The sequence below is a fragment of the Aulonocara sp. 'chitande type north' Nkhata Bay genome, linkage group LG22 (assembly GCF_057382095.1).
Source record: "Aulonocara sp. 'chitande type north' Nkhata Bay isolate Kocher_YH1m ecotype deep benthic linkage group LG22, A_spYH_male_GT1.1, whole genome shotgun sequence".
Classification (NCBI taxonomy): domain Eukaryota; kingdom Metazoa; phylum Chordata; class Actinopteri; order Cichliformes; family Cichlidae; genus Aulonocara; species Aulonocara sp. 'chitande type north' Nkhata Bay.
In genome coordinates this window covers 32,432,138-32,504,226 of record NC_141364.1, presented here as the reverse complement: position 1 = coordinate 32,504,226, position 72,089 = coordinate 32,432,138, and positions in this window count along the sequence as shown.

The following is a 72,089-nucleotide window of genomic DNA, read 5'->3' as shown; positions in this document are numbered from 1 at the left end:
CCTATACTTTGTTTCGGTCGAGTTTCCCATTCAAATGCATGTAAGAGTGAGAAACGCACTGTCTTGGCGAAAGAAAGCTTTTTTGTACAACTTCATATAAATAGCTGTAACTTTTGATAGAAGACTCAGACAAACTTGTTTATGGCTTTATCTTATAGAACTCAAGGTCCCTGTGCTGGGAAAACAGGTTTTGCAGCTGTTTGATGTAAGATTTCCAAGTTATTCACATAATGAAAACCTATACTTTGTTTCGGTCGAGTTCCCCATTCAAATGCATGTAACAGTGAGAAACGCACTGTCTTGGCGAAAGAAAGCGTTTTTGTACAACTTCATATAAATAGCTGTAACTTTTGATAGAAGACTCAGACAAACTTGTTTATGGCTTTATCTTATAGAACTCAATGTCCCCGTGCTAGGAAAACAGGTTTTGCAGCTGTTTGAGCTAAGATTTCCAAGTTATTCACATAATGAAAACCTATACTTTGTTTCGGTCGAGTTTCCCATTCAAATGCATGTAAGAGTGAGAAACGCACTGTCTTGGTGAAAGAAAGCTTTTTTGTACAACTTCATATAAATAGCTGTAACTTTTGATAGAAGACTCAGACAAACATGTTTATGGCTTTATCTTATAGAACTCAAGGTCCCAGTGCTGGGAAAACAGGTTTTGCAGCTGTTTGAGCTAAGATTTCCAAGTTATTCACATAATGAAAACCTATACTTTGTTTCGGTCGAGTTCCCCATTCAAATGCATGTAACAGTGAGAAACGCACTGTCTTGGCGAAAGAAAGCGTTTTTGTACAACTTCATATAAATAGCTGTAACTTTTGATAGAAGACTCAGACAAACTTGTTTATGGCTTTATCTTATAGAACTCAATGTCCCCGTGCTAGGAAAACAGGTTTTGCAGCTGTTTGAGCTAAGATTTCCAAGTTATTCACATAATGAAAACCTATACTTTGTTTCGGTCGAGTTTCCCATTCAAATGCATGTAAGAGTGAGAAACGCACTGTCTTGGTGAAAGAAAGCTTTTTTGTACAACTTCATATAAATAGCTGTAACTTTTGATAGAAGACTCAGACAAACATGTTTATGGCTTTATCTTATAGAACTCAAGGTCCCTGTGCTGGGAAAACAGGTTTTGCAGCTGTTTGAGCTAAGATATCCAAGTTATTCACATAATGAAAACCTATACTTTGTTTCGGTCGAGTTTCCCATTCAAATGCATGTAAGAGTGAGAAACGCACTGTCTTGGCGAAAGAAAGCGTTTTTGTACAACTTCATATAAATAGCTGTAACTTTTGATAGAAGACTCAGACAAACTTGTTTATGGCTTTATCTTATAGAACTCAATATCCCCGTGCTAGGAAAACAGGTTTTGCAGCTGTTTGAGCTAAGATTTCCAAGTTATTCACATAATGAAAACCTATACTTTGTTTCGGTCGAGTTCCCCATTCAAATGCATGTAACAGTGAGAAACGCACTGTCTTGGCGAAAGAAAGCGTTTTTGAACAACTTCATATAAATAGCTGTAACTTTTGATAGAAGACTCGGATACACATGTTTATGGCTTTATCTTATAGAACTCAATGTCCCCGTGCTAGGAAAACAGGTTTTGCAGCTGTTTGAGCTAAGATTTCCAAGTTATTCACATAATGAAAACCTATACTTTGTTTCGGTCGAGTTTCCCAATCAAATGCATGTAAGAGTGAGAAACGCACTGTCTTGGTGAAAGAAAGCGTTTTTGTACAACTTCATATAAATAGCTGTAACTTTTGATAGAAGACTCAGACAAACATGTTTATGGCTTTATCTTATAGAACTCAAGGTCCCTGTGCTAGGAAAACAGGTTTTGCAGCTGTTTGAGCTAAGATTTCCAAGTTATTCACATAATGAAAACCTATACTTTGTTTCGGTCGAGTTTCCCATTCAAATGCATGTAAGAGTGAGAAACGCACTGTCTTGGCGAAAGAAAGCTTTTTTGTACAACTTCATATAAATAGCTGTAACTTTTGATAGAAGACTCAGACAAACTTGTTTATGGCTTTATCTTATAGAACTCAATATCCCCGTGCTAGGAAAACAGGTTTTGCAGCTGTTTGAGCTAAGATTTCCAAGTTATTCACATAATGAAAACCTATACTTTGTTTCGGTCGACTTTCCCATTCAAATGCATGTAACAGTGAGAAACGCACTGTCTTGGTGAAAGAAAGCGTTTTTGTACAACTTCATATAAATAGCTGTAACTTTTGATAGAAGACTCAGACAAACATGTTTATGGCTTCATCTTATAGAACTCAAGGTCCCCGTGCTAGGAAAACAGGTTTTGCAGCTGTTTGAGCTAAGATATCCAAGTTATTCACATAATGAAAACCTATACTTTGTTTCGGTCGAGTTTCCCATTCAAATGCATGTAAGAGTGAGAAACGCACTGTCTTGGCGAAAGAAAGCTTTTTTGTACAACTTCATATAAATAGCTGTAACTTTTGATAGAAGACTCAGACAAACTTGTTTATGGCTTTATCTTATAGAACTCAAGGTCCCTGTGCTGGGAAAACAGGTTTTGCAGCTGTTTGAGCTAAGATTTCCAAGTTATTCACATAATGAAAACCTATACTTTGTTTCGGTCGAGTTTCCCATTCAAATGCATGTAAGAGTGAGAAACGCACTGTCTTGGTGAAAGAAAGCTTTTTTGTACAACTTCATATAAATAGTTGTAACTTTTGATAGAAGACTCGGATACACATGTTTATGGCTTTATCTTATAGAACTCAATGTCCCCGTGCTAGGAAAACAGGTTTTGCAGCTGTTTGAGCTAAGATTTCCAAGTTATTCACATAATGAAAACCTATACTTTGTTTCGGTCGAGTTCCCCATTCAAATGCATGTAACAGTGAGAAACGCACTGTCTTGGCGAAAGAAAGCGTTTTTGTACAACTTCATATAAATAGCTGTAACTTTTGATAGAAGACTCGGATACACATGTTTATGGCTTTATCTTATAGAACTCAATGTCCCCGTGCTAGGAAAACAGGTTTTGCAGCTGTTTGAGCTAAGATTTCCAAGTTATTCACATAATGAAAACCTATACTTTGTTTCGGTCGAGTTCCCCATTCAAATGCATGTAACAGTGAGAAACACACTGTCTTGGTGAAAGAAAGCGTTTTTGTACAACTTCATATAAATAGCTGTAACTTTTGATAGAAGACTCAGACAAACATGTTTATGGCTTTATCTTATAGAACTCAAGGTCCCTGTGTTGGGAAAACAGGTTTTGCAGCTGTTTGAGCTAAGATTTCCAAGTTATTCACATAATGAAAACCTATACTTTGTTTCGGTCGAGTTCCCCATTCAAATGCATGTAACAGTGAGAAACACACTGTCTTGGTGAAAGAAAGCGTTTTTGTACAACTTCATATAAATAGCTGTAACTTTTGATAGAAGACTCAGACAAACATGTTTATGGCTTTATCTTATAGAACTCAAGGTCCCTGTGCTGGGAAAACAGGTTTTGCAGCTGTTTGAGCTAAGATTTCCAAGTTATTCACATAATGAAAACCTATACTTTGTTTCGGTCGAGTTCCCCATTCAAATGCATGTAACAGTGAGAAACGCACTGTCTTGGCGAAAGAAAGCTTTTTTGTACAACTTCATATAAATAGCTGTAACTTTTGATAGAAGACTCGGATACACATGTTTATGGCTTTATCTTATAGAACTCAATGTCCCCGTGCTAGGAAAACAGGTTTTGCAGCTGTTTGAGCTAAGATTTCCAAGTTATTCACATAATGAAAACCTATACTTTGTTTCGGTCGAGTTCCCCATTCAAATGCATGTAACAGTGAGAAACGCACTGTCTTGGCGAAAGAAAGCTTTTTTGTACAACTTCATATAAATAGCATGTCACTTTTGATAGAAGACTCAGACAAACTTGTTTATGGCTTTATCTTATAAAACTCAAGGTCCCCGTGCTGGGAAAACAGGTTTTGCAGCTGTTTGAGCTAAGATTTCCAAGTTATTCACATAATGAAAACCTATACTTTATTTCGGTCGAGTTCCCCATTCAAATGCACGTAACAGTGAGAAACGCACTGTCTTGGCGAAAGAAAGCGTTTTTGTACAACTTCATATAAATAGCTGTAACTTTTGATAGAAGACTCAGACACACATGTTTATGGCTTTATCTTATAGAACTCAATGTCCCCGTGCTAGGAAAACAGGTTTTGCAGCTGTTTGAGCTAAGATTTCCAAGTTATTCACATAATGAAAACCTATACTTTGTTTCGGTCGAGTTCCCCATTCAAATGCATGTAACAGTGAGAAACGCACTGTCTTGGCGAAAGAAAGCGTTTTTGTACAACTTCATATAAATAGCTGTAACTTTTGATAGAAGACTCGGATACACATGTTTATGGCTTTATCTTATAGAACTCAATGTCCCCGTGCTAGGAAAACAGGTTTTGCAGCTGTTTGAGCTAAGATTTCATAGTTATTCACATAATGAAAACCTATACTTTGTTCCGGTCGAGTTTCCCATTCAAATGCATGTAAGAGTGAGAAACGCACTGTCTTGGCGAAAGAAAGCTTTTTTGTACAACTTCATATAAATAGCTGTAACTTTTGATAGAAGACTCAGACAAACTTGTTTATGGCTTTATCTTATAGAACTCAAGGTCCCCGTGCTAGGAAAACAGGTTTTGCAGCTGTTTGAGCTAAGATTTCCAAGTTATTTACATAATGAAAACCTATACTTTATTTCGGTCGAGTTCCCCATTCAAATGCATGTAACAGTGAGAAACGCACTGTCTTGGCGAAAGAAAGCGTTTTTGTACAACTTCATATAAATAGCTGTAACTTTTGATAGAAGACTCAGACACACATGTTTATGGCTTTATCTTATAGAACTCAAGGTCCCCGTGCTGGGAAAACAGGTTTTGCAGCTGTGTGAGCTAAGATGTTAAAGTTATTCACATAATGAAAACCTATACTTTGTGTCGGGCGAGAACTCCATTCAAATGCATGTAACAGTGAAGAACGCACTGTCTTGACGAAATAAAGCGTTTTTGTACAACTTCATATGAATAGCTGTAACTTTTGATAGAAGATTCAGATATACGTATTCATGGCTTTATCTTATAGAATTCAATATCCCCGTGCTGGACAAACAGGTTTTGAAGCTGTGTGAGCTAAGATTTTGAAGTTATTCACAAAATGAAAACTACTTTATGTCCGGCGAGAACTCCATTCAAATGCATGTAATAGCGAGAAACGCACTAACGTGGTGAAATATAGCGTTTCTCATGGTCTTCTTAAAGACAGCTGTAACTTTTGATAGAAGAATCAGAAATACATATTTATGGTTTTATCTTTTCTGACGCAACACAGGCCCTTGGGTAATGTGGAAGGCTAGCAGCACAGGCCCTTTTGTAATGTGGATAGTATCAGCCAGGACCACAGGCCCTGGTGTGGTGATGATGGCCTCACAGGCAGCACTGTCCCTGGTGTAATTTGGATGGCCTCAGCCAAGAACAGGCGAGATCTTGAACGCACACCTCCGGCAGAGCTTCAACAGCATTCAGAGGGAGACTGGGGACATTGAGTCCGAATGGTGAAATGTGGATTATATTGGCCAGCACCACAGGCTCTGGTGTAATGTGAATATCCTCAGCCAGTAGTAAAGGCCCTTGTGTTTTGTGGAACGCATCATCTAGCAACACAATCCCTGTTGAAATGTGGATGGCCTCATCCAGCACCACAGGCCCTGGTGTGTTGATGATGGCCTCAATCGAAGCACTGGCAGTGGTGTAAGGTGGATGGCCTCATCCAACAACACTGGCCCTGGTGAAATGTGGATGGTTTCGGACAGCACCACTTGCCCTGGTATAATGTGGATGGCATCAATGACTAGCACAGGCCCTGGTGAAATGTAGTTGGCCTAGGCCAGTAGCACAGGCTCTGTTGTTATGTGGATGGTAGAAGCCGGCATCACAGGCCCTGGTGTAATGTGGATGGCCTCAACCAACAACACTGGCCCTGGTGAAATGTGGATGGCCTCAGCCAGTAGTACAGAAAGCTTGTATATTGTGGATCACATCAGAAAGCTACACAAGCCATGGTGTGGTGATGATGGCCTCACAGGAAGCACTGGAAGTGGTGTAATGTGGATGGCCTAAGCCAACAACACTGGCCCTGGTGAAATGTGGATGGTATTGGCCAGCACCAAAGGCCCAGGTGTAATGTGAATGTCCTCAGCCAAAACCACTGGCCCTGGTTTAATGTGGATGGAATCAACCAGTATCACAGGTCCTGGTGTGGTGAAGATGGCCTCACAGGGAACATTAGCCCTGGTGCAATGTGAATGGCCTCAGCCAGCAACGCAGGCCCTGGTGTGGTGATGATGGCCTCACAGGAAGCACTGGAAGTGGTGTAATGTGGATGGTCTCATCCAGCAACACTGGCCCTGGTGTAAAGTGGATGGCATCAGCCAGTAGCACAGGCCTTTGCATATTGTGGATGGGATCAGCCACCAATACAGGCCTGGTGAAATGTACTTGGCCTCAGCCAAGACCACACACCCTGGTGTAATGTAAATGTCCTAAGCCAGTAGCAAAGGCCCTGGTGTAATGTGCATGACCTTAGCCAACACCACTGGCCCTGGTGAAATGTGCATGATATCGGTCAGCACCACAGGTCCAAGTGTAATGTGGATGGCATCAACGAGCAGCAGAGGCCCTGGTCGGGTGAAGATGGCCTCACAGGAAGCACTGTCCTTGGTGTAATGTGGATGGTAGAAGCCTGCATCACAGGCAGTGATGTAATGTGGATGGCCTCAGCCAAAAGCACAGACCCTGGTGTGGTGAAGATGGCCTCACAGGAAGCACTGTCCCTGGTGTAAAGTGTATGGCCTAAGCCAACAACAGTGGCCCTGGTGAAATGTGGATGGCATCAGCCAGTATCACAGACCCTTGTGTTTTGTGGATGTCATCAGCCAGCAACACAAGCCCTGGGGAAATGTGGATGGTTTCGGACATCACCACAGGCCCAGGGGTAATGTGGATGGCATCAACGAGCAGCACAGGCCCTGATGTAATGTGGATGGCATCAGCCAGCAACGCTGGCCCTGGTGAAATGAGGATGGTATCAGCCATTATCACAGGCCCTTGTGTTTTGTGGATGTCATCAGCCAGCAACACAAGCCCTGGGGAAATGTGGATGGTTTCGGACATCACCACAGGCCCAGGGGTAATGTGGATGGCATCAACGAGCCTTGAGGTGAAGTTGCCCTCACAGGAAGCACTGTCCCTGATGTAAAGTTTATGGCCTCAGCCAACAACAGTGGCCCTGGTGAAATATCGATGGTATTGGCCAGCACTACAGGCCCTGGTGTAATGTGAATGTCTTCAGCCAGTAGCAGAGGCCCTTCTGTATTGTGGATCGCATCAGCCAGCAACACAAGCCCTGGTGAAATGTGGATGGTATCAAAGAGCAGCACAGGCCCTGATGTGGTGATGATGGCATCACAGGAAGCATTGGCAGTGGTGTAATCTGGATGGCCTAAGCCAACAACACTGGCCCTGGTGAAATGTGGATGGTATTGGCCAGCACCACAGGCCCTGGTGTAATGTGAATGGAATCAACGAGTAGCACAGGCACTGGTGTAATGTGGATGGCCTCATCCAACAACACTGTCCCTGGTGAAATGTGGATGGTCTTGGCACAGGCCCTGGTGCAGGGGTGCCCAATCCCGGTCCTCGAGAGCTACCGTCCTGCAGCTTTTAGATGCATCCTTTTTCCCACACACCTGAATCAAATGAATGGCTTGTTATCAGGCCTTTGCCAAACATGATGGCATGCTGAAGAGGTAATCAAACCATTTGATTCAGCTGTGTTGGAGTAGGGATGCATCTAAAAGCTGCAGGATAGTAGCTCTCGAGGACTGGGATTGGGCAGCCCTGCCCTGGTGTAATGTGAATGTCCTCAGCCAACACCACTGGCCCTGGTGTAATGTGGATGGCATCAGCCAGTATCAAAGGCCCTTGTGTTTTGTGAATGTCATCAGCCAGCAACACAAGCCCTGGTGAAATGTGGATGGTTTCGGACAGCAAAACAGGCCCGGGTGTAATGTGGATGCAATCAATGAGTAGCACAGTCCCTGGTCAAATGTAGTTGTCCTCATCCAGAAACGCAGGCCCTGGTGAAAGGAGGATGGTATAAGCCAGCAGCACAGGCCCTTGTGTGGTGAATATGGTCTCACAGGGAGCACTGGCCCAGGCTTAATGTGGATGGGATCAGCCAGTAGCACAGGCCTTTGTATATTGTGGATGGGATCAGCCACCAAGACAGGCACTGGTGAAATGTAGTTGGCCTCATCTAACAACACTGTCCTTGGTGAAATATGGATGGTTTTGGTCAGCATCACACACCCTGGTGTAGTGTGAATGGCCTTTGCCAACACCACTGGCCGTGGTGAAATGTGTATGATATCCAGCTCCACACGCCCAGGTTTAATGTGGTTGGCATCACCGAGAAGGAGAGGCCCTGGTGGCGTGAAGATTGCCTCAAGGGAAGCACTGTCCCTGGTGTAACTTATCCACATTACACCAGGATACATTACACCAGGCTTCTACCGGCCTGTGATACCGGTAGAAGCTGGCATCAAAGGCCCAGGTGTAATGTGGGTGGCATCAACGAGCAGCAGAGGCCCTGGTTGGGTGAAGATGGCCTCACAGGAAGCACTGTCCCTGGTGTAATGTGGATGGCCTCATCAAAAAACACTGGCCCTGGTGAAATATGGATGGTATTGGCCAGCACCACAGGCCCTGGTGTAATGTGAATCTCCTCGGCCAACACCACTGTTGGATGGCCCTGGTGAAATGTGGATGGTATCAACAAGTAGCACAGGCCCTGGTGTAATGCGGATGGCCTCATCCAGCACCACAGGCCCTGGTGTGTTGATGATGGCCTCAATGGAAGCACTGGCAGTGGTGTAATGTGGATGGCCTCATCCAACAACACTGGCACTGGTGAAATGTGGATGGTATTGGCACAGGCCCTGGTGTAATGTGAATGTCCTCAGCCAACACCACTGGCCCTGGTGTAATGTGGATGGCATCAGCCAGTATCAAAGTCCCTGTTGTAATGTTGATGGCCTCATCTAACAACACTGTCCTTGGTGAAATATGGATGGTATTGGTCAGCATCACACACCCTGGTGTAGTGTGAATGGCCTTTGCCAACACCACTGGCCCTGGTGAAATGTGCATGATATCCAGCACCACACGCCCAGGTTTAATGTGGTTTGCATCAACGAGAAGGAGAGGCCCTGGTGGAGTGAAGATTGCCTCAAGGGAAGCACTGTCCCTGGTGTAACTTATCCACATTACACCAGGATACATTACGCCAGGCTTCTACCGGCCTGTGATACCGGTAGAAGCCGGCATCAAAGGCCCAGGTGTAATGTGGATGGCATCAACGAGCAGCAGAGGCCCTGGTTGGGTGAAGATGGCCTCACAGGAAGCACTGTCCCTCGTGTAATGCGGATGGTAGAAGCCGGGATCACAAGCCCTGGTGTAATGTGGATGGCCTTAGCCACAGCAAAGGCCCTGGTTTGGTGAAGATGGCCTCACTGTCCCTGGTGTAATGTGGATGGTAGAAGCCGGCATCACAGGCCCTGGTGTAATGTGGATGGCCTCATCCAACAACACTGGCCCTGATGAAATGTGGATGGTATTTGCCGGCACCACAGGCCCTGGTGTAATGTGAATGTCCTCGGCCAACACCACTGTTGGATGGCCCTGGTGAAATGTGGATGGTATCAACAAGTAGCACAGGCCCTGGTGTAATGCGGATGGTAGAAGCCTGGATCACAAGCCCTGGTGTAATGTGGATGGCCTCAGTCCACAGCAAAGGCCCTGGTGTGGTGAAGATGGCCTCACTGTCCCTGGTGTGATGTGGATGGTAGAAGCCGGCATCACAGGCCCTGGTGTAATGTGGATGGCCTCATCCAACAACACTGGCCCTGGTGAAATGTGGATGGTATTGGCCAGCACCACAGACCCTGGTGTAATGTGAATGTCCTCGGCAAACACCACTGTTGGATGGCCCTGGTGAAATGTGGATGGTATCAACAAGTACCACAGGCCCTGGTGTAATGTGGATTGCCTCATCCAGCACCACAGGCCCTGGTGTGTTGATGATGGCCTCAATGGAAGCACTGGCAGTGGTGTAATGTGGATGGCCTCATTCAACAACACAACCCCTGTGAAATGTGGATGGTTTCGGACATCACCACAGGACCGGGGGTAATGTGGATGGCATCAACGAGCAGCAAAGGCCCTGATGTAATGTGGATGGCATGAGCCAGCAAGGCAGGGCCTGGTGAAATGAGAATGGCATCAGCCAGCAGCACAGGCCCTGGTGTAGTGAATATGGCCTCACAGGGAGCACTGGCCCAGGTGTAATGTGGATGGGATCAGCCAATAGCACTAGCCTTTGTATATTGTCGATGGGATCAGCCACCAAGACAGGCACTGGTGAAATGTATTTGGCCTCAGCCAGTAGAAAAGGCCCTGTTGTAATGTTGATGGCCTCATCTAACAACACTGTCCTTGGTGAAATATGGATGATATTGGTCAGCATCACACACCCTGGTGTAGTGTGAATGGCCTTTGCCAACACCACTGGCCCTGGTTAAATGTGCATGATATCCAGCACCACACGCCCAGGTTTAATGTGGTTGGCATCAACGAGAAGGAGAGGCCCTGGTGGCGTGAATATTGCCTCAAGGGAAGCACTGTCCCTGGTGTAACGTATCCACATTACACCAGGCTTCTACCGGCCTGTGATACCGGTAGAAGCCGGCATCAAAGGCCCAGGTGTAATGTGGATGGCATCAACGAGCAGCAGAGGCCCTGGTTGGGTGAAGATGGCCTCACAGGAAGCACTGTCCCTGGTGTAATGTGGATTTTAGAAGCCGGGATCACAAGCCCTGGTGTAATGTGGATTGCCTCATCCAACAACACTGGCCCTGGTGAAATGTGGATGGTATTTGCCGGCACCACAGGCCCTGGTGTAATGTGAATGTCCTCGGCCAACACCACTGTTGGATGGCCCTGGTGAAATGTGGATGGTATCAACAAGTAGCACAGGCCCTGGTGTAATGTGGATGGCCTCAGTCCACAGCAAAGGCCCTGGTGTGGTGAAGATGGCCTCACTGTCCCTGGTGTGATGTGGATGGTAGAAGCCGGCATCACAGGCCCTGGTGTAATGTGGATGGCCTCATCCAACAACACTGGCCCTGGTGAAATGTGGATGGTTTCGGACATCACCACAGGCCCGGGGGTAATGTGGATTGCATCAACGAGCAGCACAGGGCCTGATATAATGTGGATGGCATGGGCCAGCAACGCGGGGCCTGGTGAAATGAGGATGGTATCAGCCAGCAGCATAGGCCCTGGTGTGGTGAATATGGCCTCACAGGGAGCAATGTCTTCTGATGTAATGTCGATGGCCTAATCCAACAGTACAGTCCCTGGTGTGGTTAAGATGGCCTCACAGGAAGCCCTGTCCCTGGTGTAATGTGTATGGCCTCAGCCAACAACAGTGGCCCTGGTGAAATATGGATGGTACTGGTCAGCACCACACTCCCTGGTGTAATGTGAATGGCCTTAGCCAGTAGCACAGGCCCTTGTGTATTGTGGATCGCATCAGCCAGCAAGGCAGGCCCTGGTGAAATGAGGATGGCCTCAGCCAGCAACGCAGGCCCTGGTGTGGTGAGTATGGCCTCACAGGGAGCACTGGCCCTGGTGTAATGTGGATGGCATCAGCCAGTAGCACATGATCTGGTGTAATGTGGATGGCATGAGACAGCAACGCAGGCCCTGTTGTAATGTGGATGGCATCATCCAGTAGAACAGGCCTTTTTATATTGTGGATGAGATCAGCCACCAACACAGGCCCTGGTGAAATGTAGTTGACCTCAGCCATCACCACAGGCCGTGGTGAAATGTAAATGTCCTCACCCAGTAGGACAGGCCCTGTTGTAATATGGATGGCCTCAGCGAACAGCAAAGAACCTTGTGTGGTGAAGATCGCCTCACAGGATGCACTCTCCCTGGTGTAGAATGTACGGCCTCAGCCAAAAACAGTGGCCCGGGTGAAATGTGGATGGTATTGGCCAGCACCAAAGGCCCTGGTGTAATGTGAATGTCTTCAGCCAGTAGCAGAGGCCCTTGTGTATTGTGGATCGCATCAGCCAGCAACACAAGCCCTGATGAAATGTGAATGGTATCAACGAGCAGCACAGGCCCTGATGTGGTGATGATGGCATCACAGGAAGCACTGGCAGTGGTGTAATGTGGATGGCCTCAGCCAACAACACTGGCCCTGGTGAAATGTGGATTGTATTGGCGAGCACCACAGGCCCTGGTGTAATGTGAATGGAATCAACAAGTAGCACAGGCACTGGTGTAATGTGGATGGCCTCATCCAACAACACTGGCCCTGGTGAAATGTGGATGGTATTGGCACAGGCCCTGGTTAAATGTACTTGGCCTCAGCCAAGACCACACACCCTGGTGTAATGTAAATTTCCTAAGCCAGTAGCAAAGGACCTGTTGTAATGTGAACGGCCTTAGCCAACACCACTTGCCCTTTTGAAATGTGCATGATATCGGTCAGAACCACAGGCCCTGGTGTAATGTGGATGGCATCAACGAGCAGCAGAGGCCCTGGTCTTGTGAAGATGGCCTCACAGGAAGCACTGTCCTTGGTGTAATGTGGATGGTAGAAGCTGGCATCACAGGCAGTGATGTAATGTGGATGGCCTCAGCCAAAAGCACAGACCCTGGTGTGGTGAAGATGACCTCACAGGAAGCACTGTCCCTGGTGTAACGTGTATGGCCTAAGCCAACAACAGTGGCCCTGGTGAAATGTGGATGGCATCAGCCAGTATCACAGGCCCGTGTGTTTTGCGGATGTCATCAGCCAGCAACACAAGCCCTGGGGAAATGTGGATGGTTTCGGACATCACCACAGGCCCGGGGGTAATGTGGATGGCATCAATGAGCAGCACAGGCCCTGATGTAATGTGGATGGCATGAGCCAGCAATGCAGGGCCTGGTGAAACGAGGATGGTATCAGCCAGCAACACAGGCCCTGGTGTGGTGAATATGGCCTCACGGGGAGCAATGTCCCTGGTGTAATTTCCATGGCCTCATCCTACAGTACAGTCCCTGGTGTGGTTAAGATGGCCTCACAGGAACCCCTTTGCCTGGTGTAATGTGTATGGACTCAGCCACCAACACAGGCCCTAGTGAAATGTAAATGTCCTCACCCAGTAGGATAGGCCCTGTTGTAATATGGATGGCCTCAGCGAACAGCAAAGAACCTTGTGTGGTGAAGATCGCCTCACAGGAAGCACTCTCCCTGGTGTAAAATGTACGGCCTCAGCCAACAACAGTGGCCCTGGTGAAATGTGGATGGTATTGGCCAGCACCAAAGGCCCTGGTGAAATGTGGATGGTATTGTCACAGCTAAACAGGCCCGGGTGTAATGTGGATGCAATCAACGAGTTGCACAGTCACTGGTCAAATGTAGTTTGCCTCAGCCAGCAACGCAGGCCTTGGTGAAAGGAGAATGGTATAAGCCAGCAGCACAGGCCCTGGTGTGGTGAATATGGTCTTAGAGGGACCACTGGCCCAGGTGGAATGTGGATTGGATCAGCCAGAAGCACAGGCCTTTGTATATTGTCGATGGGATCAGCCACCAAGACAGGGACTGGTGAAATGTAGTTGGCCTCAGCTAGTAGAAAAGGCCCTGTTGTAATGTTGATGCCCTCATCTAACAACACTATCCTTGGTGAAATATGGATGGTTTTGGTCAGCATCACACACCCTGGTGTAGTGTGAATGGCCTTTGCCAACACCACTGGCCCTGGTGAAATGTGCAAGATATCCAGCACCACACGCCCAGGTTTAATGTGGTTGGCATCAACGAGAAGGAGAGGCCCTGGTGGCGTGAAGATTGCCTCAAGGGAAGCACTGTCCCTGGTGTAACTTATCCACATTACACCAGGATACATTACACCAGGCTTCTACCGGCCTGTGATACCGGTAGAAGCCGGCATCAAAGGCCCAGGTGTAATGTGGATGGTAGAAGCCGGGATCACAAGCCCTGGTGTAATGTGGATGGCCTCAGCCCACAGCAAAGGCCCTGGTGTGGTGAAGATGGCCTCACTGTGCCTGGTGTAATGTGGATGGCCTCATCCAACAACACTGGCCCTGGTGAAATGTGGATGGTATTGGCCAGCACCACAAGCCCTGGTGTAATGTGAATGTCCTCGGCCAACACCACTGTTGGATGGCCCTGGTGAAATGTGGATGGTATCAACAAGTAGCACAGGCCCTGGTATAATGTGGATGGCCTCATCCAGCACCACAGGCCCTGGTGTGTTGATGATGGGCTCAATGGAAGCACTGGCAGTGGTGTAATGTGGATGGCCTCATCCAACAACACAAGCCTTGGGGAAATGTGGATGGTTTCGGACATAACCACAGGCCCGGGGGTAATGTGGATGGCATCAACGAGCAGCAAAGGCCTTGATGTAATGTGGATGGCATGAGCCAGCAACACAAGCCCTGGTGAAATGTGGATGGTATCAACGAGCAGCACAGGCCCTGATGTGGTGATGATGGCCTCACAGGGAGCACTGGCCCAGGTGTAATGTGGATGGCATGAGCCAGCAACGCAGGCCCTGGTGAAATGAGGATGGTATCAGCAAGCATCACAGGCCCTGGTGTTGTGAATATGGCCTAACAGGGAGCCGTGGCCCTGTTGCAATGTGGATGGCATCATCCAGTAGCACAGGCCTTTTTATATTGTGGATGGGATCAGCCACCAACACAGGCCCTGGTGAAATGTAAATGTCCTCACCCAATAGGATAGGCCCTGTTGTAATATGGATGGCCTCAGCAAACAGCAAAGAACCTTGTGTGGTGAAGATCGCCTCACAGGAAGCACTCTCCCTGGTGTAAAATGTACGGCCTCAGCCAACAACAGTGGCCCTGGTGAAATGTGGATGGTATTGGCCAGCACCAAAGGCCCTGGTGTGATGTGGATGGCCTCAGCCAACAGTACAGGCCCTGGTGTGGTGAAGATGCCCTCACAGGAAGCACTGTCCCTGATGTAAAGTTTATGGCCTCAGCCAACGACAGTAGCCCTGGTGAAATATCGATGGTATTGGCCAGCACCACAGGCCCTGGTGTAATGTGAATGTCTTCAGCCAGTAGCAGAGGCCCTTGTGTATTGTGGATCGCATCAGCCAGCAACACAAGCCCTGGTGAAATGTGGATGGTATCAACGAGCAGCACAGGCCCTGATGTGGTGATGATGGCATCACAGGAAGCACTGGCAGTGGTGTAATCTGGATGGCCTCATCCAACAACACTGTCCCTGGTGAAATGTGGATGGTATTGGCACAGGCCCTGGTGTAATGTGAATGTGCTCAACCAACACCACTGGCCCTGGTGTAATGTGGATGGCATCAGCCAGTATCAAAGGCCCTTGTGTTTTGTGAATGTCATCAGCCAGCAACACAAGCCCTGGTGAAATGTGGATGGTTTCGGACAGCAAAACAGGCCCGGGTGTAATGTGGATGGAATCAACGAGTTGCAGAGTCCCTGGTCAAATGTAGTTGGCCTCAGCCGGCAACGCAGGCCCTGGTGAAATGTGGATGGTATTGGCCAGCACCACAGGCCCTGGTGTAATGTGAATGTCTTCAGCCAGTAGCAGAGGCCCTTGTGTATTGTGGATTGCATCAGCCAGCAATACAAGCCCTAGTCTAATGTGGATTGCCTCATCCAACAACACTGTTGGATGGCCCTGGTGAAATGTAGATGGTATCAACAAGTAGCACAGGCCCTGGTGTAATGTGGATGGCCTCATCCAGCAACACCACAGGCCCTGGTGAAATGTGGTTGTTTTCGGCCAGCAACACAGGCCTTTGGGTAATTTGGATGGCTAGCAGCACAGGCCCTGGTCTGGTGAAGATGGCCTCACAGGAATCACTGGCCTTGCTGTATTTTCGATGTCATCAGCAAGCAGCACAGACCCTGGTCTAGTGAAGATGGCCTCACAGAAATCACTGGCCCTGGTGTATTGTGGATGGCATCAGCCATCAATACAGGCCCTCGTGAAATATAGGTGGCCTCAGCCAGCAACACAGTCCCTGCTCCAATGTTAATGTCCTCAGCCAACACCATTGGAACTGGTGTAATGTGGATGGTATTGGCCAACACCACAGGCCCTTGTATAATGTGAATGGCCTCATCCAAAAACACTGGCCCTGGTGAAATGTGGATGGTATCGGCCAGCACCACAGGCCCTGGTGTAATGTGAATGTCCTCAGCCAGTAGCACAGGCCCTGGTGTAATGTGGATGGCCTCATCTAACAACTCTTTCGCTGGTGAAATATGGATGTTATTGGTCACCACCACACACCCTGGTGAAATGTGCATGATATCGGTCAGCACCACAGGCCCAGTTGTAATCTGGATGGCATCAACGAGCAGCAGAGGCCCTGGTGTGGTGAAGATGGCCTCACAGGAAGCACTGTCCCTTGTGTAATGTGTATGGCCTTTGCCAAAAACAGTGGCCCTGGTGAAATGTGGATTATATTGGCCAGCACCACAGGCCCTGGTGTAATGTGAATATCCTCCGCCAGTAGTAAAGGCCCTTGTGTTTTGTGGAACGCATCAGCCAGCAACACAATCCCTGGTGAAATGTGGATGGCCTCATCCAGCACGACAGGCCCTGGTTTGGTGATGATTGCCACACAGGAAGAACTGTACCTGGTGTAATGTGGATGGCCTCATCCAACAGTACAGGCCCTGGTGTGGTGAAGATCGCCTCACAGGAAGCAGTGTCCCTGTTGTAAAGTGTACGGCCTAAGCCAACAACAGTGGCCCTGATGAAATATGGATGGTATTGGCCAGCACCACAGGCCCTGGTGTAATGTGAATGTCCTCAGCCAGAAGCACAGGCTCTTGTGTATTGTGGATCGCATCAGCCAGCAAAACAAGCCCTGGTGAAATGTGGTTGGTATCAACGAGTAGCACAGGCCCTGGTGTAATGTGGATGGCCTCAGCAAGCACCACAGGCCCTGGTTTGGTGATGATGGCATCACAGGAAGCACTGGCAGTGGTGTAATGTGGATGGCCTGAGCCAACAACACTGGCCCTGTTGAAATGTGGATGGTATTGGCCAGCACCAAAGGCCCTGGTGTAATGTGGATGGCATCAACGAGTAGCACAGGCCCTGGTGTAATGTTGATGGCATCATCCAGCACCACAGGCCCTGGTGTGCTGATGATGGCCTTACAGGAAGCACTGTCCTTGATGTTGTTACGGCCCTAGCTGGGCCTCCTCCTGAAGGTGCCTGTGTGGGCGTGTCCCACCACCTCTTCTGCCTGAGGTGCCACCTTACCCTCCTGTACAGCTGACTCCCATCAGCAATTAAAGGTATTTAAGCCCAGAGCAGGGTGAGCTCTGGGCCTGAGTGCCATGAGTGTGGTTACAGCTAGTGAGCTGTGTAGTGTGTTGTCCAGCTAGTGAGCTGTGTAGTGTGTTGTCCAGCTAGTGAGCTGCGCTTTCCTTTTGACTTTTTGCTTTATTTTGACCAACGCCTGAGTTTTGTTTGTGTTTTATGGTGATAACGGCTTGTCCGTCTCTTTTAGTTGAATTACTTCAATAAAACTGTTTTATTTAACTGTTTTGCCTCCCTGACTTCTTTTTCTGACCTGGTCACTTTTGTTGCTTCCCCCTTAACGCCTAGACCCCCCCCCCCCCAGGGGAACGTAACAGATGTAAAGTGTATGGCCTCAGCGTAATGTGTAATGTGGATGGTATTGGCTAGCACCACAGGCCCTTGTGTAATGTGAATGGCCCCATCCAACAACACTGGCTCTGGTGTAATGTGGATGGTATTGGCCAGTACCACAGGCCCGTTGATACCATCCACATTAAACCAGGGCCTGTGGTGCAGGCCCAAACCATCCACATTTCATCAGGGCTTGTGTTGCTGGCTGATGCCATCCCCATTACACCAGGGCCAGTGTTGTTGGCTGAGGAAATACACATTACACCAGGGACAGTGCTTCCTGTGAGGCCATCTTCACCACAACAGGGCCTGTGCTACTGGCTGAGGCAGACTACCTTTCACCAGAGCGCATGTTGCCGGCTGAGGCCATCTACATTTCACCAGGGCCTGTACTGTTGGATGAGGCCAATTACATTACACCAGGGAATGTGTTGCTGGCTGATGCGTTCCACAAAACACAAGGGCCTTTACTACTGGCTGAGGATATTCACATTACACCAGGGCCTGTGGTGCTGGCCAATATAATCCACATTTCACCAGGGCCACTGTTTTTGGCAAAGGCCATACACATTATGGACAGTGCTTCCTGTGAGGCCATCTTCACCACACCAGGGCCTCTGTTGCTCGTTGATGCCATCCACATTACACCAGGGTGTGTGGTGCTGACCAATACCATCCATATTTCACCAGGGCCACTGTTGTTGGCTTCTACCTTCCACATTACACCAGGGACAGTGCTTCCTGTGAGGCCATCTTCACCACACCACTGCCTGTGTTACTGTCAGGGGTAATCCACATTACACGCGGGCCTGTGGTGTTGTCCGAAACCATCCACATTTCACCAGGGCTTGTGTTTCTGTCTGATGACATCCACAAAACACGGGGGCCTGTGGTGCTGGATGAGGCCATCCACATTACACCAGGGCCTGTGGTGCTGGCCAATACCATCCACATTTCACCAGGGCCAGTATTGTTGGCTGAGGCCATCCACATTACACCACTGCCAGTGCTTCCTTTGATTCATTCATCACCACACCAGGGCCTGTGGTGCTGGCCAATACCATCCACATTTCACCAGGGCCACTGTTGTTGGCTGAGGCCATCCACATTACACCACTGCCAGTGCTTCCTTTGATTCATTCATCACCACACCAGGGCCTGTGGTGCTGGCCAATACCATCCACATTTCACCAGGGCCAGTATTGTTGGCTGAGGCCATCCACATTACACCACTGCCAGTGCTTCCTTTGATTCATTCATCACCACACCAGGGCCTGTGGTGCTGGCCAATACCATCCACATTTCACCAGGGCCACTGTTGTTGGCTGAGGCCATCCACATTACACCACTGCCAGTGCTTCCTTTGATTCATTCATCACCACACCAGGGCCTGTGGTGCTGGCCAATACCATCCACATTTCACCAGGGCCACTGTTGTTGGCTGAGGCCATACACTTTACACCAGCCACAGTGCTTCCTGTGAGGCCATCTTCACCACACCGGGGCCTGTACTGTTGGATGAGGACATCCACATTACACCAGGGACAGTTCTTCTTGTGCGGCCATCATCACCACACCAGGGCCTGTGCTACCTACTGATGCCATCCACAATACACCTGGGCCTGTGGTGCTGACCAATATCATGCACAATTCACCAGGGCCAGTGGTTTTGGCTAAGGCTATTCACATTACACCAGGGTGTGTGGTGCTGACCAATACCATCCACATTTCACCAGGGCCAGTGTTTTTGGCTGGGGCCATCCACATTACACCAGGGACAGTGCTTCCTGTGATTCCATCATCACTGTGTTCTGTTATTTTACAGTCAGCCATAATGCTTTAATTTAGACATTGCTGGTGTAACTTCTCTTAACACACAATATCCCGGGTTTTGTTTGTGGTAACAGTAGTTACATTCTTTACATCCATGCATGTGTTTTAAAGCAAACACTACTAACCATCAGATCATCTGAATTCTCTTCTGTTTACAGGCACATGTCTAGTAAATTATGTTTCTTTATGTTGCTTTGGTTATACTTACCATGGTGTCCATGTTGTGCTTGCAGGTCCTATATGTGAGACAGGTGTATGGGAAGGGCCGCCCACTACTTCCTGTTTATATAGGGTCATGAGGTCAATGATTGGATCACTGGGTGTAACCAAATGGAGGGTTTTTCATTTTGTATAGTATCGTTTGTTTTCTTTAAAGTAGCCTTTTGAGTTATATTGTATGCAGTGTTTTACTTTACAAACTATTTAGTTGAGTAAATGAGTTTGTCAGTTTCATGCATGACTTTATTCCTGTTCTTTGTTTAGAATTGTATTATTTGGTTTGACCTATTTTGTTCAATGGTAGGGACTAACGAGGTCAGGTGTGGGCAAAGTCTTGTATAAAGCCAGTGGGATTTTTGCATGCCTGATTGATTGTTTTATGGTAAAAGGGAGATGCTAGCAATAAAGTATGCTTAAAAAGAACTTCAATTGTCTGCTAATGCTATTTACTTATCACCTTCCTTGCTGCTTAAGCTATGCTACATCACAAATGGTGGCAGCAGTGGCTCCAGGCCAATAGGTTATAGCAATGCAGAAATCAGCCAAGTCAAAGAAACCTCAAGGGCCAACAGATTTTCCCCCAGAGGAGGCCCAAGATGATGGCAACCTGCCAGAAGCTACGGGTGAGCACAGCACGGAAGCACAAAGTCTCTCAGAGCTCTCAACTTTATTAAAAGGCCTGATGCAACAGCATGCTGACCGTGAGGCAAAATGGGAGCAGGACAGACAACGCCAGGATGAACGGTGGCATAGAATGCAACACCAGTTCAGCCAACTGCAGCAGGAGGTCCAGTCGGAGCGCCGGGAGCATCAGATGCTGTGGGAAGGTGCAGTAGCTGATTCCGGAGTGCCTCTGAGTTCCTCAGTGCGGCAAAAGGTGCAGCAACCTGTTCAACAGCGAGGAAACCCCCCCTGAATCTTCCACAGCACCACATTCATCCAATCTGGGCAGAGTAAGCGGTTGGAAAGGCCCGAAGATGCAGCCCTATGGTGAGGATGAAGATATTGAACATTATTTAACCACTTTTGAGAGGATTGCAACAGGATGTCAGTGGCCACAAGAAGAATGGGCACTGCATCTGGCTCCACTTCTTAGTGGTAAAGCACGTGCGGCATATGTTGCTATGGACACTGAAGAAACAATGGACACTGAAGAAACAATGGACTATGATAAGGTAAAAACCGCCGTTCTTGAAAAATTTGAAATAAGTGCTGAGACTTACCGAACCAGATTCCGCAACATGACGGTGAAGGACGATGAGACACCCAAAGAGCTGCGAACCCGCCTTAAAGACCTATATGAAAAGTGGATGCTTCCAAAGGAGAAGACAAAGGACCAAATAGGAGATGTCATAGTGATGGAACAGTTTCTCAGAGTTCTTAACCCAGAGCTGAGGACCTGGGTGAAAGAGCGCAACCCCATCACTTCAAAAGAAGCTGCAGAGATGGCAGAGGCTTTTCTTGCAGCCCGACGCCCACAAAAAGGGTACATGGTAGGAAAACCCAGTTCAGCCAATGTTTTTGTGGGTAGGTCAGGGGGTGGGAATGGGTACAAAGCTAAAAGCCCTAAACAAAGTTCCTCAATCACTAGCAGTAGCCGCGCTAGAGAAGTAAAGCAGAGAGGCCCGTTGGTGTGTCATGCCTGTGGTCAAGCAGGTCACTTTAAGGCAGATTGCCCAGGTCAGCAAGTCAGTAAGACTTACATGTGTCTTTCACCACAGTATTTTGACTTGCTAGAGGAAGAAACAGAGTCTCTAGTACCCTCCAGTGATCAGGAGCACACCATCTGTGTTTTCATTGAGGGAAAACCGTGTGTTGCCCTCTTGGATTCAGGCAGTAGCCGCACACTTGTCAGGCAAGATTGCCTCCCTAGCGACACCACATTTTGTGGTAAAGTTAAAGTCTGGTGTGTTCATGGTGATAATGTTGATTATCCTATTGCCAATGTTTGCCTGCAAGTTAATGAAAAGGAGTACGTACTTACAGTTGGAGTAATGGATAAACTTCCCTACCAGATTGTGTTGGGCCGGGACATGCCAATTCTTGGGGAGTTATTAGCAAAGACAGAGAAGGACAGAGAAGAGAAGAATCTGCATGTTGCATGTGAAGGTCTGCTAGTAGTCACTAGGTCTGGTAATAAAGCTTCTCAGTCAGAGCCAGGTTTGAGTGAGTTGCCCTATGCAGACAGTGAAATTCCAGATATTGACAGACCAAGTAGGCCGCATATAAAGAAAAGTAAAATGCAGAGAAGACAGGAAAAAGTGAGGGGGACAGAAATTGCTGAGTCACTTCCTGAACCAGAGATCGATGAGCTCCTGGTTGTCCCGAGCAATATTGTCCAACTCCAAAGGGAGGACCCCTCTTTAGCACCCCTGTTTGCTAAGAGCACCCAAGAATCAGCACAGATTACAGACAGAGTACGGGAAGTATTCATTGTTAAGAATGAACGACTATATCGTCGTAGCAAAGTTGGTGACCAGTTGGTTGTTCCCAAAAGCTTAAGGCCTGTAGTCTTGCAGTTGGCTCATTCAGTTCCTTGGGCAGGCCACTTAGGACATCTTAAAACCTTTTCCAGAATGGTAACTCGTTTTTTTTGGCCACAGCAATTTTCAGACACTGCCCAGTTTTGCAAATCATGTCCACAGTGTCAGTTGACAGCCCCAAGTAGGAAAGGAGACAGAGCCCCACTCATTCCTATGCCTGTAATAGATGTCCCCTTTTCTCGTGTTGCCATGGATATTGTCGGCCCATTGGAGAGAAGTGGTTCAGGGCATAGGTACATTCTAGTGATTTGTGACTATGCAACAAGGTATCCTGAAGCTTTCCCATTGAGAAGGGTCAAAGCCCGCCAAATAACTAATTGTCTGATACAGATGTTTTCAAGGGTGGGTATTCCCAAAGAAATCTTGACAGACCAAGGCTCAAACTTCACTTCCAACCTGTTGAAAGAAGTCTACAAACTTCTGGGAATTACCGGAATCAAAACGAGCCCTTATCATCCACAAACTGATGGACTTGTTGAGAGGTTTAATAAAACCCTGAAATCAATGCTGAAGAGGTTCGTAAGAGAATCGGGAAAAGACTGGGACCAATGGCTTCCATTTTTGCTTTTCGCCTATAGAGAGGTACCACAAGCATCAACTGGATTTTCTCAGTTTCAGCTCTTGTACGGCCATAATGTCAGAGGTCCACTGGATGTACTTCTGGAAGCTTGGGAGGAAGCTAGCCCTGAAAAACAGTGCTCTTCCCTCTCTTATGTGTTGAAAATGAGGGACAAGCTTGAACAGTTTCAGGAACTGGCTCATTGTCACCTAGTAAGTGCCCAGCGACGTCAAAAACAGAACTATGATAAGACAGCTCGCAGGAGGACCTTTAAAGAAGGACAAAAAGTGTTGCTCCTTTTGCCAACCACTGAAAGCAGTCTCTTAGCCAAATGGCAGGGGCCATTTGTGATAAACAGGAAAGCAGGTCCTGTCACTTATGAGCTCAACATGCCGAATCGTCGGAAAAAGCAACAGGTGTTTCATGTCAACATGTTGAGGGAGTGGATTGAGAAGCCAGAGCAATCACTTCAGTTGTGAGCTCGTGTTGTACTGCAGGAAGAAGAGCCTCAAGAGCAATTCTTTCCCACCAGTACTGAAGAAAAGCTATTTCCGGATTTGAGCCATCTATCACCAGAACAGCAGGAGGAGCTCGCGGCCATAATGCCACAGGAGCTTTTCAGCACAAAGCCAGGCTACACCCATCTTATTCAGCATGACATACACCTGCGTTGTTCGAATCAACCACCCATCAGGGATACCACCTCCAGAGTTCCAGCAAAGCTAATGCCAGCATTGAAACAGGAGGTGGAAGAAATGCTTGCAACAGGGATTATAGAGCCATCTAGAGGTGAGTGGTGTAGCCCTGTGGTACTCGTCCCCAAGAAAAATGATGCAAGACAGAGATTTTGTGTTGACTTCTCAAAACTTAATGCTGTCTCTGTTTTTGATGCATATCCTATGCCAAGAGTGGATGAATTGATTGAGCGCTTGGGTAATGCCAAGTACCTCACAACACTTGACCTTTGTAAAGGTTATTGGCAAGTCCCCCTAACAGAGTCCTCAAGGGATTTAACTACATTCAGGGTTCCCAGCGGACTTTATCGTTTCAGAACTATGCCTTTCGGACTACATGGAGCTCCAGCCACGTTCCAGAGGCTGGTGGACTTGGTTCTGAAAGGAGCTGATGGCTATGCAGCAGCGTATATTGACGACATTGTGGTGTTCAGCGAGACATGGTAGGACCATGTGAAACATCTGGCTGATGTCCTGCAACGCATCAGAACAGCTGGACTAGTCATCAACCCTGGGAAGTGCCACATTGCACAGACCGAGGTGGAGTACCTGGGTTACGTCATTGGGGGTGGGGTCATCCGCCCTCAGGTGAGTAAGGTCGAGAACCTTGTCTCTTGTCCTCCTCCAGCTACAAAGAAAAAGTTGAGATCCTTCCTGGGTTTAGCTGGCTGGTATCGTCGTTTCATCCCTAATTTCTCTACCAGATCAGCTATTCTTAGTGATTTAACTCGTAAATCATGCCCCAACAAAATTAAATGGACTCCAGAGTGTGAGGCTGCATTCGTGGATTTGAAAAACTGTTTGTGTAATGAGCCTGTGTTGCAGTGTCCAGACTTTACGTGCCCGTTTATTGTACAGACTGATGCTTCAGGAGTTGGGCTGGGAGCTGTGTTGCTGCAAGGTGATGGAGAGGACCAAAGACCTGTGCCGTAAGCTCTTCCCCAGAGAAATGAAGTATTCCACAATTGAAAAAGAAGCTTTGGCAATAAAATGGGCTTTGGACACTCTGAGATACTATCTACTGGGAGGTGAATTTGTGCTTGAAACCGATCATTGAGCTTTACAGTGGATGAGCAGAATGAGAGACACCAACGCAAGAATCACGAGGTGGTATCTTTCACTGCAGCCATATTGTTTTAAGATTCTGTATAGAGCAGGGAAAAAGAATGTTGTGGCAGACTTTCTTTCCCGTTCCTATGAAGAGTAACGGACTTAAGGGGGGGGAGAATGTGACAAAGTGGCTAGGACAGAATTCATTTGCCATTTGTCACTTGCGTATATTGTTATTCTGTGTTCTGTTATTTTACAGTCAGCCATAATGCTTTAATTTAGACATTGCTGGTGTAACTTCTCTTAACACACAATATCCCGGGTTTTGTTTGTGGTAGCAGTAGTTACATTCTTTACATCCATGCATGTGTTTTAAAGCAAACACTACTAACCAACAGAATTCTCTTCTGTTTACAGGCACATGTCTAGTAAATTATGTTTCTTTATGTTGCTTTGGTTATACTTACCATGGTGTCCATGTTGTGCTTGCAGGTCCTATATGTGAGACAGGTGTATGGGAAGGGCCGCCCACTACTTCCTGTTTATATAGGGTCATGAGGTCAATGATTGGATCACTGGGTGTAACCAAATGGAGGGTTTTTCATTTTGTATAGTATCGTTTGTTTTCTTTAAAGTAGCCTTTTGAGTTATATTGTATGCAGTGTTTTACTTTACAAACTATTTAGTTGAGTAAATGAGTTTGTCAGTTTCATGCATGACTTTATTCCTGTTCTTTGTTTAGAATTGTATTATTTGGTTTGACCTATTTTGTTCAATGGTAGGGACTAACGAGGTCAGGTGTGGGCAAAGTCTTGTATAAAGCCAGTGGGATTTTTGCATGCCTGATTGATTGTTTTATGGTAAAAGGGAGATGCTAGCAATAAAGTATGCTTAAAAAGAACTTCAATTGTCTGCTAATGCTATTTACTTATCACCTTCCTTGCTGCTTAAGTTATGCTACATCACAAGGCCATACACATTACACCAGGGACAGTGCTTCCTGTGAGGCTGTCAGGGTCCTGGGTCTCCTGACCCAGCGTTTTAGTTCTTTGTGATTTTTGTATCATTGTACTTGGTGTGAGTTATTCTATAGTTTCTAGTTTCGATCCCTTGCCCTTCTCGTTTCTCTGTGTACCCTCTGCTCTGTAAGTCTGTGTCTGCATGTTTGAGTTCCCCTCCGTGTCTATCGGTTCTTAGAGTCCTCTACCTTATGGTTTATGTCTCTATGTTTCTTAGTTGCTGTCTCCACGGTGTCAAGTTCGCGTCTCTGTGTGATCCTTCCTGTTTTACTTTGAAGGTCCGTGACTTATGTGAATGTGTCCTGCTTTGCTTGTCTCGTCAGTTCTAATTTCCCCCAGCTGTGCTCTCCTTCTGTGTCTCATTCTCCTCATTACTTCCCAGTGTATTTAGACCCTGTGTTTCTCTGAGTCAGTGTTGCGTCGTACCCTCAACAAGCTGTGTGTGTTTTGCCTCCGTGTTGCCAGTGTTTTGTTTCCAGTTCCAGTTCAGTGTTTTGTTTCCAGTTCAGTGTTTTCTGCTTCAGTGTTTTAGTCCACCAGCGTTTTTGTTTGTCTTTTGATGCCTTTAGTTAGTAAGAGGGTTTCCAGCAATAAAGCTGCGCTTTAAGTTGAACTTCTGTGTCTGAGTCCTGCATTTTGGATCCACCACTCCTGCTTGCCCGCCTGCCACACAGCCAACCATGACAGAACGACGCAACCATCAAATGGATCCTGCGGGCTCACAGTCTCAGTATCTCGCGCAGTTGTGGAATTACTGCCGGGGCGTAATCCACGCTGAGGACACCCCCAAGAGACTCATTCAGGTGGTCTTTTTCGACAACTTTTTGTCTTCCACCCTCTGCACAGCTGGTTTTTTGGACATTAACAGATTAAAACAACTAATAACAGCTCTGAGGGCCAGGATTTGCTTCGAACTGTTTGGCATGGGTGGTCCAGGCAAGGAAGGGTCAGCTACCCTCCTGGAAGCCCTCGCTGCCTGGTATTCTCAGCATCAGCATCCTTTCCCATCAAGATTTATCACTAAATCATTCGATCCTCCCTTAAGAGAGAAACTGCATCCTCGCTGCCTTCACCCCAGTACACCTGTGTCTCCAGTAGCTCAGCTCCCAGTGTCACCTGCCCCGCAGCCTCCCTCAGCTCGGTTAGCCGCCCCGCAGCCACTCTCAGCTCGGTTAGCTACCCCGCAGCCACTCTCAGCTCGGTTAGCCACCCCGCAGCCACGCTCAGCTCGGTTAGCTACCCCGCAGCCACTCTCAGCTCGGTTAGCTACCCCGCAGCCACTCTCAGCTCAGTCTCCAGAGTCACCAGTGTCACTGTCAGTTCAGTCACCAGAGTCACCAGTATCACTGTCAGCTCAGTCTCCAGAGTCACCCTCAGTTCAGTCTCCAGTGTCACCCTCAGTTCAGCCTCATGACAGAGGCCATCTTCACCACACCAGGGAGTGTGCTTTTGGATGAGGCCATACACATTACACCAGGGCCTGTGGTGCTGGCCAATACCATCCACATCTAACCAGGGCCACTGTTCTTAGCTGAGGCCATCCACATTACACCAGGGACAGTGCTTCCCTTGAGGCCATCTTCACCCAACCAGGGCCTCTGCTGCTCATTGATGCCATCCACAATACAAAAGGGCCTGTGGTGCTGACCAATATCATGCACATTTCACCAGGGCCAGTCGTGTTGGCTGAGGACATCCACATTACACCAGGGCCTGTGGTACTTGCCAATACAATCCACATTTCACCAGGGCCACTGTTGTTGGCTGAGGCCAGACACATTACACCAGGGACAGTGCTTCCTGTGAGGCCATCTTCACCACACCACTGCCTGTGTTACTGGCACAGGCCATCCACATTACACCCGGGCCTGTGGTGTTGTCCGAAACCATTCACTTTTCACCAGAGCTTGTTTTTCTGCCTGATGACATCCACAAAACACAGGGGCCTGTGATACTGGCTGATGCCATCCACATTACACCAGGGACAGTGTTGTTGGCTGAGGCCATCCACATTACACCACTGCCAGTGCTTCCTTTGATTCATTCATCACCACACCAGGGCCTGTGGTGCTGGCCAATAACATCCACATTTCACCAGGACCAGTGTTGTTGGCTGAGGCCATCCATTTTACACCAGGGACAGTGCTTCCTGTGAGGCCATCTTCACCACACCAGTGCCTGTACTGTTGGATGAGGACATCCACATTACACCAGGGACAGTTCTTCCTGTGAGGCCATCATCACCACACCAGGGCCTGTGCTACTTGCTGATACCATTCACATTACACCTGGGCCTATGGTGCTGACCAATACCATCCACATTTCACCAGGGCCAGTGTTGTTGGCTGAGGCCATCCACATTACACCAGGGACAGTGCTTCCTGTGATTCCATCATCACCACACCAGGGCCTGTGGTGCTGGCCAATACCATCCACATTTCACCAGGGCCACTGTTGTTGGCTGAGGCCATACACATAACACCAGGGACAGTGCTTTTGGCTGGGGTCATCATCACCACACCAGGGCGTGTGGTGCTGGATGAGGCCATCCACATTACACCAGGGACAGTGCTACTCGTTGTTGCCATCCACATTACACCAGGGCCTGTGGTGCTGGCCAATACCATCCACATTTCACCAGGGCCTCTGTTGTTGGCTGAGTCCATCCACATTACACCATGGACAGTGCTTCCTGTGAGGCCATCTTCACCACACCACTGCCTGTGTTAGTGGCAGAGGCCATCCACATTACACGCGGGCCTGTGGTGTTGTCCGAAACCATTCACATTTAACCAGGGCTTGTGTTTCTGCCTGATGACATGCACAAAACACAGGGGCCTGTGATACTGGCTGATGCCATCCACATTACACCACTACCAGTGCTTCCTGTGAGGCCATCATCAGCACACCAGGGCCTGTGCTGCTGGATGAGGCTATCCACATTACACCAGGGCCTGTGGTTCTGGCTGAGGCCATCCACATTACACAGGGGCCACTGTTGTTGGCTGAGGCCATACACTTTATACCAGCGACAGTGCTTCCTGTGAGGCCATCTTCACCACACCAGGGCCTGTACTGTTGGATGAGGACAGTACACCAGGGACAGTTCTTCCTGTGAGGCCATCATCACCACACCAGGGCCTGTGCTACTTGCTGATGCCATCCACATTACACCTGGGCCTGTGGTGCTGACCAATATCATGCACAATTCACCAGGGCCAGTGGTGTTGGCTAAGGCTATTCACATTACACCTGGGCCTGTGGTCCTGACCAATACCATCCACATTTCACCAGGGCCAGTGTTGTTGGCTGAGGCCATCCACATTACACCAGGGACAGTGCTTCCTGTGATTCCATCATCACCACACCACGGCCTGTGGTGCTAGCCAATACCATCCACATTTCACCAGGGCCACTGTTGTTGGCTTAGCCATAAACTTTACACCAGGGACAGTGCTTCCCTTGAGGCCATCATCACCCAACCAGGGCATTTACTGCTCGTTGATGCCATCCACATTACACCTGGGCCTGTGGTGCTGACCAATATCATGCACATTTCATCAGAGCCAGTGGTGTTGGCTAAGGTTATTCACATTAGACCAGGGTGTGTGGTGTTGGCCAATACCATCCACATTTCACCAGGGCCACTGTTGTTGGCTGAGGCCATACACATAACACCAGGGACAGTGCTTCCTGTGAGGCCATCTTCAACACAAAAGGGGCCTGTACTGTTGGCTGAGGCCATACACATAACACCAGGGACGGTGCTTCCTGTGAGGCCATCTTCACCCGACCAGGGCCTCTGCTGCTTGTTGATGCCATCCACATTACACCAGGGCCTGTGCTACTGGCTGATGCCATCCACAATACACAAGGGCTGGTGCTACTGGCTGATGCCATCCATATTTCACCAGGGACAGTGTTGTTTGATCAGGCCATCCACATTACAACAGGGCCTGTGATACTGGCTGAGGACATTTACATTTCACCAGGGCCTGTGGTCAAGGCTGAGGCGAACTACATTTCACCAGGGCCTGTGTTGTTGGCTGATCCCATCCAAAATATACAAAGGCCTGTGCTACTGGCTGATGCCATCCACATTACACCAGGGCCAGTGCTGCCTGTGAGGCCATCTTCACCACATCAGGGCCTGCGTTGCTGGCTGATGTGATCCACAATTCAAAAGGCCTGTGCTACTGGCTAAGGCCATTCACATTAAACCAGGGTGTGTGATGGTGACCAATACGATCAATATTTCACCAGGGCCACTGTTGTTGGCTGAGTCCATACACATAACACCAGGGACAGTGCTTTTTGCTGAGGCCATCATCACTACATCATGGCGTGTGGTGCTGGATGATGCCATCCACAATACACAAGGGCCTGTGCTACTGGCTGATGCCATCCACATTACAAAAAGGCCAGTGGTGTTGACTGAGGACATTCACATTACACCTGGGCCTGTGGTGCTGAACGATATCATCCACATTTCACCAGATCAAGTGGTGTTGGCTATGGCCATTCACATTACACCAGGGCCAGTGCTCCCTGTGAAGCCATCTTCACCACACCACTGTCTGTGTTGCTGGCAGAGGGCATACACATTGCAAAAGGGCCAATGCTCCCTGCGAGGCCATATTCACCACACCAGGGCCTGTGCTGCTGGCTGATACCATCCACATTTTACCAGGGCCTGTGCTTTTGGCTGATGCCATTCACATTACACAGGGGCCAGTGGTGTTGGTTGAGGACATTCACATTACACCTGGGCCTGTGGTACTGAACCATTTCATGCACATTTCACTAGATCAAGTAGTGTTGGCTAGGGACAGTGCTCCCTGTGAGGCCATATTCACCACACCAGGGCCTGTACTGTTGGCTGAGGCCATCCACATTACACCAGGGCCTTTGGTGCTGGCCAATACCATCCACATTTCACCAGGGCCTGCGTTGCTGGGTGATGCCATCCACATTACACCAGGGCCTGTGCTACTGGCTGAGGCCAATCACATTTCACCAGGGCCTGTGCTACTCGTTGATGCGATCCACATTTCACCAGGGCCAATGTTGTTGGCTGAGGCCATCCACATTACACCAGGGCCAGTGCTCCCTGTGAAGCCATCTTCACCACACCACTGCCTGTGTTGCTGGCAGAGGCCATACACATTGCACCAGGGCCAATGCTCCCTGTCAGGCTATATTCACCACACCAGGGCCCGCGTTGCTGGCTTATGTGATCCACAATTCACAATGGCCTGTGCTACTGGCTAAGTCCATTCACATTACACCAGGGCCAGTGGTGTTGGCTGAGGACATTCACATTACACCTGGGCCTCTGGTGCTGAACGATATCATGCACATTTCACCAGATCAAGTGGTGTTGGCTATGGCCATTCACATTACACCAGGGTGTGTGGTGCTGACCAATACCATCCATATTTCACCAGGGACTGTCTTGTTAGATCAGGCCATCCACATTACAACAGGGCCTGTGATACTGGCTGAGGACATTTACAGTTCACCAGGGCCTGTGGTCATGGCTGAGGCCAACTACATTTCACCAGGGCCTGTGTTGGTGGCTGATCCCATCCACAATATACAAAGGCCTGTGCTACTGGCTGATGCCATCCACATTACACCAGGGCCAGTGCTCCCTATGAGGCCATCTTTACCACACCACTACCTGCGTTGCTGGCTGATGTGATCCACAAGTCACAAGGGCCTGTGCTACTGGCTAAGGCCATTCACATTAAACCAGGGCTTGTGTTACTCGTTGATGCCATCCACATTACACCAGGGCCTGTTATGCTGGCCAATACCATCCACATTTCACCAGGGCCAATGTTGTTGGCAGACGCCATACACTTTACACCAGGGACGGTGCTACTGGCTGATGCCATCCACAATACACAAGGGCCTGTGCTACTGGCTGATGCCATCCACATTACACCAGGGGCAGTGGTTTCGGCTGAGGACATTCACATTACACCTGGGCCTGTGGTGCTGAACGATATCATCCATATTTCACCAGATCAAGTGGTGTTGGATGAGGCCATTCACATTACACCAGGGTGTGTGCTACTCGTTGATACCATCCACATTTCACCAGGGTTTGTGTTGCTGGCTGATGCGATCCACATTTCACCAGGGCCAGTGTTGTTGGCTGAGGCCATCCACATTACACCAGGGCCAGTGCTCCCTGTGAAGCCATCTTCACCACACCACTGTCTGTGTTGCTGGCAGAGGCCATAAACATTGCACCAGGGCCAATCTCCCAGTGAGGCCATATTCACCACACCAGGGCCTGTTCTGCTGGCTGATACCATCCACATTTTACCAGGGCCTGTGCTTTTGGCTGATGCCATTCACATTACACCAGGGCCAGTGGTGTTGGTTGAGGACATTCACATTACACCTGGAGCTGTGGTGCTGAACCATTTCATGCACATTTCACCAGATCAAGTGGTGTTGGTTATGGCCATTCACATTACATCAGTGTGTGTGGTGCTGTCCAATACCATCCATATTTCACCAGGGACAGTGTTGTTAGATCAGGCCATCCACATTGCAACAGGGCCTGTGATACTGGCTGAGGACATTTACAGTTCACCAGGGCCTGTGGTCATGGCTGAGGCCAACTACATTTCACCAGGGCCTGTGTTGGTGGCTGATCCCATCCACATTACACCAGGGCCAGTGCTCCCTATGAGGCCATCTTCACCACACCACTGTCTGTGTTGCTGGCAGATGCCATACACATTGCACCAGGGCCAATGCTCCCTGTGAGGCCATCTTCACCACACCAGGGCCTGCGTTGCTGGCTGATGTGATCCACAATTCACAACGGCCTGTGCTACTGGCTAAGGCCATTCACATTAAACCAGGGTGTGTGGTGCTGACCAATACGATCCATATTTCGCCAGGGCCACTGTTGTTGGCTGAGGCCATACACATAACACCAGGGACAGTGCTTTTGGCTGAGGCCATCATCACCACACCAGGGCGTGGGGTGCTGGATTAGGCCATCCACATTACACCAGGGCCTGTGTTACTCGTTGATGCCTTCCACATTACACCAGGGCCTGTGGTGCTGGCCCATACCATCCACATTTCACCAGGGCCACTGTTGTTGGCTGAGGCAATACACTTTACACCAGGGCCAGTGTTACTGGCTGATGCCATCAACAATACACAAGGGCCTGTGCTACTGGCTGATGCCATCCACATTACACCTGAGCCAGTGGTTTTGGCTGAGGACATTCACATTACACCTGGGCCTGTGGTGCTGAACGATATCATCCACATTTCACCAGATCAAGTGGTGTTGGCTAAGGCCATCCACATTACACCAAGGTCTGTGGTTCTGGCCATTACCATCCACATTTCACCTAGGACAGTGTTGGTAGATGAGGCCATCCACATTACAACAGGACCTGTGCTACTGGCTGAGGCCATCCACATTATACCACGGCATGTGCTCCCTGTGAGGCTATCGTCACCACACCAGGGCCTGTATTGCTGGCTTAGACCATCCACATTGCACCAGGGCTAGTGCTCCCTGTGAGGCCAACTTCACGACAGCAGGGCCTGCGCTGCTTTCTGAGGTCATCTACATTTCACCAGAGCCTGTGTTGCTGGCTGATGTGATCCAAAATACACAAGGGCCTGTGCTACTGGCTGAGGACATTCACATTAAACCAGGGCCTTTGGTGCTGGCTAATACCATCCACATTTCACCAGGGCCAGTGTTGTTTGCAGAGGCCATCCACATTACACCAGGGACAGTGCTTCCTGTGAGGCCATCTTCACCACACCAGGAACTGTGCTGTTGGCTGAAACCATCCACATTACATCAGGGCCATTGGTCCTTCCCGATGTCATCCACATTTCACCAGGGCCAGTGGTGTTGGCTAAGGCCATCCACATTACACCAAGGTCTGTGGTGCTGGCCATTACCATCCACATTTCACCTAGGACAGTGTTGGTAGATGAGGCCATCCACATTACAACAGGACCTGTGCTACTGGCTGAGGCCATCCACATTATACCACGGCATGTGCTCCCTGTGAGGCTATCGTCACCACACCAGGGCCTGTATTGCTGGCTTAGACCATCCACATTGCACCAGGGCTAGTGCTCCCTGTGAGGCCAACTTCACGACAGCAGGGCCTGCGCTGCTTTCTGAGGTCATCTACATTTCACCAGAGCCTGTGTTGCTGGCTGATGTGATCCAAAATACACAAGGGCCTGTGCTACTGGCTGAGGACATTCACATTAAACCAGGGCCTTTGGTGCTGGCTAATACCATCCACATTTCACCAGGGCCAGTGTTGTTTGCAGAGGCCATCCACATTACACCAGGGACAGTGCTTCCTGTGAGGCCATCTTCACCACACCAGGAACTGTGCTGTTGGCTGAAACCATCCACATTACATCAGGGCCATTGGTCCTTCCCGATGTCATCCACATTTCACCAGGGCCAGTGGTGTTGGCTAAGGCCATCCACATTACACCAAGGTCTGTGGTGCTGGCCATTACCATCGACATTTCATCTGGGACAGTGTTGGTAGATAAGGCCATTCACATTACAACAGGGCCTGTGCTACTGAATGAGACCACCCACATTATACCATAGCTAGTGCTCCCTCTGAGGCCCACTTCACGACAGCAGGGCCTGCGCAGGGTCTCACGAGGGCTTGTGTTGTTGGCTGATGCCATCCCCATTACGCCAGGGCCTGTGGTGTTGGCCAATAACATCCACATTTCACCAGGGCCAGTGTTGTTGCCTGAGGATATACACATTACACCAGGGACAGTGCTTCCTGTGAGGCAATCTTCACCACAACAGGGCCTGTGCTACTGGCTGAGGCAGACTACATTTCACCAGAGCGCATGTTGCCGGCTGTGGCCATCTACATTTCACCAGGGCCTGGCTGCTGTCTGAGGCCATCCACATTGCACCATGGCCTGTGCTTCCTGTGAGGCCATCTTCACAACACTAGGGCCTGTACTGTTGGATGAGGCCATCCTCATTACACCAGGTACAGTTCTTCCTGTGTGGCAATCATCACCAAAACAGGGCCTGTGGTGCTGGATTAGGCCATCCACATTTCACCAGGAATTGTGTTGCCAGCTGATGCGTTCCAGAAAACGCAAGGGCCTTTACTACTGGCTGAGGATATTCACATTACACCAGGGCCTCTGGTGCTGGCCAATATAATCCACATTTCACCAGGGCCACTGTTGTTGGCTGAGGCCATACACATTACACAAGGGACAGTGCTTCCTGTGAGGCTAATCTTCACGACACAAGGGCCTGTGCTTCTGGCTGAGGCGATCCACATTACATCACGGCCTGTGATGTCGGTTTCTACCATCCACATTACACCAGCGACAGTGATTGCTGTGAGGCCAACTTCACCCCACCAGGGCCTCTGCTGCTCATTGATGCGGTCCACATTACACCAAGGTCTGTGGTTCTGGCCATTACCATCCACATTTCACCTAGGCCAGTGTTGGTAGATGAGGCCTACCACAGAGGCCTAGGCCTCTGCTACTCGATGATACCATCCACATTTCACCAGGGATTGTGTTGCCGGCTGATGCGTTCCAGAAAACGCAAGGGCCTTTACTACTGGCTGAGGATATTCACATTACACCAGGGCCTCTGGTGCTGGCCAATATAATCCACATTTCACCAGGGCCACTATTCGTGGCTGAGGCCATACACATTACACAAGGGACAGTGCTTCCTGTGAGGGCATCTTCACCACACCAGTTCCTGTACTGTTGGCTGAGGCCATCCACATCACACCAGGGCCTTTGGTGCTGGCCAATACCATCCACATTTCACCAGGGCCACTGTTGTTGGCTGAGGCCGTACATTTTACACCAGGGAGAGTGCTTCCTGTGAGGCGATCTTCACCACACAAGGTTCTTTGCTGTTCGCTGAGGCCATCCATATTACAAAAGGGCCTGTCCTACTGGGTGAGGACATTTACATTTCACCAGGGCCTGTGGTGATGGCTGAGGTCAACTACATTTCACCAGGGCCTGTGTTGGTGGCTGATCCCATCCACAATATAAAAAGGCCTGTGCTACTGGATGATGCCATCCACATTGCAACAGGGCCACTGCTCCCTGTGAGGCCATACCACACAAGCGTCTGTGCTTTTGGCTGAGGCGATCCACATTACATCACGGCCTGTGATGCCGGCTTCTACCATCTACATTACACCAGGGACAGTGATTGCTGTGAGGCCAACTTCACCCCACCAGGGCCTCTGCTGCTCGTTAATGCCATCCACATTACACCTGGGCCTCTGGTGCTGACTGATATCATGCACATTTCACCAGGGCCAGTGGTGTTGGCTAAGGCCATTCACATTACACCAGGGTGTGTGGTGCTGACCAATACCATCCATATTTCACCAGGGACAGAGTTGTTGGATGAGGTCATTCACATTTCACCAGGGCCTGTGGTCATGGATGAGTACATTCACATTACACCAGGGCCTGTGGTGCTGGCCAATACGATCCACATTTCACCAGGGCCAGTGTTGTTGGATGAGGTCATTCACATTACACCAGGCCATTGGTGCTGGCCAATACCATCCACATTACACCAGGGCCAGTGGTGTTAGCTGAGGACATTCACATTACACCAGGGCCTTTGGTGCCTGCTAATACCATCCACATATCCCCAGGGCCAGTGTTGTTGGATTAGGCCATCCAAATTACACCAGGGATTGTGTTGCTGGGTGATACATCCTCATTTCACAAGGGCCAGTGGTGTGTCTGGCTGATGCCATTCACAATAATCAAGGGCCTGTGTTGCTGGCCGAAACCATCCACATTTCACAAGGGCCAGTGGTGTGTCTGGCTGATGCCATTCACAATACTCAAGGGCCTGTGCTACTGGCTGATGCCATCTACATTAAACCGGGGCCTGTACTGTTGGATGAGGCCATCCACATTACACCAGGTACAGGTCTTCCTGTGTGGCAATCATCACCAAACCAGGGCCCGTGGTGCTGGATGAGGCCATCCACATTTCACCAGTGATTGTGTTGCTGGCTGATGCGTTCCACAAAACACAAGGGCCTTTACAACTGGCTGAGGATATTCACATTCCGCCAGGGCCTGTGGTGCTGGCCAATATAATCCACATTTCACCAAGGCCACTGTTGTTGGCTGAGGCCATACACATTACACAAGGGACAGTGCTTCCTATGAGGCCATCTTCACCACACAAGGGCCTGTGCTTTTGGCTGAGGCAGACTACATTTCACCAGGGCCTGGCTGCTGTCTGAGGCCATCCACATTACACCATGGCCTGTGCTTCCTGTGAGGCCATCTTCACCACACCAGGGCCTGTACTGTTGGATGAGGCCATCCTCATTACACCAGGTACAGTTCTTCCTGTGTGGCAATCATCACCAAACCAGGGCGTGTGGTGCTGGATTAGGCCATCCACATTTCACCAGGGATTGTGTTGCTGGCTGATGCGTTCCACAAAACACAAGGGCCTTTACTACTGGCTGAGGATATTCACATTACACCAGGGCCTGTGGTGCTGGCCAATATAATCCACATTTCACCAGGGCCACTGTTGTTGGCTGAGTCCATCCAAATTACACCAGGGACAGTGCTTCCTGTGAGGCCATCATCACCACACCAGGGCCTGTGCTGCTGGGTGATACATCCTCATTTCACAAGGCCCAGTGGTGTGTCTGGCTGATGCCATTCACAATACTCAAGGGCCTGTGCTACTGGCTGATGCCATCTACATTAAACCAGGGCCTTTACTGTTGGATGAGGCCATCCACATTACACCAGGTACAGGTCTTCCTGTGTGGCAATCATCACCAAACCAGGGCCCGTGGTGCTGGATGAGGCCATCCACATTTCACCAGTGATTGTGTTGCTGGCTGATGCGTTCCACAAAACACAAGGGCCTTTACAACTGGCTGAGGATATTCACATTACACCAGGGCCTGTGGTGCTGGCCAATATAATCCACATTTCACCAGGGCCACTGTTGTTGGCTGAGGCCATACACATTACACAAGGGACAGTGCTTCCTGTGAGGCCATCTTCACCACACCAGGTCCTCTGCTGCTCGTTGATGCCATCCAGATTACACCTGGGCCTGTGGTGCTGACCGATATCATGCACATTTCACCAGGGTGTGTGGTGCTGACCAATCCCATACATATTTCACCAGCGACAGAGTTGTTAGTTGAGGCCTTCCACATTAACACAGGGCCTGTGCTACTGGCTGAGGACATTTACATTTCACCAGGGCCTGTGGTCATGGCTGTGGCCAACTACATTTCATCAGGGCACGTGGTCATGGCTGAGGACATTCACATTACACCAGGGCTTGTGGTGCTGGCCAATACCATCCACATTTCACCAGGGCTAATGGTGTTGGCTGAGGACATTCACATTACACCAGGGCCTGTGGTGCTGGCTAATACCATCCACATTTCACCAGGGCCAGTGTTGTTGGATGAGGCCATCCAAATTACACCAGGGACAGTGCTTCCTGTGAGGCTATCATCACCACACCAGGGCCTGTGGTGCTGGCTGATACCATCCACATTACACAAGGGCCAGTGCTGCTAGCCTTCCACATTACACAAGGGCCGTATTGCTGGCCGAAACAATCCACATTTCACATGGGCCAGTGGTATTGCTGGCTGATGCCTTTCAAAATACACAAGGGCCTGTGCTGCTGGCTGACGCCATCTACATTAAACCAGGGCCTGTGGTGCTGGCCAATACCACCGACATTTCACCAGGGCCAGTGTTGTTTGCTGAGGCCATCCACATTACACCAGTGACAGTGCTTCCTGTGAGGCCATCTTCACCACACCAGGGACTGTGCTGTTGGCTGAAACCATCCACATTACATCAGGGCCATTGGTCCTTGCCGATGTCATCCACATTTCACCAGGGCCAGTGGTGTTGGCTAAGGCCATCCACATTACACCAAGGTCTGTGGTACTGGCCATTACCATCCACATTTCACCTGGGCCAGTGTTGGTAGATGAGGCCATCCAAATTACAACAGGGCCTGTGCTACTGGCTGAGGCCATCCACATTATACCACGGCATGTGCTCCTTGTGAGGCTATCGTCAACACACCAGGGCCTGTATTGCTGGCTTAGGCCATCCACATTGCACCAGTGCTAGTGCTCCCTCTGAGGCCAACTTCACGACAGCAGGGCCTGCGCTGCTGTCTGAGGTCATCTACATTTCACAAGAGCCTGTGTTGCTGGCTGATGTGATCCACATTGGAAGGGAGACTCGGCTTCGCACCCTTCATTCACCCGTAGCTAGCCAGGCCCCTGTAACTGGTGCAGCCGAAGATAGCGTAGGCCCCGCTAGCTGTTCCCCGGCAGACCCCAAGCAGCTGGGGACAGAGGGCGGCTGGGTGACGGTGAGGAGGAAGCATAGTCCTAAACAGAAGCCCCAGGTACACCACCAACCCGTTCATGTGTCTAACTGTTTTTCCCCACTCGGCGACACGCCCGCCGGGGGTCAAACTCTGGTAATTGGTGATTCTGTTCTCAGACATGTGAAGCTAGAGACACCGGCAACCATAGTCAATTGTCTTCCAGGGGCCAGAGCAGGCGACATTGAAGGAAATGCAAAACTGCTGGCTAAGGATAAACGTAAATTCAGTAAAATCATGATTCACGTCGGCAGTAATGACACCCGGTTACGCCAATTGGAGGTCACTAAAAGCAATATTGAATCGGTGTACAACTTTGCCAAAACAATGTCAGATTCTGTAGTTTTCTCTGGTCCCCTCCCCAATCAGACCAGGAGTGACATGTTTAGCCGCATGTTCTCCTTAAATTGCTGGCTGTCTGAGTGGTGTCCCAGAAACGATGTGGAATTCATAGATAATTGGCAAACCTTCTGGAGGAAACCTGATCTTGTTAGGAGAGACGGCATCCATCCCACTTTGGATGGGGCAGCTCTCATTTCTAGAAATATGGACAAATTTATTAAACCCCCCAAAATATGACTATCCAGAGTTGGGACCAGGAAGCAGAGTTGCAGTCTTACACGCATCTCTGCAGCTTCTCTCCTCCTGCTACCCCCCCATCTCCTTACACAGAGTTTCTGTCTGATTTCTCAGACTTTTTATCTGATTTAGTGCTCAGCTCAGATAAAATAATTATTGTGGGTGATTTTAACATCCATGTAGATGCTAAAAATGACAGCCTCAACATGGCATTTAATCTGTTATTAGACTCAATTGGCTTTTCATAAAAAGGAAAAGAACCCACCCACCACTTTAATAATCACACTCTAAATCTTGTTTTAACATATGGCATAGAAACTGAACATTTAACAGTGTTTCCTGAAAACCCTCTCCTGTTTGATCATTTCCTGATAACATTTACATTTAAAATAATTGATTACACAGCAGTGGAAAGTAGACTTTATCAAAGTAGATGTCTTTCTGAAAGTGCTGTAACTAAGTTTAAGAATATAATCCAACCACTGTTATCATCTTCAATGCCCTGTACCAACATAGAGCAGAGCAGCTATCTGAATACTACTCCAACAGAGGTCGATTATCTTGTTAATAATTTCACCTCCTCACTACATACGACTCTGGATACTGTAGCTCCTGTGAAAACTAAGGTCTCAAATCAGAAGTACCTGACTCTGTGGTATAATTCTCAAACACGTAGCCTAAAGCAGATGACTCGTAAGCTGGAGAGGAAATGGCGTGTCACAAATTTAGAGGATCATCATTTAGCCTCGAGAAATAGTGTGTTGCTTTATAAGAAAGTCCTCCGCAAAGCCAGAACATCTTACTATTCGTCACTGATTGAAGAAAATAAGAATAACCCACGGTTTTTCCTCAGCACTGTAGCCAGGCTGACAAAAAGTCAGAGCTCTTTTGAGCCAACCATCCCTTTAACGTTAACTAGTAATGACTTCATGAACTTCTTCACAAATAAAATTTTTATCATTAGAGAAAAAATTACCAATAATCATCCCACAGATGTAATATTATCTACAGCTACTCTTAGTACCATTGATGTTATATTAGACTCTTTTTCTCCAATTGATCTGTCTGAGTTAACTTCAATAATTACTTCCTCCAAACCATCAACGTGTCTTTTAGACCCCATTCCTACAAAACTGCTCAAAGAAGTCCTGCCATTAATTAATTCTTCAATCTTAAATATGATCAACCTATCTCTAATAATCGGCTATGTACCACAGGCCTTCAAGCTGGCTGTAGTTAAACCTTTACTCAAAAAGCATCTCTAGACCCAGCAGTCTTAGCTAATTATAGGCCAATCTCCAACCTTCCTTTCATATCAAAAATCCTTGAAAGAGTAGCTGTCAAACAGCTAACAGATCATCTGCAGAGGAATGGCTTATTTGAAGAGTTTCAGTCAGGTTTCAGAGCTCATCACAGCACAGAAACAGCTTTAGTGAAGGTTACAAATGATCTTCTTATGGCCTCTGACAGTGGACTTATCTCTGTGCTTGTCCTGCTAGACCTTAGTGCAGCATTCGATACTGTCGACCATAATATCCTATTAGAGCGATTAGAACATGCTGTAGGTATTACAGGTACTGCACTGCAGTGGTTTGTATCATATCTATCTAATAGACTCCAATTTGTACATGTAAATGGAGAGTCCTCTTCACACACTGAGGTTAATTATGGAGTTCCACAGGTTCAGTGCTAGGACCAATTCTGTTTACACTATACATGCATCCTAGGCAGCATCATTAAAAGACATAGCATACAATTTCACTGCCATGCAGATGACACCCAGCTCTATCTGTCCATGAAGCCAGATAACACACACCAATTAGTTAAACTGCAGGAATGTCTTAAAGACATAAAGACCTGGATGGCCGCTAACTTTCTGCTTCTTAATTCAGATAAAACTGAGGTTATTGTACTCGGCCCTGAAAAGCCTAGAAATATGGTATCTAACCAGATTCTTACTCTGGATGGCATTACCTTGGCCTCCAGTAACGCTGTGAGGAACCTTGGAGTCATTTTTGACCAGGATATGTCCTTCAATGCACGTATTAAACAAATATGTAAGACTGCGTTCTTCCATTTGCGCAACATCTCTAAAGTTAGAAAGATCCTGTCTCAGAGTGACGCTGAAAAACTAGTTCATGCTTTTATTACTTCCAGGCTGGACTACTGCAATTCATTATTATCAGGATGTCCAAAAAAACTCGCTGAAAAGCCTTCAGCTAATCCAAAATGCTGCAGCAAGAGTCCTGACAGGGACTAGAAAGAGAGAGCATATTTCTCCTGTTTTGGCTTCCCTTCAAACCCAGAATTGAATTCAAAATCCTGCTCCTCACATACAAGGTCTTGAATAATCAGACCCCATCTTATCTTAATGACCTTGTAGTACCATATCACCCCATTAGAGCACTTAGAGCACTGATCCTGAATCCTCCCGTAGTTATGCTGCGATAGACATAGGCTGCCGGGGATTCCCATGATGCATTGAGTTTTTCCTTTCCAGTCACCTTTCTCACTCACTATGTATTAATACAGCGGTCCCCAACCCCCGGGCCTCGGTACCGGTCCGTGAGTCGTTTGGTACCGGGCCACGAGAGTTGAGAGTTGAGGCTCAGGTGTGAAATGTATGGTTTTCAGGATTTTTATCGTTTTTTTAGCGTTATTTTGTTATCGTTTTTATCGTTAACTCTGTTTTCCTGGGTCTTTTCACGTGTGTTGTGAATAAATCTTCTTTTTTACGGTACCGGTACTAGGCCGGTCCGTAAAAATATTGTCGGGCATGAACCGGTCCGTGGCGCTTAGGGACCGCTGTGTTAATAGACCTCTCTGCATTGAATCATATCTGTTATTAACCTCTGGCTCTCTTCCACAGCATGTCTTTTATCCTGTCTTCCTTCTCTCACCCCAACCGGTCGCAGCAGATGGCCCCGCCCCTCCCTGAGCCTGATTCTGCTGGAGGTTTCTTCCTGTTAAAAGGGAGTTTTTCCTTCCCACTGTCACCAAAGTGCTTGCTCATAGGGGGTCATATGATTGTTGGGTTTTTCTCTGTATCTATGAAGCCCCTTGAGGCGACTTTTGTTGTGATTTGGCGCTATATAAATAAAATTGAATTGAATTGAATTACGGACTAAACCTGGGACATTTGTGGCCCCAGTGCATGTGCCCTATCTGCCTTGTTGGTGTCCTTGATTTTTTAAAAGTAAAATGTCTTATTATGCTATAAATAAAGCCAGAGAGTGAAATCTGTGCTGATCCTAATACAAATACCTGAAGACAAAGTGCCTTGGTTGTTTTCGATTGTTCTTTTCATCAGACATAATAACTACTCAGATCTCCTGGACTTCTTTCTTTCTTTCTTTCTTTCTTTCTTTCTTTCTTTCTTTCTTTCTTTCTTTCTTTCTTTCTTTTCATTCCTCAAGACATGCACATCTTCAGGAACAAAGCTACTGTCATGATATGAGTGAACAGTTGTTGTTTAAGGTGCAGTTCATGTGGAAGCCACCGGAGGGTGGTGTGGAGATAATAAAAAAGTGATGGCTAAAACCCAAGACGGTGTCATGTCTGCTCCCTGAAGTAATATCGTAACATGGTGTCAGAAGTGAACTGATAAGGCTATAGAAGAGTGTCGCACACATGGAAGGGCTTAAGCCGCCAGCTGGACTTGATTTGCTGCAAGGGAACCTCTCGGAAAATTGGAGACAGTTTCGGCAACGGTTCGAGCTGTATCTCGCGGCTACAGGAGGTGCTAGCAAGCCACCCAAGGTACAGTCTTCACTATTTCTTCACGTTGCTGGAGAGGAAGCGGTTGAAGTGTATAATACCTTCACGTTTGCGGAAAATGGTGATGAGCATAAGCTGACGAAAATAATCGAGAAATTTGAGGAATACTGTAGCCCAAAGAAGAACATAACCTATGAAAGGTACAAGTTTTTCACGTGTGTGCAAGGGGATATGCCAATTAGCCAGTACATCACGGAGCTAAAGCTAAGTGCCAAGTCATGTGAATTTGGACAACTGCAAGAATCCCTCATCAGAGATCGCGTAGTGTGTGGAATTACATCGGATGCAATGAGAGAAAGGCTGTTAAGAGAAGATGATATTACTCTCTAAAAAGTAGTTCAGCTTTGCATTGCAGCTGAGACCACAAAAGCTCAAATCAAGCAAATGCATGAGGAGGATCACAATGCTCAAGTCTCTGCACATGAAAGTAAAGATGTAGATGCAGTGAGACATAAGCAGACATGCAAAAAAGACAGACAAAGTAAGATGAAACTGAACGACAAAGACCAAGCAAGCACGTTTAATTGCAAACGATGTGGAACTAAGCATGCATTACGCCAATGCCCTGCTTATGGCAAACAGTGCAAGAACTGCGGGAAAATGAATCACTTGGCAGAAGATAGGTGTGGACCTATTTACTTTTGACCAGCAGGAATATCTCCTCTTAGTGGATTACTATTCCAAGTTCATTGAGGTTGAGTGGCTGAAGTCAGACACAAGAAGTGCAACAGTTATCACTCATCTTAAGTCACAATTTGCCAGACACGGGATTCCTGAAACGGTGATTTCAGACAACGGACCACAGTTCAGCTCCCGTGAATTCCAAGACTTTGCAAAAGAGTGGGAGTTTTGTCACAACACTACGAGCCCCCACCATGCACAGTCAAACGGAATGGCAGAGAGAGGAGTACAAACAGTGAAACTCTTGTTAAAAAAGGCAAAAGCCGAGGGGAATGACCTGTATCTATCATTAATAAATCTGAGGAGTACACCGTTGGAGGACATTGGAGCGTCACCAGCCCAGCTGCTAATGGGTCGACGCATAAGAACAAGACTTCCAACAACATCGCAAAGATTGAAACCCCACATGGTCACTAAGACAGTGCAGCAGTTGTTAGAAACAAGACAACAGAAACAGAGAGAATACTTCAACCAAGGAACCAAAGCACTTAAGCAACTGCAGGTTGGTGACACTGTCAGAATGTGGCAACAGGGTGTATGGAATCCAGCTCAGGTGACAGGTTTATCTGAACATCCAAAATCTTATGTTGTTCAGATTCCTGATGGACAGACATATAGAAGGAACAGAAAGTTTCTAAGGCAGTCAAGGGACAATCAAAACGTGACACAGCAGAATGAGTGTGATAAAACACAGGGACAAAGTGAGATGGACATGCAAAGTACAAATGTCACTCCCACAGAGTTTCCAAGTTCCCCACCCAAAACTGCGAGTGGACGTATTGTTTCCAAGCCCAGAAGGCTTATTGAGGAATACAATGAACATTATGTTTTGAGCACATGCTTTGATATAAAAAAAAAAAAAAAACTGGGTAGAAAAAATATGTTCACTAGAGAGAAATGTGAGTATGCCAAGAAGCATTTATTTTTTTTCTCCCTTTCTTTTTTCCACTGGTCGTGGGCCTTGAGTGGAGTTGTGAGTTACTTTGTTGTTGAAAAAAAAAAAAAAAAAAGGGGGATGTCATGATATGAGTGAACAGTTGTTGTTTAAGGTGCAGTTCATGTGGAAGCCACCGGAGGGTGGTGTGGAGATAATAAAAAAGTGATGGTTAAAACCCAAGACGGTGTCATGTCTGCTCCCTGAAGTAATATCGTAACAGCTACAACCCAGATGACATTGTCAAAAGTGCCTTTAACTGAGCTTTGAGAAAAGGTGGACTGCTGAATGAAAGTAAGATTTGCATTTGGTTTGGAAATCAAACTCCTCGACCAATACTTAATATTCCTTTTCCATATTTTCTAACACACACACACACACACACACACACACACACCAACAGATATTGTGTATATATAAATGGTGAATGCTCATATCGAACATGGGCCAAGTTTCAAATAATGAAGTCAGTATATGTACAAGTAATCCCTGCTCCAAGCACAGAAGTACCACCCACCTGCTATTCAAAACTTCTGAGGAGCAGCCAATAAGACAAAGGTTGGCTCAAAGAGAGGACAGCTAAACTGGCATATTTCAAATGGAAGATAAATTGAAGGACTGCACCAAGACTCAGTATAGGATAAATAAGCATATTTTCAGCAATGAATCACACAAATTTGCTGTAGTGCACAAATTAAAGTATGGAGCTGGAAATAAACATAATTAGCTCTCTTTAAGGGACTAAAACATCTCTAGATTGTATTTTGAATAGATCATGAGTGGTCCATTTTTTTTGTCATTTGCTATAATAAAATCCCCCTCATAATGTAGTGAAGAGTTGCCAAGGCCATCTATCTGCAGCCGTGGTTTTTAAGATGCGGTACTTTTTAAAATACACACAGTGGGACACTGCCATAGACTGGTGACCTGTACAGGGTGTACCTTGCTCAGTCTGTGACAGCTGCTCCAGCCCTTCATGACGCTGAATCAGATACACCATTAAAAAGGGGGTGGATGGATTGACAGGGGATCAGAGGTATGGTGGACTGTAACTAAATAATTAAATAGAAAAAAATTAACTGTAAAAATAAATCTGTTAGGGTGCCTGGGTTCGTTGACCCAAAATTTTGAGTTTTACATTATTATTGAACTTTGATTTTGCCATTATTTATCATTTCTAGTCTTTTGGTTTCTTAGAGTTCTGTCTTCTGGTTTCTGTCTCTGTGTTACATAGTTGTTCTGTCTCCCCCTGTCTGCTGTATCCCCTCGTCAAGTCCGCGTTGTCTGTGTTAAGTTTCCTGTTTTACTTTGAAAGTCCATGTCTCATGTTAATGTATCTGGATTTGCTTCCCTTGTCTCGCTACCCTTATTTGTACCAGCTGTGTTTCTCTGTTGTCTCCCATTCCCTGATGGCTCTCTCTGGGTATGTAAGCCCTGAGTTTTCTTTGGTCTTTGTTGCGATCTCCCTCATCCTACGCTGTGTGTTCTGTTTGGCTGCCTGTGTAAGTTTCTTTTGGTATTCTTGCTTTTGTTATATTTGTGTTTAGCGTTAAAGCTGTTTTGAGTTCACACTTTTATCTCTAAGTGTCTGCACATTGGGTCCACGGTTCCTGCCTGCACACAGCACATGACAAAATCATTGTGTAAAAACAAAACAAAATGCTGTCTTCTTTATTGACCATTTACTGTCAAACACATTTCAACTATAAGCTTTTATCAGTGCAAACCAAAGCCACATCCCCAGATATAGAACCATGGGAGGTTTAAACACTAATTAGTGTGAATGCTTGAAAAGTTAAATCAGAAGAGCAGGCTGTCTTTACACTGTCACCACGTCCATATAATAAACTCCACAGGCATGAAAAATGAGAATTCAGTAGACATGACATATGTGAGTGAAGTTGGCCCCCCCACCTTCTTCAAATCCAACAAAAGTGGTATCAAACGTTTGTGCTGGTTTATGCTGCAAAAATTGTTGTTTGTGCTGCTATCATTTTAAAGATATTAATCAAAATTTCTAGAGGTCATCAGAGGTCAACCAGCCCCCCCACATTAATTAAATCAAACAAAATGGGTGTCAATCAACTGTGCTACGTTTGTGCTGGTTTGTGCGGCTTCTGTTTTAAAGATATTAATGAAAATGTAAAGGTCAACCAGCCCCCCCCCCCCCCCCCCCCACACACACACACTCACACACACACACACATTAATGGAATCGAACAAAATTGATGTCAAACATTTGTGCTACGTTTGTGCTGGTTTGTTCTGCAAAAATTGTCGTTTGTGCTGCTATCATTTTAAAGATATTCAAGAAGATTTGTAGAGGTCAACCAGCCCCCCCACATTAACGGAATCAAACAAAACTGGTGTCAATCAACTGTGCTGTGTTTGTGCTGGTTTGTGCTGCTAAAATTGTCGTTTGTGCTGCCTCTGTTTTAAAGATATTAATGAAAATGCAAATGTCAAAAGGTCAACCAGCCCCCCCACATCACCCAAATCAAACAAAAGTTGATGTCACAGGTTTGTGCTGCAAAAAATTGTTTGTGGTGCTATTATTTTAAAGATATTAATAAAATTCCATCCATCCATCCATCCATTTGCTTATCCTTTTAAGGGTCGCAGGGGGTGCTGGAATCTATCCCAGCTGTCATAGGGCAAGAGGCAGGGTACATCCTGGACAGGTTGCCAGTCTGTCACAGGGCCAAACAACCATTCGCACTCACATTCACACCTATGGGCAATTTGGATTAACCAAAAACTATCACCACAAGCTGCATGTCTTTGGAGAGAGCCCGGAGAGAACCCACGCAAACATGGCGAGAGAACCTGCAAACTCCACACAGAAAGACCCTGCGTGATGGTGGAATTGAACTCAGGACCTTCTTGCTGTGCGGCAACAGTGCTAACCACCGTGCTGCCGTAATAATAACATTAAATAACATTTATGAAGAAATTAAAAGGGGCATGCCAGTAGGTGCGTATCAGTTTATAATTGGATAAGGTGTTTTGAGCCATTAAGCATGTGAGTGAAGTTGGCCCCCCCACCTTCTTCAAATCCAACAAAAGTGGTATCAAACGTTTGTGCTGGTTTGTGCTGCTAAAATTGTCGTTTGTGCTGCCTCTGTTTTAAAGATATTAATGAAAATGTAAAGGTCAACCAGCCCCCCAACATTAATGGAATCGAACAAAATTGATGTCAAACGTTTGTGCTGGTTTGTGCTGCAAAAATTTACGTTTGTGCTGCTATCATTTTAAAGATATTCAAGAAAATTTCTAGAGGTCATCAGAGGTCAACCAGCCCCCCCACATTAATGGAATCAAACAAAACTGGTGTCAATCAACTGTGCTACGTTTGTGCTGGTTTGTGCTGCCTCTGTTTTATAGATATTAATGAAAATGTAAAGGTCAAAAGGTCAACCCCCCCCACATTAATGGAATCGAGCAAAATTGATGTCAAACGTTTGTGCTGGTTTGTGCTGCAAAAATTTACGTTTGTGCTGCTATCATTTTAAAGATATTCAAGAAAATTTCTAGAGGTCATCAGAGGTCAACCAGCCCCCCCCCATTAATGGAATCAAACAAAACTGGTGTCAATCAACTGTGCTACGTTTGTGCTGGTTTGTGCTGCAAAAATTTACGTTTGTGCTGAAAATGAAAATTGATGTCAAACGTTTGTGCTGGTTTGTGCTGCAAAAATTTACGTTTGTGCTGCTATCATTTTAAAGATATTCAAGAAAATTTCTAGAGGTCATCAGAGGTCAACCAGCCTCCCCACATTAATGGAATCAAACAAAACTGGTGTCAATCAACTGTGCTACGTTTGTGCTGGTTTGTGCTGCCTCTGTTTTATAGATATTAATGAAAATGTAAAGGTCAACCAGCCCCCCAACATTAATGGAATCGAACAAAATTGATGTCAAACGTTTGTGCTGGTTTGTGCTGCCTCTGTTTTAAAGATATTAATGAAAATGTAAAGGTCAACCAGCCCCCCAACATTAATGGAATCAAACAAAACTGGTGTCAATCAACTGTGCTACGTTTGTGCTGGTTTGTGCTGCAAAAATTTACGTTTGTGCTGAAAATGAAAATTGATGTCAAACGTTTGTGCTGGTTTGTGCTGCAAAAATTTACGTTTGTGCTGCTATCATTTTAAAGATATTCAAGAAAATTTCTAGAGGTCATCAGAGGTCAACCAGCCTCCCCACATTAATGGAATCAAACAAAACTGGTGTCAATCAACTGTGCTACGTTTGTGCTGGTTTGTGCTGCCTCTGTTTTATAGATATTAATGAAAATGTAAAGGTCAACCAGCCCCCCAACATTAATGGAATCGAACAAAATTGATGTCAAACGTTTGTGCTGGTTTGTGCTGCAAAAATTTACATTTGTGCTGCTATCATTTTAAAGAAATCCATACAAATTTCTAGAGGTCATCAGAGGTCAACCAGCCCCCCCACATTAATGGAATCAAACAAAACTGGTGTCAATCAACTGTGCTACGTTTGTGCTGGTTTGTGCTGCCTCTGTTTTATAGATATTAATGAAAATGTAAAGGTCAACCAGCCCCCCAACATTAATGGAATCGAACAAAATTGATGTCAAACGTTTGTGCTGGTTTGTGCTGCAAAAATTTACATTTGTGCTGCTATCATTTTAAAGATATTCAAGAAAATTTCTAGAGGTCATCAGAGGTCAACCAGCCTCCCCACATTAATGGAATCAAACAAAACTGGTGTCAATCAACTGTGCTACGTTTGTGCTGGTTTGTGCTGCCTCTGTTTTATAGATATTAATGAAAATGTAAAGGTCAAAAGGTCAACCAGCCACACACACACACACATATATATATATATATATATATATATAATTAATGGGATCGAACAAAATTGATGTCAAACGTTTGTGCTGCTAAAATTGTTGTTTGTGCTGCCTCTGTTTTAAAGATATTAATGAAAATGTAAAGGTCAAAAGGTCAACCAGCCCCCCCACAGTAATGGAATCGAATAAAAGCCTTCAGTTTTCAGGCCCCTCTTCTGTGGAACCAGCTTCCAGTTTGGATTCAGGAGACGGACACTATCTCTACTTTCAAGATTAGGCTTAAAACTTTCCTTTTTGCTAAAGCATATAGTTAGGGCTGGACCAGGTGACCCTGAATCCTCCCTTAGTTATGCTGCAATAGGGGGATTCCCATGATGCATTGAGTTTTTCCTTTCCAGTCACCTTTCTCACTCACTATGTATTAACAGACCTCTCTGCATTGAATTATATCTGTTATTAACCTCTGTCTCTCTTCCACAGCATGTCTTTTATCCTGTCTTCCTTCTCTCACCCCAACCGGTCGCAGCAGATGGCCGCCCCTCCCTGAGCCTGGTTCTGCCGGAGGTTTCTTCCTGTTAAAAGGGAGTTTTTCCTTCCCACTGTTGCCAAAGTGCTTGCTCATAGGGGGTCATATGATTGTTGGGTTTTTCTCTGTATCTATGAAGCGCCTTGAGGCGACTTATGTTGTGATTTGGCACTATATAAATAAAATTGAATTGATTTGAATTGAATGTTTCATTAGAGTGGGTGTGGCACACTTAATCAAAATGATTTGCCAGTGGGACTGTTTGAGAAAACTTGTCAAGTCCCAATCCTTGGAAGAAGCAAAGGTCCGAATACGCAGCATTGCTATTGTGGCATTAAGTGAGACAGAAGGCTGTGACAGTTTTGGAAACCCCATTATGTCAGAAGTGTCCAAATCAAATCTGAAAAGAAAAATTGCAGATGAGACTATGTCTGTTTCTGGTGACAAGGAAGAAGAAGACATTAGATTGGATCCATGCACAGAAATAAACACCGACTTAAGGCAGTGGGTGGCAGATATTTGTGAGGGGAGCAGGTGCCATGCTGAAGATCATGGTGATCGAGACAATATGCACTATCTACCTGAGCTCGTCCCACACCTAATTAGATTGGGAGGATACCTACCACTCTGGACTGGAGAAATGGTTCCCCTTTTTCAGAGCGAAAAACTCACTGCAACTTCAGCTAATGTTGAAGCAGAGTTCAAGAACATTAAACATGGTCTGTTCAAGCATGAAAATCTCCCTATAAGGATAGATAAATTCATTGCACGTCATCTTGGTTTTATTGAAGGGAACATGCGGATCTGTTCTGCAAAACAAATACGAAAAGAAGCAGAGGTTGCCAGACAGGATGGTACAGTGAAGCGTCAGTATCCACACAAAGCCTTTGTGGAGCAGGAAGTGGATGATAACCCCTCTCAGGAGCCCAAAATTGACACAGACATAGACATACAGGAAGGGCACGAAGTACTGCAGTGCGTTTCACGTTGATATCAGGCGCCTCCTAAAAAGGGAAAAGAAAAGTTCATTTAACGCAAAGTTTTCAGGTGTCATTCTTTGGGGAGAATACATGTTTATGAAACTGCATGACATCAGACTCTACCAAATTTTGGAGACTTTTCTTTTAAGATACAACCTTTCTGTCTCTTGTGACAGAGAGTCTGTTTCTTAATCATTTGACAAAAACCCTACACAGTATTTTAAAATAGTGTTCTCCAGATCAGAGCTGTAATCTATATAGAACATGGGGTTCAAAGCAAGGAAAAATTGTGTGTTTATCTGTGAAACCTTTAATTTGTGTTAATTTTATCATTATCAATATATGAAATCTTCACCTTAAGGGACTTAATGAATGGTTTCTTCTAAAAATTAGAAATGATTGAGTCATTTCACATCATATGAAAATATTAATTTTTAATACAAATTTGGCCCTACAAAAATGGAAACTCAGTAACAAAGATAATGGAGATTCTCTAAACACGAGCGAATGTCACAGTAAAATTGTTGATTGTGATTTACACATTGGATGTATCCTCAGTGATTTGGTACAATTATACAACATTTTATAAGAACTGAACAACTGATGAAACTAATTATAGGCCAATCTCCAACCTTCCTTTCATATCAAAAATCCTTGAAAGAGTAGTTGTCAAACAGCTAACAGATCATCTGCAGAGGAATGGTTTATTTGAAGAGTTTCAGTCAGGTTTCAGAGCTCATCACGGCACAGAAACAGCTTTAGTGAAGGTTACAAATGATCTTCTTATGGCCTCTGACAGTGGACTCATCTCTGTGCTTGTCCTGCTAGACCTTAGTGCAGCATTCGATACTGTCGACCATAATATCCTATTAGAGCGATTAGAACATGCTGTAGGTATTACAGGTACTGCACTGCAGTGGTTTGTATCATATCTATCTAATAGACTCCAGTTTGTTCATGTAAATGGAGAGTCCTCTTCACACACTGAGGTTAATTATGGAGTTCCACAGGGTTCAGTGCTAGGACCAATTCTGTTTACATTATACATGCTTCCCTTAGGCAGCATCATTAGAAGACACAGCATACATTTTCACTGCTATGCAGATGACACCCAGCTCTATCTGTCCATGAAGCCAGATAACACACACCAATTAGTTAAACTGCAGGAATGTCTTAAAGACATAAAGACCTGGATGGCCGCTAACTTTCTGCTTCTTAATTCAGATAAAACTGAGGTTATTGTACTCGGCCCTGAAAAGCCTAGAAATATGGTATCTAACCAGATTCTTACTCTGGATGGCATTACCTTGGCCTCCAGTAACGCTGTGAGGAACCTTGGAGTCATTTTTGACCAGGACATGTCCTTCAACGCACATATTAAACAAATATGTAAGACTGCGTTCTTCCATTTGCGCAATATCTCTAAAATGAGAAATATCCTGTCTCAGAGTGACGCTGAAAAACTAGTTCACGCATTTATTACTTCCAGGCTGGACTACTGTAATTCATTATTATCAGGATGTCCAAAAAACTCACTGAAAAGCCTTCAGCTAATCCAAAATGCTGCAGCAAGAGTACTGACAGGGACTAGAAAGAGAGAGCATATTTCTCCTATTTTGGCTTCCCTTCATTGGCTTCCTGTTAAATCCAGAATTGAATTCAAAATCCTGCTCCTCACATACAAGGTCTTAAATAATCAGGCCCCATCTTATCTTAATGACCTTGTAGTACCATATCACCCTATTAGAGCACTTCGCTCTCGCTCTGCAGGCCTACTTGTTGTTCCTAGAGTATTTAAAAGTAGAATGGGAGGGAGAGCCTTCAGTTTTCAGGCCCCTCTTCTGTGGAACCAGCTTCCAGTTTGGATTCAGGAGACAGACACTATCTCTACTTTCAAGATTAGGCTTAAAACTTTCCTTTTTGCTAAAGCATATAGTTAGGGCTGGACCAGGTGACCCTGAATCCTCCCTTAGTTATGCTGCATTAGACATAGGCTGCCGGGGGATACCCATGATGCATTGAGTTTTTCCTTTCCAGTCACCTTTCTCGCTCACTATGTATTAACAGACCTCTCTGCATTGAATCATATCTGTTGTTAACCTCTGTCTCTCTTCCACAGCATGTCTTCTATCCTGTCTTCCTTCTCTCACCCCAACCGGTCGCAGCAGATGGCCGCCCCTCCCTGAGCCTGGTTCTGCCGGAGGTTTCTTCCTGTTAAAAGGGAGTTTTTCCTTCCCACTGTTGCCAAAGTGCTTGCTCATAGGGGGTCATATGATTGTTGGGTTTTTCTCTGTATCTATGAAGCGCCTTGAGGCGACTTATGTTGTGATTTGGCGCTATATAAATAAAGTTGAATTGAATTGAAAAAGTTGAATTGAATTGAATGAAACAACTTACTTATGTGACCACATATGAAGTGTTATAACTTACCACAAAAGGTGAACTGTGCCACTGACCCTTGATAGATCTGCACATGATAAAAAAAGAAAAAGGCATTATAAATACTAACACAGCTATTAATAATTAAACTGGTGGGGTACATTTAAGATGTTAATGTCACAAAATAAAATAGACTGGTAGAAAGAAGTACAAGGAAATGGTAATGGGGGGAGCCATGAAAATATATCTTTTCAACATGATTCAGTGTGACAAAGCCAGGGCATGATTTAAAAAAAAACAAAAAAACAAAACAGGTTGTCACGGTCCTGGGTCAGTGACCCAGTGTTTTGAGTTTCTTGTGCCTCTGAGTTTTTTGTATTATGTTCTTAGTTCTCTTTGTTGTCCCAGCGTATTCTTTAGTGTAGTGTCTTAGTTTGGTTTTCTTGTATTCTGTTTAGTTCTGAGTATTTGGTAGCTGCCCTCTGTGTTTCTTAGTTGCTCTGTCTCCCCTATTGTAGTTTGCATCTGTGCTAATTCCTGTTTTACTTTGAAGGTCTGTGTCTCATGTGAGTGTATCCTACTTTGCTCCCTTGTCTCGTCAGTTCTGATTTCTCCCAGCTGTGCTCTCCTTCTGTGTCTCATTCCCCTCGTTACTTCCCATTGTATTTAAACCCTGTGTTTCTCTGAGTCAGTGCTGCGTCGTCCCTTAAGCTGTGTGTTTCTTTGTGTGCCTCTCTGCAAGGTGTGAGTTTATATTTTCCCAGTTTAATTTTGTATGCTCGTTTTCTGTGACTAGCAATTAAAGCTGTGATTTTGAGTTCATCCCCTGAGTCTGAGTCCTGCATTTTGGGTATCTATAGACTTTATCAAAGTAGATGTCTTTCTGAAAGCGCTGTAACTAAGTTTAAGAATATAATCCACCCACTGTTATCATCTTCAATGCCCTGTACCAACATAGAGCAGAGCAGCTATCTGATTGCTACCCCCAATTTCACCTCCTCACTACATACGACTCTGGATACTGTAGCTCCTGTGAAAACTAAGGTCTCTAATCAGAAGTACCTGACTCCGTGGTATAATTCTCAAACACGTAGCCTAAAGCAGATGACTCGTAAGCTGGAGAGGAAATGGCGTGTCACAAATTTAGAGGATCATCATTTAGCCTGGAGAAATAGTTTGCTGCTTTATAAGAAAGCCCTCCGCAAAGCCAGAACATCTTACTATTCGTCACTGATTGAAGAAAATAAGAACAACCCCAGGTTTCTCTTCAGCACTATAGCCAGGCTGACAAAAAGTCAGAGCTCTTTTGAGCCAACCATCCCTTTAACGTTAACTAGTAATGACTTCATGGACGTCTTCACAAATAAAATTTTTATCATTAGAGAAAAAATTACCAATAATCATCCCACAGATGTAATATTATCTACAGCTTGTTGGGTTGATTGTTGATTGTTGGGTTTTTCTCTGTATCTATGAAGCGCCTTGAGGCGACTTATGTTGTGATTTGGCGCTATATAAATAAAATTGAATTGAATTGGGTCCAACTCCTGCCTGCCGCACAGCGATTCATGACACGGGTCTTTTAACCTAAAAATGTTTTAATGGCCATGAAGAAAGGACTCTTCAATAGATCTTTCAACTCACCTGTGTTTACTGTCTCCACCTGAAATTAATTGCAGTCTGAATTTTTTTTTTTCTTCTGTCCTTTTGTCTTCGGTCTTCAGCTTTGGAAGGAAAAAATAAAAATATTGAAAACCTTATTAGCACACTAAATATACAAAACCTTGCTATATTTCAATTGTTTTAGATTGAAGTTGCCACTGCTAGCTAAGTCAGTTTTGAATCATGCTAATGAGAAGAAGAAAAAAAAAACCTGCCGAACAATGAGGCTGCTGTTGTAAAAACGCCAACTTTCTTGCGTTGGCAAGTGGTTGTTAAAATATCATTAAGACCCTTTCTTTTTATGTAATTCTTAGTAAAACTCTTTTAATCGGTTAAAACTGACGACATAATCTATGTTTGAAAAAGAGCGCGAACAACAGCGAACCACTATTCACCACCTGGGTCTGTGCTTTTTAACACAACAGCGCATTCGAAATCGAAGTTCTTACCTGTAACATATTAATATACTTGCTTTTTTACGGAAAAAATAAACATAACAAAGGTTCCGTTTTACTTACAAGTTTCTCCAAATGTGCTCTCCAGTCGCTCGAGAAGGGCAGCCATATTGAACAGAATTTTCTGTCAACGTCGTTCAGGTTAGAGAGAAAAAGTCATGACGTAGTTCACATACACATGCGGAGCTCAGAAAAAAAAAATTTACTCAAAAATCATAATTAAGAAAGCAGTATTTACTCTTAACTTCTAAGCCATGTACAATTATAACTGTTTGAATCGTTAACAGAACAAAAGTTTTAAGTTGTTTCAACTTTGAGGAATTTCAATTGTTATATCCACAAACTTTATAAGTCAGGTAGACTGTTGGGGTTTACAGTGCAGTAAAACTTGGCAAAGGACAATACTGTGTCATGAACACCTGTGCCTTTGATGCCTTCTGTCAAAGTCTGTGCTGCGCTTACTGTGACAGTCGTACTGCTCAAAACATGTTGAATAGTTCAGAGGAGAACAAAGTATTCCAGCTTGTGAAATCCCTTGCTTCAAAGGGTGTCACTCAACATGCCTATTCATTGAGGGCAGAGGTGCTGAGCTCAATATTCTGCCCTGTTCAGTTGAAGACTGGTGTTCATCGTGTTGATGCACAGTGCCATGTGTCCACAGTAATTCAAAAAACAATGACGGAAAATCCAAGTGTTCACTTCACAAGACAGTGTTCCTCCCAGTACTGCAAACTTTACACACCAAACACAAGGCAAATATCTTTTGTTTCCATTGATCTGTCAGTCCTCTCAGCTTCTGGCATAGCTCACCTTCAGTCTGCTGTTGAACAAGGGCTCAACCTTCCAGCATCGCCATGCCTAAGACCAATCGAAAGTCCTGATGCATCTCCAACAGCATTTAAAACAGATTCATCAGGAAAGCAACTTTGCACAGGGACTGTTTGTCACAGTTTCACCCTGAGAGAGCTTGTATGGATTGACACAGACCTTGGAAAATGCTCTACAGAAACTCTGGAGCACAGTTTTCACAGTCCAAAAAGGTTTTTGCTTACTGAATTCCCATCCACTCTGCTACTTCAAGGAGAGAAATTCACACTGAAAGCAGTCATTACATTTCAGGAGGGCCCAACACCAGAAACACTCGGGCATTATATGACATTCTGTAACAGGACCCCATACATCTGGGAGATGTATGATGACCTAAGAAAGGATGTAACCATAGCATCTGAAAACACCAGCGTATGTCCGCACGCTGTGCTCTACACAAAGGAATGATGGCAAGATCTCATGAAAGAAAGTCCTTTTCTAGTTTGTGAGTTAGATGATGGAAATAGCTGTTATTTTTCAGTTATTGTATTAGACTTGTGAGGCTCAGACAGTTCAATGTATTTACCTTTTCTAACAGGAAACATATATACTACATTGTTCTCGTAGTTTTGTATTTTGTTACCAGCAAATAAAGTTTTTTCTCTAACCGAATGCATTAATTATTTTAAATGCTATATTTGTGTGGATGCTTTAAGCATCCACACTATTGAGTTCCTCTTGGGACTTCCGTACACTTTTTGGCACTTAACTACTTCCACAATTTTCAGCCGATTTTCACCGTTCAAATTTTAAACTATTCTGCTATTTCTGCTAATTATGGCTATGTCTTTTGGTATTTTTCACTATTATACTTTTTAAAATATTAAGCTTAATTTGTCCCATTGAAATGAATGGGAAACTTCTGCAATTCTGCTAAAATTTGCTTGTTTTTGAAACTTAACTACTTCCTCATATTTTCACGTAGAACAACCATTCAAACTTTAAAATGTTCTCAAGTTATTGGGCTATTCAGGTATAAATCAGCTTTTTCAAATCTTTTACCGTTTTACTTTTATGCCTCTTAAAGTTTTCAGTTGCAAAATTGTGATTTTTCACAAAATACATGCGTTGTTATGGTTGCTATGCACTTGGCTTCCAGTGTGCCACTGAAGGTTTTGCAGTCTTCTCTTCATGTCCGAACAACTTCTTGCTACTTGCTCAATTTTCACTCAACTTCCACAAATTATACATCAAAACGTAGGTATTTTTGCTGGCTTTCAGGAAATGTCACTATCATTGTTGTGGAATTTATAGAATTTTGGCAAATCTCCTCAGACCAACACAATGTCACAAAACTCTCCATAGAAAGTCAATGGAGAGCTTGTTCAAAATCACCGCTTGATTTCTGTAATGAGAGGCATATTCGAATTGTCATATCTCCTTAACGAAGCAAAGTTAAGACATAAGGCTCATATTTTAATAATAAATTGTCAAGACTGGAAGATTCCCCCATCTCTTCTGAACAAAACGGTGTAAGAATGACCGCTCTAGCCCCTACGGTTAGGAAATTATGGTCATTTGTTTGAGGGGAGTCGTCACGATGAGAAATAGACTGCAAAAATCCTGTGTCTCTATGTGCTGCGTGCACCTGTTTTAGCGGGAAAAAGTATACAGCCTCTCTGATTGGTGGATTCAAATTCAGCAGCTCCCAGGCTGCTTGACTGAGCTAGAAACTTACTTCTCTCTCCCTGTGTGTGTGTGTGTGTGTGTGTGTGTGTGTTTCCTTATGTGTCCATATTTGTGATTGTGTTGCTGTTATATTTTTTTTTTGCTGATTTTTTTCATTTAACAAGTATATTTGAGGGCATGTTCAGCATTTTTTCAGCTGTCCATTTTGCTTTTCCAATTTTTCTGTTTAAGTTATTACTATTGTGCTAAATCATACTATTTCTGCTTTTTATAAGATTTGTGCTTTATATAGTATCCCAGATAGCAAGGAGACATTGAACAGATGTTGATTTTCCATCTGAACCATCAGAATCGTCAGGATTGAAATGTCAACACAAAACCAATGTTGAAACAACATTGAAATACTGATGAAACCTGACACTGACATTGAAATAACATTGATTCACTGTTGTTCTGTCATCGTTGATTGTTGATCTATTTATAGTTGACAAGGTGACAACAATCACGTTGAAAAACCATCGATTTATGGTTGAGCGGGAAATTAAAGCTGCTACCACTTGGACTATTCCGCAGCACCCCTCTCAGTGGTACATCCCTCCAGGTAACCATTGTCTTGTACAGTAGAGCGGGACATTAGATTTACTCTCAGCGGAATTGACCGGAGAAGACATCAGTTCATGCACTGCACTGGCCTGCGCCACGATTAATATAAGGTAAGAATGAATGACTTTTGTTCTATTCGTTATTTCCACGGTTGCATTTGAATAACAGTAAAAAAAAAAAAAAAACAACTTGTTAATGTAAAGTTTCGGATAAAATGTGGGAGCCCGAAATTGTGTCTACTTTCATCTTACAATCCGGCAACAAATAAATTGCACTGCAAACAAAGTCTATCAACAAAGAAAACATTTTCGTTTCATACTTTTCCGTTATATTCCCTTACAAAGCTAGCTTTAACGCTTCGAGGGTTCCTTTGTTCTTGCCGTCGCCTCGGCGCTTGACCCAGACTTTCGCTCTGTAGTTGCTTTTTAGCATAGTACTACAAAAAATTGTAAATCTGTGATATATGATTGATAAACGTAAAGGTAACTGTATAAATGTGTTCAATGACTTTGTTACTTTTAATGATTGGAGAGCACCCGCTTCGATTCGCACTCAATTCAAACTTTACGCTGCACGCTCACCTAACTTGCGTTTGCACCTTTTGTCCACACGTAAACTGCGTTTAGCATTTACGTGTGGACGAGGAAGACGGAGAAAACGCAGCGTCAAAGGTGTGCGCCTATTTTGACGCCACACTGTGCGCCAAGTTTTTGTCTCGGTGCCATGAATTCCTACAATGGCAGACTTAGACAAAATACTGTTAATTTTATTATCTTCAGTGTTTAAATGCTTACATATACGGGTTTGCTTGTAATTGTTGCCTATATACATTTTAAGCTATTATTTATTATTTAGTTCAATCAATAGATCAAGTTTTGTAGTGACTATGAAATATATTGTAATTATCTGTTTCCTGTTTATCCTAGACAGGGCAAAAAAGGACTCCAAATTAAAAAAAAAGATAAAAATGAAAGACTGGTGCATTGTGCAGTTTAGCACTGGTGGTACAGAAATAGTCCCTAGATCATGGATAAATGGGGAGAAATTGTCATGGCCTCCATATCCTCCGTGAGACACATTCAGGATCCACGACGCAGTAAAGAGGAGAGTTCATCCTGGTGCAACATGGCTCACCTATGCACCAGTCCGACTTCTAATAAGCCATGGTGGGTATCATCTGGATTGGTATTGTATAAATGTAACAATAACAAGTTTTTCGTGTCCTAATTTATGTCTGGCCATACATTGTGTTTGTACTTCCAGACACATTTCACGAAGCAGAACGCAGTCTTCAGAAATATCTAAGTGAACACTGTGATACGTCTGACCTTCAGTCCGAAGCTGAAACTCAGACCAGTCATAAAAGAAAGCACAAGTAAAACTTTTTTTATTTCACAAACATATCTTTGATTGCTAAGAATTTATGATCTTGTCTTTTATACATATCTGTGGTGCTTGCATACTGCAATATCACCACATAATATAGTCCAAAAAGTGGAAGCTTGTAAACTTTTTATAAATGCAAAGCCGTATACACTTGTGCACTTCAAAAATTCCTTGTATACTGTACCTTCTTGCACATCTCCGTTTCCTGTGTGTGTTGTTATAAATCAAACTGTAACTTTAGGAAAAAATATTCCAAAAGCACATTTGTAATTACTTATGACCGTTTTCAACTTTTTTTCTTTAGACCAAATCCCCTGTACACATATAGTGACTCAGAGGATGAGCAGCCCACAAAAAAAATGGTTTCCCCAGGCCCCTCGAGTGAAAATACCAGGTAATAAAATACTGTCTAGTGTCTTTGTACATATCTGTGTGTGACACAAGGAAACGTTTGACAAGTTGTCTGTATTCTTAAATACTTAAAAAAAAATTTATCTTTTTCTGTCAGACCTGACGAGAGCTGTTAACGAACTCCGTGAGGAGGTCAGAGCCATCCGCAATACCGGCTGCAATGAATCGGTAGATGCTGGGGTACTGCCTCTGGATTTGCCCTTGCACAACATTGAGGAGCTAAACAATGCAGAGCCAGCTCTTCAATCACAAGAGGCAAATAAGGCAATGGTAAGTATATAAAGGTTATGTACACTTTGTAACTATAAAGTGTAATAGCTGTCAGATGTGATTTAAATACATAACAACGGCCTGTTGGTTAAACACACAAGCACTTGCATACACATTTAAGACATGAGACACGCTAATTCCATCTCTTAAAATGTGTCTATAGGTGAGACGCTTTGCCTTGATTGGAGCCTGACGCAGCAGTTAGGGGCAAACTCTATGTCCGAGTTTGTCTTTGCACAAGCAGTGCAGAAATGGCTCCGATACGCCCCAGATCGTTTGGGTGGTGCAGGACGCACATCATGCAAAAAATTACAAACTTCTGTGAATCATATAAACGTAAATCGGAAACTGTCTTTTAATAAAGTATTTAGCAAACGAAACATGCCTATTGACCTTTTTTTGTTTATTTTTTTTCTCTGTTACATCACATGCAATGCTTTCTTATTTTAGGATAATAATATTGACATGATACATTGTGAGACATTTGGGGTTTTTTTTATAAAGGGTGTCCAATTTAAGGAATAAGTACAATTATGTGTTTAGGTGGTTGAAGTATTGATGGAAACATGCAGTAGTTTAGTATTGGTTAAAATACCTATAAAGAAAGGTAGATTTCCAGTCATGATTTAACTGTTTTAATAAAAAGCAACTGTGCGAAAGAGGCGGAAAATCAACACCATAGCTCAACAGTGTTTCAATATCAGAATCTGACATTGTTTCAATGTCAGCAGTATTAGAAAATATAACGTTGAATCAACGTCAGGTTTCAACATTGATTCAACATCAAAACCTGACGTTGTTTCAACATTAAAAAAGGGTGCAAGAGTGACGTTAGGTCAACGTCACTCTTCAACGTTGGTTCAATGACACAGCCTGATATTGACTCAACATTGTTTCAATGTTTCCTTGCTATCTGGGATTTCTGCTAAATTTTAGTATTTCTGCTTTTTATAGGATTTGTGCCTAATATAGTATTTCTGCTTTTTATAGGATTTGTGCTTAATATAGTATTTCTGCTAAATTATAATATTTCTGCTTTTTATAGTATTTGTGCTAAAACATAGTATTTCTGGTAAATGTAGTATTTATGCTTAATCATACTATTTCTATATATTACTGCCAGGTCCCCAGGCAGCCAATCCTCTGTGAGGCCTGAGACATTCAAATTTACATATCAGGGCTTGCACGGCTTCCCAGCCAGCCAATCATATATGTGGGTTGAGGCATTCAAATTTGGATATTGGGGCCTTCGTGGCTTCTAAGCCAACAAGTCATCCATGTCATATATCTCTAAAAATCCATATTTTAATGATAAATTGTCAACACTTGAAGATTCCCCCATCTCTTCTGAACAAAACGGTGTAAGAATGACCGTTCTAGCCCCTACGGTTAGGAAATTATGGTCATTTGTTGGAGGGGAGTCCTCACTATGAGAAATAGACTGCAAAAATCCTGTGTCTCTCTGTGCTGCGTGCACCTGTTTTGGCGGGAAAAAGTACACAGCCTCTCTGATTGGTGGATTCAAATTTAGCTGCTCCCAGACCTAGAAACTTGCTTCTCTCGCCGTGTGTGTGTGTGGGTGTGTGCGAGACACACACACACAGAGAGAGAGAGAAAGCCTTTTACAGTATTCTGCAAACTTTTATGATTTTACCAGCTTTTCTAATATGGACCTCAGATTCTTGTTAACACTCCATGGCACAAATACTCTTCCCTTTAGGCTCTGTGTATGTGTGTGTGTATCAATATTTCTCCCATTTTAAAGTATTACTCCTCCATAATTGTATTTCTGTTAAATCAAAGTACTTTTACTACATCTTAGTACTTCTGCTCAATCATAGTATTTCTGCTAAATCATAGTATTTTGCCAAATCTTGGTTTTTGTGCCAAATCATAACATTTGTCTTATGTTATAGTATTAAAACTAAGTGGAGGAATTTCTGTCATGTTACAGTATATGTGCTGATTACAGTATTTCTGCTAAATCATAGTATTTCTACTATATTATATTTTTCTTTCTAAATATAACATTTCTGCTATATAAGTGTATTCTGCTATGTTATAATATTTGTGCTAAACCGGAGTATTTGTGCTGTATCATAGTATTTCTGCAAAATGATAGTATTTCTGCCAAATTATAGTATTTGTGCAAAAACATAGTTTTCATTTAAAATTACAATATTCATAGCTCATCACAGTGTCTCTGGTAAATCACAGTATTTCTGCTATGTTGCACTATTTTTCTAAATCATAGTGTTTCTGTAATGTTTAAGTATTTTTGGCTAAATATATTCTTTCTGTTATCTTAAACTATTTCTCCTAAATTCTTGTATTTTTGAGAAGTTATCATGTTTCTGGTAAGTTACAATATTTCTGCTAAGTTCTGCTATGCTATTGTATTTCTGCCAAGTATTATGTTTCCTCTAAGATATTGCAGTTCTGCTAAGTTATTCCATTTTAGCAAAGTTCCTTTGCTTCTGCAAAGTTTTTACAATTTCTGCAACTTTTCAGCTTTTTCAGCTAGTTTTTGCATACAGCTTCAGCTTTAAAGCATCCACACTGCATTTTCGCAGGAAATGCAAATTTTTCTAGTTAACCTAGTTTTTAAATAAGTTATTGCAGTTTGATTACTAGGTTTAAGAGTGTGATCATAAGAAAAAAATATCCAATGCTGGTTAATATCTCTCAATTTCTTTACGGTAAAGAAAGTGGCTGGTTGAGCTTTAGAAACTTTTGGTAATATCTTTAAAATGAAAGCGGCACAAACGACAATTTTAGCAGCACAAACCAGCACAAACGTAGCACAAACGTTTGACACCAGTTTTGTTTGATTCCATTACTGTGGGGGGGCTGGTTGACCTCTGATGACCTCTAGAAATTTTTATCAATATCTTTAAAATGAAAGCGGCACAAACGACAATTTTAGCAGCACAAACCAGCACAAACGTAGCACAAACATTTGACATCAATTTTGTTCGATTCCATTAATGTGGGGGGGCTGGTTGACCTTTTGACCTTTACATTTTCATTAATATCTTTAAAATGAAAGCGGCACAAACGACAATTTTAGCAGCACAAACGTAGCACAAACGTTTGGTACCACTTTTGTTGGGTTTGGGTAATGTGGGGGAGCTGGTTGACCTCTGATGACCTCTAGAAATTTTGATTAATATCTTTAAAATAAAAGTAGCACAAATGAAAATTTTTGCAGCACAAACCAGCACAAACGTAGCACAAACGTTTGATACCACTTTTGTTGGATTTGAAGAAGGTGGGGGGGCCAACTTCACTCACATGACTTTTCTGTTCATTTTAAGCAGCAGAAGTGAGGCGCATGTCTGTGTGCGTGTGTATGGAGCCATTGGGTGCAGTCACTATAGCAACCAGGCTCACACCTGCCTGCTTAACTAGCTCTGTCTCTCACTCTGCCAAGATTCATCTTAAACACTTCTCTTTCAACTGCTGCTGTGTCCTCAGTGTTTGCTCTACAGGTATGATTTTACCCTCAAAACGTTGCCATCGTTGTTCTCTTTCCAACACCTTGTCTTTCAAAGCTCAGACATTTAAAATTTTTAAACTGTGTGGATCCAAGTGGAGGGATCACATTTTAGTCATTCAGTGACTCAAAGAATATGAACTTTTAATATTCATTCAGAGGTTTTCTGACTCTAAATTTTCTTTTCTCATTTCTAAGGTTTTTCTAATTTACAATTAAAACATTTTCAGCTTTTTTCCAACTTCTTCTTCTGTGTAAACGTCAGCTTTTAGCACTTCAGCACTTTTGTTTTCAGATTAAATTCTTTTTCTTTTTATCTCATTCAAACTTTTAACTTAAAATTCAGCAATTAATTCATTTCAATGCATACATTCAGATTCAAGCATTCACACTGCAGTTTCTTCAGAAAATGCACTTTCTAGTTGACAACTAGAATACATACTTACATCATGTATGGACCAATGAAGAGGAAGCCATGAATCAAGCCAAAGTTAGAAACTTAAGAAAACTTTTTTTTTCCTTTTCTTTTTTTTTTTTTTTTTTACCAATGTTTGTAATTAGGGTGTAGATAGGTACACAAAGCTACATCATCTGGGGCTGGAAAAGAAAAGCAGCACTGAGGTGCTGAAAGATGCAGTTCCAATAGTGGCCACTTGAGGCTGGGAATCATGGGTGTCCCATGTTAAAATGTCCAACTTTAAACATGGATAGTTTCTGTCTATGATAACTGAACTCTTTCTCAGAACTAAACTGCTTCAGTTTTGCTGAGGCTTAAAGTTTGGGTGCATGTCCTCTTTGATGAACTCTTTGGCTTCCACTAATACACTGTGGCTGAACTGAACCTCTCAACTGTGTTTGTGCTCATGGTGCGTTTTGGAGTATTTTTTTTTATGACAAATAGTCTGGCCTGCTAACTGCTACAAACCATCCACAAACCATCCACTTCAGTTTTGCTGAGTAAAATGCTAGTATTTTATTCATCTGTTTCTTTGCTTTAAAAGAGTCTTCACGTGACATCAGAGCTACTGGGACATGCACACATGAAAGTCAAAACAGTAGTGCAGTCCTTTGCTCTCCAGCCATCTTATGAACGTCTTTGAGTTTAGCCAAAATGCCGGATAGCTGCTGCCTTTTCGTGTTTCTTTACAGCGGCCAGAAGGGCGTAGAATATGGCACCAACATGTGAACACACCCCTCCTGACCCTGCCTTACAGGTCAAATCACGCCAATCCCTGCATTTCCACAGTAACCTAGTCTGTCAATGGAGGCTCATTTAAACTGTAGGACTGATTCACTGTAAAATTCCAAGTCAACAAAATATAAGATTTACACGTGATCATTCATTTCAGCAAACAACAATTTCTTGTTCTTCACCTCTCTGATGACAACCATATTTACCCATCCAGATCGAAAACGCATGTAGATGTCCGTACTTTGAAAGCTTTGATCTTGGTACCAGTGTAAGGTGATCGAGCCATATAAGACGCCACCGAACTGGAGCTCTGGGAGAGACATTGATTTAATTTAAATGTAGATAAAGCTGCCAGCGAAAAGTATGGCTCACAAGTCCCAAAATCCATAGTTTCTCTGAATGCAGCTTGCTAACGTTAGCCCAGATTTGTGACTCCAAAAATCCAACATGGTGGCCATGTTGTTTTCTTTGCAGGGTCCTGAAAACAGTGTGAGATGTCCATGTGGCTACAAACACATCATAGTCTATGAATGATAGAAAATAAAATCTAAACCATAGCAACATTACATTACACCTGTGATATCTTTAGCATTGAAGGTGTCTTTATTTGGTATTCATTAAATGTATCTCCTCATCTTTGTTAATGCTACATTTTTTTTAACTACCATTTGTTGTTACCATGGCAATGATTCCCTTCAATAAAGATTGTTGTTGTTGTTGTTGGCATCATCCAGCACCACAGGCCCTGGTGTGCTGATGATGGCCTGACAGGAAGCACTGTCCCTGATGTAAAGTATATGGCCTCAGCCAACAACAGTGGCCCTGCTGAAATGTGGATGGTATCATCGAGTAGCACAGGCCCTGGTGTAATGTGGATGGAATCATCCAAAAGTACAGTCCCTGGTGTGGTGAAGATCGCCTCACAGGAAGCACTGTCCCTAATGTAAAGTGTATGGCCTCAGCCAACCACAATGGCCCTAGTGAAATGTGGATGGTATTGGCCAGCACAACAGGCCATGTTGTAATGTGAATGTCCTCACCAGTAGACCAGGCCCTTGTGTACTGTGGATCGCATCAGCCAGCAACACAAGCCCTGGTGAAATGTGGATGGTATCAACGAGTAGCACAGGCCCTGGTATAATGTGGATGGTCTCATCCAGCAACACCACAGGCCCTGGTGAAATGTGATTGTTTTCAGCCAGCAACACAGGCCTTTGGGTAATTTGGATGGCTAGCAGCACAGGCCCTGGTCTGGTGAAGATGGCCTCACAGGAATCACTGGCCCTGGTGTATTGTGGATGGCATCAGCCAGCAACACAGTCCCTGGTCTAATGTTAATGTCCTCAGCCAACACCATTGGCCCTGGTGTAATGTGGATGGTATTGGCTAGCACCACAGGCCCTTGTATAACGTGAATGGCCTCATCCAAAAACACTGGCCCTGGTGAAATGTGGATGGTATCGGCCAGCACCACAGGCCCTGCTCCAATGTTAATGTCCTCAGCCAGTAGCACAGGCCCTGGTGTAATGTAAATGTCCTCAGCCAGTAGCACAGGCCCTGTTGTGATGTGGATGGCCTCATCTAACAACTCTGTCGCTGGTGAAATATGGATGGTATTGGTCAGCACCACACACCCTGGTGAAATGTGCATGATATCGGTCAGCACCACAGGCCCTGGTGTAATGTGGATGGCATCAACGAGCAGCAGAGGCCCTGGTGTGGTGAAGATGGCCTCACAGGAAGCACTGTCCCTTGTGTAATGTGTATGGCCTCAGCAAACAACACTGGCCCTGGTGAAATGTGGATTATATTGGCCACCACCACAGGCCCTGGTGTAATGTGAATATCCTCAGCCAGTAGTAAAGGCCCTTGTGTTTTGTGGAACGCATCAGCCAGCAACACAATCCCTGGTGAAATGTGGATGGCCTAATCCAGCACCACAGGCCCTGGTTTGGTGATGATTGCCACACAGGAAGAACTGTACCTGGTGTAATGAGGATGGCCTCATCCAACAGTACAGGCCCTAGTGTTGTGAAGATGGCCTCACAGGAAGCACAGGCCACGGTGTAATGTGGATGGCCTCAGACAGCAGCCAGGCCCTTGTGAAATGTAGATGGCCACAGCCAGCAACATGCGCTCTGGTGAAATGTAGTCTGCCTCAACCAGTAGCACAGGCCCTGTTGTGGTGAAGATGGCCTCACAGGAAGCACTGTCCCTGGTGTAATGTGTATTTCCTCAGGCAACAACACTGGCCCTGGTGAAATGTGGATGGTATTGGCCAACACCACAGGCCCTGGCGTAATGTGAATGTCCTCAGCCAACACCACTGGACCTGGTGTAATGGGGATGGCATCAGCCAGTAGCACAGGCCCTTGTGTATTGTGGATCGCATCAGCCAGCAACACAAGCCCTCGTGAAATGTAGATGGCCTCAGACAGCAGCGCTGTCACGACGTACTGGGTGGACTCACGCGCTGGATGATGCACACAAGGAAATTTATTGCAGAGCAATGTCCAAAAAGAGTATATACACAGATACGAGGCAGTGCTATTTACAAGGGGGTGCAAGTCAGTGCTATGTACAAAAGGTGAGGGGGGCAGGGCTCCGGGGAAAATCCAGGGGAACACGCTCGTCTCACTCCACACAATCCAGACACGAATCCACTCGCACACCCGGGGAACAGTCCAGGGAATCTGTACACAAAGAGACGCTTGTTAAATGCTGAACACATACACTGCATGGGAAAATACTTGCTGGGGCGCTCGACTTTCACTGACGCGATTCTCGCAACGATCCAGCGAAGAACAGCCGTTGCTTCCCCTCTTAAATACCACACTGATAAGGCACAGGTGTTTCTTCCTCCGAGGGCGTGGGCCAAGGGCGTGAACTCATAATGAGTTCAGCCCTGGCGAGAAAGAGGAGAAGAGAGAGAGAGAGAGGACTAGAGAAAAAGAGGGGGAGACAGCTGATCAGCGACCAGCTGAACCCCCAGGCCGTGACAAGCGCAGGCCCTGCTGTTGTGAAGTTGGCCTCAGAGGGAGCACTAGCCCTGGTGCAATGTGGATGGTCTAAGCCAGCAATACAGGCCCTGGTGTGGTGACGATAGCCTCACAGGGAGCACATGCCGTGGTATAATGTGGATGGCCTCAGCCAGTAGCACAGGTCCTGTTGTAATGTGGATGGCCTCATCTACCAACACTGGCCTAGGTGAAATGTGGATGGTAATGGCCAGAACCACAGACCTTGGTGTAATCTGGATGGCCTTAGCCAACACCACTGGCCCTGGTGAAATGTGGATGACATCGGCAAGGACCAATGGCTCTGATGTAATGTGGCTGGTTTCAGCCAACAGCACAGTCCCTGGTGTGGTGAAGATGGCCTCACAGGAAGCACTGTCCCTGGTGTAATGTGAATGGCATCAGCCAGTATCACAGGCCCTTGTGTTTTGTGGATGTCATCAGCCAGCAACACAATTCTTGGTGAAATGTGGATGGTTTCAGAAAGCACCACAGGACCGGGTGTAATGTGGATGCCATCAACGAGTAGCACAGGCCCTGATGTAAAGTGGATGGCATGAGCCAGCAACGTAGTTCTGGTGAAATGTGGATAGCGTCAGCCAGCAACACAGGCCCTGGTGAAATGAGGATGTATCACCCAGCAGCACAGGCCCTGGTGTGGTCAATATGGCCTCATAGGGAGCACTGTCCCTGGTGTAATGTGGATGGCCTCAGCCAACAACACTTTTTCTGGTGAAATGTGGATGGTATTGGTCAGCACCAAACACCCTGGTGTAATGTGAATGGCCTTAGCCAACACCACTGGCCCTGGTGAAATGTGCATGATATCTGTCAGCACCCCAGGCCCAGGTGTAATGTGGATGGCATCAACGAGCAGCAGAGGCACTGGTGGGGTGAAGATGGCCTCACAGGAAGCACAGGCCCTGGTGTAATGTGGATGGTAGAAGCCGGCATCACAGACCGTGATGTAATGTGGATGGCCTCAGCCAACAACAGTGGCCCTGGTGAAATGTGGTTGATATTGGCCAGCACCACTGGCCCTGGTGTAATGTGAATGTCCTAAGCCAGTAGCACAGGCCCTTGCGTATTGTGGATGTCATCAGCCAGCAACACAAGCCCTGGTGAAATGTGGATGGTATCATCGAGTAGCACAGGCCCTGGTGTAATTTGGATGGCCTCATCCAACAGTACGGGCCTTGGTGTGGTGAAGATGGCCTCATCCAGCACCACAATATAAAAAATAAATTACAGATATTAATACAGTATACAATAATTACATAATCTAAATGCAAAGCCAGATTTAATTACCCTAATTCGCCTTGAATGCCAGGTTAAACAAATACGTTTTTAAACGTGATTTAAAAGACTGCCCTGGTGTGGTGATGATGGCCTCACAGGAAGCACTGTCCCTGTTGTAATGTGGATGGCCTCATCCAACAACACTGGCCCTGGTAAAAATGTGGATGGTAACCGCCAAAACCACAGGCCCTGGTGTAATGTGCATGGCATCAACGAGTAGCACAGGCCCTTGTGAAATTTAATTGGTCTAAGCCAGCAACACAGGCCCTTGTGTAATGTAGATGGCCTCAGAAAGCAGTACAGGCCCTGGTGTGGTGAAGATGGCCTCACAGGAAGCAGTGGCCCTGATATAATGTGGATGGCATCAGGCACTAGCAAAGACCCTGGTCTGCTGAAGATGGTCTCAGACAGAAAGCACAGGCCTTGGTGTGGTGAAGACAGCCTCACAGGGAGCACTGGCCCTGGTGAAACATGGATGGCCTCAGCCAGCACCACAGGCCCTGGTGTGGTGATGATGGCCTCACAGGAAGCACTGGCAGTGGTGTAATGTGGATGGTCTCAGCCAACAACACTGACCCTGGTGAAATGTGGATGGCATCATCCAGCACCACATGCCCTGGTGTAATGTGGATTGCCTCAGCCAGCAACGCAGGCCTTTGTTTATTGTGGATGGGATCAATTAGCAGCAGAGGCCCTGGTGGGGTGAAGATGGCCTCAAAGGAAGCACTGTCCCTGGTGTAATGTGAATGTCCTCAGCCAACACCACTGGCCCTGGTGTAATGTGGATGGCATCAGCCATGACCACAGGCCCTGGTGAAATTTAGTTGGCCTCAGCCATGACCACAGGCCCTGGTGAAATGTAAATGTCCTCAGCCAGTAGCACAGGCTTTGTTGTAATGTGGATGGCCTCATCTAAAAACACTGTCCCTGGTGAAATATGGATGGTATTGGTCAGCACCACACACCTTGGTGTAATGTGAATGGCCTTAGCCAACAACAATTACCCTAGTGAAATGTGTATGGTATTGGCCAGTATCACAGGCCCTTGTGTTTTGTGGATGTCATCAGCCAGCAACACAATTCCTGGTGAAATGTGGATGTTTTCAGAAAGCACCACAGGCCCGGGTGTAATGTGGATGCCATCAACGAGTAGCACAGGCCCTGATGTAAAGTGGATGGCATGAGCCAGCAACGTAGTTCTGGTGAAATGTGGATTGCCTCAGCCAGCAACGCAGGCCCTGGTGAAATGAGGATGTATCACCCAGCAGCACAGGCCCTGGTGTGGTCAATATGGCCTCACAGGGAGCACTGTCCCTGGTGTTATGTGGATGGCCTCAGCCAACAACACTTTTCCTGGTGAAATGTGGATGGTATTGGCCAGCACCACAGGCCCTGGCGTAATGTGGATGGTATCAGCCAGTATCACAGGCCCTGGTGAAATGTGGATGTTTTCGGACAGCACCACAGGCCCTGGTGAAATGTGGATGGTATTGGCCAACACCATAGGCCCTGGTGAAATGTGAATGTCCTCAGCCAACACCACTGGCCCTGGTGTAATGTGGATGGCATCAGCCATGACCACAGGCCCTGGTGAAATGTAGTTGGCATCAGCCATGACCACAGGCCCTGGTGAAATGTAAATGTCCTCAGCCAGTAGCACAGACCCTGGTGTGGTCAATATGGCCTCACACTGGTGTGGTCAATATGGCACTGTCCCTGGTGTTATGTGGATGGCCTCATCTAACAAAACTGTCCCTGGTGAAATATGGATGGTATTGGTCAGCACCACACACCCTGGTGTAATGTGAATGGCCTTAGCCAACACCACTGGCCCTGGT